Source organism: Mus caroli, chromosome 14 (genome assembly GCF_900094665.2).
Source record: "Mus caroli chromosome 14, CAROLI_EIJ_v1.1, whole genome shotgun sequence".
Classification (NCBI taxonomy): domain Eukaryota; kingdom Metazoa; phylum Chordata; class Mammalia; order Rodentia; family Muridae; genus Mus; species Mus caroli.
This window is the reverse complement of record NC_034583.1, coordinates 51,757,697-51,829,785: the sequence shown is the minus strand read 5'-3', so window position 1 is coordinate 51,829,785 and position 72,089 is coordinate 51,757,697. Positions and strand designations below refer to the sequence as shown.

The following is a 72,089-nucleotide window of genomic DNA, read 5'->3' as shown; positions in this document are numbered from 1 at the left end:
AGATGTCTGCTACAGATGCTCATACACTCGGAACCCAAATGCAGCCAAAATAAATTTAAAAATAAATAAAAAAGTACTAGAGACTGCTGCTCATCTAGTGTGGGCACCACTGCCCCTGTGTCCCTGCAAGAGTGACCCTGGCTCACGGGTCTGGTTTAATGGAGCGGCTCTGTTTACCCGTCCTGAGTAATGAAGTGGAGCAACACGCCGAGTTTTCCCAAAACCGATACCATCTGCACAGCTCCAAGTTTTAACCCTAGCAGAGCCACTGGGAATGGCACAGGAACGAGCAGGCGTACATCCAGATCTCAGCCCGGAAACCCACTCTGAGTGTCAACGGAGGCTCCTGGGAAAGCTCTTCCCATGTTCATAGTCTCGGGCTAGTTCTACACTGCTCTCACATAGGTGGGCTGCCTTCCAAGCGAAGGAAAAACAGGAATTTTCTTGTTTGTTTGTTTGTTTGTTTTTGTTTTTCGAGACAGGGTTTCTCTTTGTAGCCCTGGCTGTCCTGGAACTCACTTTGTAGACCAGGCTGGCCTCGAACTCAGAAATCCACCTGCCTCTGCCTCCCNCTGGAACTCACTTTGTAGACCAGGCTGGCCTCGAACTCAGAAATCCACCTGCCTCTGCCTCCCAAGTGCTGGGATTAAAGGCGTGCGCCACCACTGCCCGGCGAAAAACAGGAATTTTCTTACAAACAATTTGCCAACAGAACATTTCACTCTGGGCTGGGAAAGTTCGGTGCCAGAGCCCATCCTGGTATCCCGAAGCCCTAAGTTCAATTCTAAGCCCTACAAAAGCTAAACAGACTACCACCCCCCAGGAAGACCTTCTATTTTTTTTAACTTATTCCTGTATGCACACTTGTATGTCTGTGCCACAGGGGCACATGTGGCGGTCAGATGTCAACCCCCAGGAGTATATGGGTTCTGAGGATCAAACTCAGGTTGTCACACTGGGTGGCAAGTGCCATTACCTACTGAGCCACCTTGCTGGCTCTTGTTCCAACATTTCTTACATATCAAATACTGTTTGCCGCCCCGGGGATGGGAAAGTGAAGGACACGCCCACTGCTCCTCCTTATCAGCCCTGCCAGGCCGTGTGCTGTGTTGAAGGCCTGTCACCTGAGCCTCTCTGGGTTCTCAGAAGGATGCTAAGAGGCATGGACTTATCTCCAGGAGGCAGATGAGGAGCGGGGCAGATAGTGTCCCGCAGTGAGCGTGAGAACCTGTGTACACTGCAGTTCCAGAGGACTGTTTCAGACTCTTAATTCCTATTGGCCAAGGAAAAACCATGGTTTTAACAGCTTCCAAAGATATCCCACAGAATTTAAATGGAGGAAGAAGGATGTTCCTTTGGGGGAAAAAAAACCCTGAATAAGGGGAGATTTCAGCTACTCATCCATAAGCAAAGCCTAAAAATTCACTGAAATAGTCACCTCTTGGTTCAAATTAATACCAGAACATGGTAGATAATAAACAGATAACAGGGTATGGCTAGTATTAGATTCACTGAGGAGTTGAAGATATCCCTATAAGTCATTTACAAAGTGTCTGCTAGTACAAGGTATTGTACCAGATAATCTATACTTTTATTCCTTGGCTTAAACTAACCCTATATTATATGGGGGGGGGGAGACAAAAAAGGCCTCAGAACAGAGCACTCAGCTCCTTTCCAAACAGCCAGAGTTGAATCCCAGGACGCTGCCTCCGGTCCCACTCTCCACTGTACTTAGGCACATGTCTAAACTAACAGTCATGGTATGCATGTGATCCATATGCACAGGTCATGGACATCTGCTCATGCACATCCACAGGCACCCCCAGATCTTATTCATATGCACACCCTGACAACAAAAGCAGGGAAAGACACTACCCAAGCTGAAAGCACAGCAGCTGGGGCATGGTGAGCCACACCGGGATCCCACTGTTCAGGAAGCTAAAGCATGAACGTCACAAGTTCAAGTTCAGCCTGCTGACACCCTCAGTAGTGAGAACGTGTCTCCAACAGCCAACCCCAACAACCACAGGCCAATCATCCTATGACTTTAGAAACCGAAGTCAGCCAAATCCATGAAAAAGAAAGATGACTATACACCGTGACAGACGGGATTTGTGAAATAAGAGCGTCTTGAATATACTTTAAAATCCCTTACATTGGAAGAGGGTAGTGAATGTGATCAAAATACATTGTACGAATTAACAAAGATATTTTAAGAACATAGATGTATATAAAGTAAAAAAAATCCTTAATGGAGTATATTATCACTATTAATGAAAGCAGTCATATGGTTATTTCACTTTAAAAATTAAACTCCTATCCATGACAGAAACACCCAATAAACAAAGGAGCAGACAGGAAAGGTACTACAGCTGACAGAATCCATCTCTAAACACGCACACTCCCCTAGGACAAGGGTAGGTAGGGTGCCGCCGCCACCATTTCTAGTCCGCGTTGTTCTGCCCAGCTCAGCTCAGAAAGTGGGGATAAAGGCGTTCGGAGAGAAAAAGAAGTAAAACCATCTCTCCTTCTGTGTGTCGTAATCTCACACAGAAAATATATTAAGGATAATGCTAAAAAAAAAATAACATTGAGCTAGGAGTTCATGAGCTTAGCAAGAGTGAGCCCCATTTCTACACTGCTGCAATAAACCGTTCCCACGAGAGCTGTAGGAAAGAAATCCATTTTCAATAGCACCAGAAAGAATAAACACGCAAGGATACTTTAAACAAAGGAAATGCACAACTTACGCTCAAACACTATAAAACAATGTGGAAATTCAAGACCTCAGCAAATGGATTCACCACAGTCAGAATGGAAATGTGCCTCAAATTAATCTAAGGTTCAATGTAAGACCACCAAGATCCCAGCTAGTTACACTTCATAAACCTGAAGGCTCATCCCATAATCCATATGCAAATTTAAGGGACCTAGAAGAGCCTAAATGTTTTTGAAAAAGATATCTTACACTTCACAATTTCAATGCTTACCACAAAGCCACAGAAACCAAGACGGTGGTGGTACTGGCATAAGAAGAGATATATAAGACAATAAAAGCCTCAGTTGGAGTCACTGAAATTAGGAACTTTGAAGCAGGCCACACCAAGCACTAAGTGAAAAGAAAACCTGTGGAGCGGGAGAGATGGCTGCACGCTGTTGGTCTAGAGAGAGTCTAAAATCAAGAATAAGGAACACAGCTCAACAACCCAATGACGTCACCTAGTTAAACTGGCAAAGCACTTGACCAGACATGTATGGAAAGACACAAATCACCAATAAGCACATAGAAAGATACCGACATCACTACACAGCAAGGGAATGCATCTCAAAACTAAGGAAGCCGTGCTTTCTGAACACTGAGACAGCAGGGTTTATGATGGTTGCCGGGAGTGGGAGAAGGGGCGAGTGTGGGATTGTTACTTAATGGGTCAGGTTTCTGCAAAATGGAGTTTTAGAGGCATGGGGGAGAGGGTTCAGAGGGTAAGGGTGCTTGCTGTGAAAGTGTGAGGAACCGGGTTCAGATCCCACACAAAAGCCAGGGGTGGCCATTCACACCTGGAACCCCACTGCTTGGAATGGGGGACAGAGACAGAAGGAGCTCGAAGGCAAGCCAGCAGAGCCAAAACATGTTAAGTTGCAGGTTCAGTAAGAAAGCCTGCCTCAGAGTTAGAGAGAGATGGGTCAGTGATTAGGAGAAGTGTCTGCGCTTCCTGAGTCCTGACTCCTGTTTCCAACACACATGGTGACACACAGCATCTATTACTGAAGCTCCAGGACGTCCATGCCTTCTTCTGACCTCTACCTGCACCGGGCACACAATTCAACAGTGCACATACATATGTAGGCAGAAGCACTCAGGCTAAAATTAAAAAATATGAGGGGTGGGAGGAGAGAACATGCCTCTCTTAAGTGAATAAGGCAAAGAGAACTCATATATCCAAGAAGTCCCTTGGTCCCTCTGTCATGTGAGAATTTCTGTGAATCATGAAGCAGTATTTACCAGACATCACATCTGCCATGTCTAGATTTTGACCTGATAGCCTCCTGTGACAAATACACTTCTACCCAGGCCACTCACTATATGGTATGCTGATTACAGCGTTCCAGGTGAGAGACTGAGATGTCTGGTCCACTAAGGGAATTTGAAAACCCAGAATTTATTTCCTATATCTAACACAGAAATTTCACTTTAAAATCTGAAAGTAAAGTCCTGGCCCTGCAAGCATGATGGCCTGAGTTTGAGTTCCAGACATCCGTCCCATCACACACACACCTCAGCCTGTGGTGGCACATGCTTGTGAACTCACCGCTGATGAGGCGGGGACAAGGAGCCCTTCAGCCAGCCAGCCCAGCCTATTTGGAGGGTTTCAGGGCAGTAAGAGACCTTACCTTATATCTAGAATGATAGATGGTGGAGCCAATGAAGTGGCTCAGAAGATAAAGGCTACTCACTGAACTTCCTCTTCCCATGGTTTCAAGTACCCAGAATCAACTGCAGCCTGAAAATAAATGGGAGAAAGTTCTACGAAAATAACATAGCTACTAAGCCTAGCAACCCGAGTCTGGTCTCCAGGACCCACATGATGGAAGGAGAAAATCAACTATTGTAAGCTGACCTCTAACCTCAATTTGAGCACCGTGACATGTGCGTGCCCATGCACACATCATGCATGCATATGCATAATAATAAATAAAATAAGCTTCTAAAAAATGTGGATGGCTCCTGATGAATGACAGCCTAGGTTGATCTCTGACCTCCTCATGCACAAGCACACACATGTACCACACATACATGTGTCTCAGCACACACAAACACATATTCTCTCTCCCTCCCGCCCTCCAAAAAAAAAAAAATCGGTATTCTCTTGTAACACTAGACCATACTGCCTCGTGGACATGATACTAGAGTTTCTGGCTGTCTACATTGCTTCCTTTGAAACTCTCATAAGGTCCCCAATGTCATCTTGCATGGCACTCAGGGAGAGAAGCAGGATGTGGCTACCATACAGCACCCCACTTCACCCATGTCTCCCAAGAGCTTTAATGGAGGCCTGACTCTGCAAACAGTGTCAATGCAAGCTAGTAATTCCTCTGTCCAGCATGGCCCCAAGAGGCATGTCCATCTAAACCAGAGATGCAAAGATGGAGACGTCATGATTCTCAGTCTGAAGCACTCACTGGTTCACAAGGGTTGCGGCAGCAACGCAAGGGGAGGTCACAGCCCCAGCAAGACACATTTTATTGAGAGAACAATAAAGGATGAAAGGAATTCCTTCTCTGATTTACCTAAGGCATATCGTGTTGGCTCACTAACAGCTGCCTGCACTCTCATGAAAGAGTATTATTTTCATTCACATATTAAGGGGAGGGGGACTCTTATTTTGACAAGCCCTCACTAAGTAGCTCAGGCTGTCTTTGAAAGGACAATCTTCCTGCCTCAGCCTCATAGTGCTGAGAAAAGGCGAGTGACCCATCATATCTAGCTCTTATTAACTATTGATAATTAAACGCAGTGATGAATCCAGAACAGCGGTGTTCACATCCACTCTGCTTCAAGGAATAATGGAGCTAAACACTATGACCTTGAACTTGAGCTAGAAAGCAACAAATGGTAACTTATGACTTCTTAAGTGGGTAAGCCAGGCATCCGCTCACAAGCAGGGAAGAGAGGAAGAAGAACTTAGCCAACAACAGCACAGCGTGGACCTGCCAGCTAGTAACCACTAAGAGCCAATCAGCCCATAATTACATTATTATTTGAAAAAGCAGACCTTCTTTCAAAAATATCAGGCTTCCTTTTTACAGAAAACAAAGCAGATTCAGTCAATTTTCCCCAAGACTAGGGTCATTTTAAGGCCTTATGCCAGAATGCAGTGTGCCTAACCTGTTCTTGGACTTGCTTGGTCCGGTTAACAAGAGACCTGGTTTTCCGAGAAAATAACAGTTTTGTTTGCTTGGTGTATGTGTATATGCATGAACACATGAGTATGTGCGTGTAAGTGCATATGTGATATGAAATGCAGACACTAAAAGGAAACTATGATATCATTAGGAGAAGAGGAATACTTAATTTACCATACTTTCCAACTTTCTGCCTGTGTTATGGTATGGTATGTCTAGTCTAAGTGGCCCTGCCAAAACTGTACCTGGTGAAAGAGGTTAAGTAAACGACATGAAGTGACCTGGGTATGGACTCTAGACCCACTGTATTGAAGTTCAGCATAACTTATGCAGGTAATTCTTAGAATACAGTGTCACAACAAAGACAGATCAAAGGAGTTGAGCCACACACAGTAGCCCACGCCTTCAATTGCAGAACTCAGGAGGCACAGACAGATGGATCTCTGTCAATTCAAGGCCAACCTGGCTTACATAATGAATTCTAGGGCAGCCAGAGATACACAGTGAGACTCTAAATAAATAATGAATGAATGAATGAATGAATGCACTCCCAGTGTGCCTGTCTTTCCTTCTCTCCTCCACTCTGCCCCTCCCCCACCCTTCCACCTTCCTTTCCTCCCTTTTCCCTGTCTTTGTTCTTGGTAGAGGTCACACAATGATAGCTTAGACCAGCCTGGAATTTGGGGTCTCCTGGCTCAGCCTCCTAAGAGCTGGGATAACAGGTGTACCACCACACCCAAAGCCAGAGACCTTTTTGGTATTGTTATTTTTAATATTCTGATCTCGGAACAGGCATATCAAGATTCAGTAGGCAAACCAGGCATAAGTGTGAGCATGCATTCCAACAGAGATCACCCAGATGCCCACCAACAAACCCCAAGTCACTGGCCCTCTACACCTCTTCCTTTGAAATGACTCCCCACATCTAGGTCACTTACATGGCTGCATAGGAGAGAAGCAAGGTGTGGCTACTACAGAGCCCTCCTCAATATCCACAGGAGCTATGTTCCATGAGTCCCAAAGGAGTCGTGATGCTGCAGACACTGCATATAGAGGACTATATGCACTACATTTTCATATGTATACACACTATGATAAAGTTTACTTTATGCACTGGGCACACAGTAAGACTCACAACAACCAAAAAGGAATAGAATACACTTAAGGAAAAGTTACATAAAATGTACGTTATTTATGTAGAACTTTCTCCCATTTATTTTCAGGCTGCAGTTGATTCTGGGTACTTGAAACCATGGGAAGAGGAAGTTCAGTGAGTAAGCCTGAAAGCCATTCCTGAGGCAGATCCACGGGCATCCTGCCATCCTTGTCTCTCCAGCTGCACCCTCCACACAGAAGCAGCAGGATCAATCAGAGCTGCCCGGTGGGCTCTAGGCTGAAGGTCACTACCTCACCCCTCCCGCTGAGGCCAGAACATAGCCATGGGCAATGCTTTCCATGTGGCTTCAGGCACGGAGGGCACAGGAGGCCCTTGGGAGGACCATGCAGATCTGGCTAATGGGAGCTTCTGAATTTCTCCCTGCTGAGGCGAAGGCTGGCCCCAGACCCAATGGGGAAGTATCTTCTCGGCCCCAACTCCGTGTGTCTCGGAGGAGGACAGGGGTGCACGTGTAACCTGCGTTCACTAGACCCAGTCTACCTCACACGGCGCAGCCCAGGGCAGAAAACCAACACACATTCTAGACATTTGTTTCCCTCTGAATTCTCTATCAAAACTAACTAGACGGAAGCAGAACGCAGTGGTGCACGTCTTTAATCCCGGCACTTGGGAGGCAGAGACAGCTGGATCCTGAGTTAGAGGCCAACTTGGTCTACAGAGTTCCAGGATAGCCAGGGCTACGCAGCGAAAGCCTGTTTTAAGGAAAAAGTTACCTGTGTCCAGGGAGTTTGCCAGTGACCTGGAGGGATGTCCAGAAAGGGAAGCTGTCCCAGTTCAGAGTAGTCGGGCCCAAGAGCTCTCCAGCTGACTCAGTCTCAGTTCACAATGATCTTCTATCCCAGGCTGATCTGCACAGATTTCCACTATCTTCATCTCAGAGGAGCGTCCCATTGACAAAGCTCAAAAGCCCCAACCTGTGTGTGGAGGGGAAGATGTGGCTTCTACATACTTTCCAAGAAAGCCTAAAAAACAGAGCCATCCTGATGGCTAGTGGCTTCTCCTTCCTGGAGCAACCCCCTCCGGCAGAACAGAAGAGAAACTGAGGCCAGCACCAGTGCCTACCGGAAACAACAACAAAAAACTCTAATAATCTTGGAGTCAGGCAATCCAGTGGCTCAGCATTTAATAATCCAGAAATTTAATAAGCCCCTCTGCTTCAGAATAGCTATTACATGGGGTTTCACTTAATTAATCTCAGCAGGCTGAAAAAGAAACCCTAGGAAGACATGAAAAAGTCCTAAGTCAGAACTGGAAACAGAAGAAACATGGCTTCCAAGACAGACGTGCAGATTACAAACTGTCGTGGTTTGACTCTGGGATGTTTCTCAAGGGCCCACCCTACTCTGTCCTTTGCCCATGGAACTATTAGACGGTATTAAGAAGTAGGACCTAGTGAGAGGCAGTAGGTCACTGGAGGCATGCCCTTGAACAGGAGATGGAAACCCAGCCCTGACCCCTACTTGGCCACCATGAACCGAGTATCTCTGCAGAGCCACACTGAAGGGTTCTCTCAGGGGCCCAAGCACCGCAAACATGGTGCCAGCAGGCCTTGCCCTTTCCCCTTCCCTCTCCCATTAGATGACATTCCTAAAGCTCACCCCCAAGGTCTGTTCCCTTATTTGGCTACTGACTCATTCCTGAGACTTAACATCAAGGCCCAGCCATCAACATTCATTTATTTAGCTGCACTGGCTAATCTGTCCAGTGAGGACTTATCAACTCATCCAAGCACAGACTTCCTTCTCCCCTTTCCCCTTAAAAACCAGTTCTGCAGAGACACCTGCTGCTGCCTTCGCAGAGGCAGCTGACACCCCCACCCCACCCCTCCCATTTGTCCCTTCAGGGTAATAAAGTCTCCTTTGTGCAGAGAATCTGGTGTCTGGCTATGTTCTGTGCCAACACCGAGGCGCCCTTTACACGCATGCCCACCACCGGGTTGCCACACAGTCCCCACCGTAATGCCACAGGCCCCGACGACAAACCAACCTCTGAAGTGCAGACCTCAAATAAACTTTTCCTCCTCGCAACTTGTTTATCTCGGGCTTTTGTTACAGTCACAAAGAGCCATGGACATAAAAGGTTTGACCCATCCACCTGCCGGCATTTGAGCGTTGCCATGTGGTAAATTAAAGACATGACCTTGTAATGTTAGACGGCTCTGCCTCTGTGTTTTACCAGAAGGCTTCTAGGTCAGAGCCCATGGAGGGTAAGCACTTTGTATGAAGAGGTCAGATTACAAACAAGGATTAGAAAGAGTTCTTCCTCTTCCAGGATCACTTCTGTGAGAAGATGCCTAGCGGGCTCGAAGCCCCGCACATTCTTTTGCATGCCGAGCCAACAAAAAGCGGCACAGACCATCTGCAGGCAAAGCCGCCAGGCAGGAAAGTCACCTGTATTGCCTGGGTCACCCACACTCTCACTTCCTAACCCTGAGAAGGAAAAGTCTAATATGGCTTCCTCCTTTCCTCACTCAGCAACAGGGCTTCAGTAAGGGATGATGAGCTATTTATCATTCAAGTTCAGCTAAGATTAGATCGCGGGAACATGTCCTCTGATATGCTGACAGTCGGGTCATCACAGCTGCATGGTGCTCTGGGACTGAGGGGATCTGGGGTGGGTGCCTGGGGTCCCTGCAGGGTCCCTGGAGAAAGAGCTGCTTTTAGATGGACAGCATTGCTGCTGTGGCTGGCGCTGGTCAGGAAGAGCAGTGTGAGACAGGTGTCGTGAAGAAGACTGCTGGGTTATCAGCTTCCTTCCGAGTTGAAAGCTTCCATCTTAAGAGGGAAACTTCTTCAGAAGTGTGTAGTGGTTTAAATGAAAATGGCTCCCATAGACTCATAGGAAAGGGTACTATGTAGATAAGTGGCTTAATTGGAGTAGGTGTGGTCTTGTTGGAGGAAGTATTTCTCTAGGGGTGAAGCTTTGATGTTTCAAATGATCAAACTAAGACCAGTGTCTGTTTGCCTTCCCCTCTCCACTCTCCCTCTCTCGCTTCCTGCCAATCCAGATGTAGCATTCTCCGTTCCTTCTCCAGCACCATGTCTGCCTGCTCACTGCCATGCTTCCCACTAAGATGACAATGGACCAAACTCTGAACTATAAGCCTGCACCAATGAAATGTTTTCCTTTAAAAGAGTTGCCTTACAATAAAACTCTAAGACAGAGTGTAAAGGAAAAGTAAAATGACAGGATTTTTAGGACAGGATGTTTACAAGGGAGTGAAACAATAGGATGTTCCAGGGGGAGAGGAAATACTCTATTCTAAAAGAAAGTACCTTAAGACAGGAACTAAACAACACAAAAACAGGTTCAGGAAGTTCCTGAAACTGACCAGCTTCACTAGACTCCTCCCTCATCAAGAATATACAAGCAGTAAGGGCTCTTGACTCTGATTCTCAGATAAGCTCAGCTGATGGAAGAAATAGACCAGCTAAGTACCCTTGAAAAGACCACCTGAGCTGCTTGGAATTGACTCAGATCAACTGAGCCACCTAGAAAGGACAGTCTCCATCCCATTGATCTGCTTACAGGCTGTGCAAGTATGTTCCAGGTGCCCAGCTTTTTGAGCGGTCACCCATGCTGGGGTGGGCTTTAGTGACACAGCTAACTTTGAGTCATTTCTGCTCCTGTAAGTAAGCCCAATAAAACTTGTGGTGTCCATACTTTGGTTCCCTATTTGGAGAGGGTGAATAGGCATTTATTCAAGTCTCCCTAGGAAGCTGACACACAACACTTGTCACTGGGCAGTTCCGTTGCTATGAGATGACAGTACCATGGCAAAAAAACTAGGTTAGAAAGTATATACTATATTATATGTATTATATGGCCTGCCATCTCCCAGATCCATGATGAATAAAACATCACAAAGTCAGATCAAGCTCAAGAGAAATGATGCAATCCAGAGAGCAGTCACAGGATATAAAACCACTGGCTAGTACATCATCTGTCATGTACTGACATGGCAACCAACAATGGGCCACATGCATGATGGGGATTTCATGAAGTTCTATCCCCTGTGACTCCAACCACCTAGCTTTGTGTAAGTACACTTTGACAACTGCGAAACAATGATATCCGAGGACAGAGTACTCATTTTTTTCATATTCTTATCACACCTACCCACTGACTGAATGTTCTGAAGAAGCTTCCACGGTGCTTATTCAGAATTCTACTGCTAAGAGGACAGCATGTCCGGGAACCTGAGACCACGTGCAGGGAAGCTGACATGGCTGGTAGCTCACTCCTGAGCACTCTGGGACAGCATAGCCTATCTTTCTGGATGGGTGTACCATCATGGTCCCCCATCTGTGCCTCCCTGGAACAGAGACCATGACCAAGCCTGGGACCAAGGCATCACAAGGGAAAGAAGCCTGTCCCATAGTCCCGACAGTATGAGGACACAGAGAGAGGCTCTAACACCAAGGTTCAGCTCACCCTGGTAAAACAAGAAGGCCCTTCAACAAGAAGGGCAGGGCACTGGCCCTGGGGATTCAGGTTTGTTTCAGGAAAGGAAAAGCAGGAAAAGGCATAGAAAGCTGCCGAGTAGCTCTCAACACAGCCTTTGAGAGAGCCGTGTGCTTATTTTTTTTGGAGGGGGGGTATTGTTTCATTACTTGTGGTTCTTCAGCATTAACATTTAATTTTTCTCACTGAAATATATAAAGTCACTTTGAATACAACTAAACCTTCACTAAATATTAATACATTCTCTACTGTCCAAATGAGCACGGAGAGGATGTTATTTCAGACGGATCCACGAACATTTAAGCAACTGCCATTCCTTTGAAGGCCTGCTTTCTAAGCCCTATTCAAGCTGTGGGCAAGGTCTCCGATAGGGCTAAATCCACACAATGGCAGCTAGTCTTTACCGTCAGACTGAGTGGCCTGTGTGCTGGCTATACAAAAGTTTCCCTCTCGCTTAGTAATTGGGCAGCCGAACAAATACAGTGAATCAATTCTTCCCAGTTGCCATCCCCATTTAAATATGTGAGGTCAGTCTAACAGTAAACGCCCAGCATCTGCAGCCCCTGCACTGCCCAGCAAAACAAAACTAACACCATCCTCTAACTTTTCCACAGAAAGAACAAATCATGAACAGGATATGAGTTCACAAACTTCTCCCTTATAAAATTAGTCTCACCACATAGCCAGGGCTAATTCAGCACCAAAATAAACTGGGAGCAGGCAGTGCAACCCAGGCTTCCTTCTGAGGGCACTATGCTTGCTGTGGGCCACTTGCTCAAACCTTACTGTCTTAGGTCAACTTCGTTTTAATAACTTGTCAGGATATTTCTTCTACTTGCCAAGATATTTTAGGATAATTGTTGCATGGGATTTGATTTAATTAATCTCAGCAGGGTTCAAAGAAAGCCCATAAGGGCAACATGAAAAATGTCCTTCAGATGTTCTATTATGAGAAGTTGAATAATCTTGTTACCATATAAGACAAGTATAGAGAATGCCGCCATTGCAAACTTAAACCTAAATAAAAGGAAATGGCACACCTAGTAAAGAGGAATAAGCCAGATGACCCAAGTTTGGTCCCTGGAACCCACACGGTGGAAGGAGAGAACCAACTCCCGAAAGTTGTCCTCTGGCCTTTACATGTTCGAGGTGAACACACACACACACACACACACACACACACACACCCCTAAAGAAATCACTGGTCTGCAGCAAGACAGTGGCGGTGCATGCCTTTAATCCCAGTACTGGAGAGGCAAAGGTGGGAGAGGATCTCTGACTTCAAGGTCAGCCTGGTCTGCAGAATGAGTTCCAGGACTGCCAGGACTACACAGAGAAACCCTGTCTCGAAAACTAAGAGAGAGTCAGACTGGGTGAGGGATAGGGAGTGCTGATGTGGAGCTCAGAGGGTGAGCACCTGCATAGCATGCATGACTGAATCCTGGCTTCCACATTCACTACCTAAAACCAAAACCAAACAAGCAAAAGACCCTGCGCTGGAGAAGTGGCTCAGTTGTTAAAAGTACTTATTTATTACTCTTGCAGAGGACCCAGGTTTGGTTCCCAACACACATGGTGGCTCACAACCATTTATAACTCCAGTTCCAGGAGTTCCAACACCCAATGTGTATGCACCATTCATACACACAGAGCACAGGTACACCTGTAGGCAAAACACCCAAACATATAAAATAATCTTTTTTTTTAATAAATAAATCTTTTTTTTAAATTTATTATATGTAAGTACACTGTAGCTGTCCTCAGACACTTCAGAAGAGGGAGTCAGATTTCATTAAGGATGGTTGTGAGCCACCATGTGGTTGCTGGGATTTGAACTCCTGACCTTCGGAAGAGCAGTCGGGTGCTCTTACCCACTGAGCCATCTCACCAGCCCATATAAAATAATCTTAAAAACAAACAAAACAAAACTGCTAGTTCGGCAACAGCTGACCATTGAGTAAGAGTGAAGCTAGAATAAATGTGCACAGCTGGACAGACAATGTAAAGTTTATACATTCTTCCAAAAACACTAGAAACAGGTAGTTTCTAACATAATGCCCTTCTCATTCTAGACAACAGATCTGATGCCAAAGAGAGACCAAGTCAGATGGGGCGTGGGAGAAGTGTCACTGGTTTAGAACGATGCAGGCCTAGAGGCACTGGAACACTCCCATCAGGTTTAAGGCACCAATGTTCCCAGTGCACAACAGCATCTTCTAAATTGTGCCCTGGGAGAAACTCGCAGTAGTAGACATGGTGAGCCACAGCGTCTGTCATACTTCCCAGTTCTCAGACCACAGCCGAGAGCCTCAGATCTGCAAACTGTGCGTACACCACGTGGAGCACAGGACCATTCAGAACTGCAGTGGTAACGCAGCCCCTGCAGCCTCTTGTCACACACAACCCGGGCATACCCAGATACATCCTCAAAACTCCCAGAATGCCTAGCAACACTCCTAAGCTTTCTACCAGTCCATCTACTTAACACTCAGCCTACGACATCAGCACTCCCCACACGTGACTGAGTGTGGAATGCTTTGCCACAGTCCAATGCCTAGGTGTCATCTAAAACTGATCACAATTTCAGCTGTGGACGAGGCCAGCAATCAATTTGTTAATGATAGGTAGCTCCAATAAACAGGAGAGCTTCTGAACTCTTCAGCTGAGACAGTTATCAGTGTGTATCCAGGAAAATTTTTTCCCATATTGCAACATCAGGCCTTAATAAAACTTTTTCCTGAATGGTAAAATATATATATATATATATATATATATATATATATATATATATATATATATATATATAGTAAAGCCCAGAGCGATGGCAGTTAGAAGTAAGGGATTTGGTGATTGAGTGGTTAAGTCATGAACTGGATTAAGATCCCTATAAAAGGAGCTTCACGGGAGCTGGAGAGCTGGCTCAGCCAGTGTCTGCCATGCAGATCTGAGGACCTGAGTTCATACCCACAGCAATCATGTAAAGAACAGTGTGGTATTGCACATCTGTAGCCACAGAGCTCAGGAGGGTAAAAAGGATGACCCTGAGGTCTCATGGCTTCCAGTCTAGGCAAGTGAGTGAACTCTAGGCTAAGTGAGATCCAAAAAAACTATATATATAAATTTTATATATAACAACACATATTAATATAAAATGTTAATATATTATATAATATATTATGAAATAGCTATATTTCAACACATATTAATATATAATGTACTAAGTATTAACATGTGTTATGTATTATACATCTATGTATTGTTTATATTTATATTTACATTTATATTTATATTTGAAAGTGCTTGAGCAAAAGACTGACCATACACCTCTGGCCTCTACATACATGTACACACACACACACACACACACACACACACACACGAAAGGGTGGGGGCTTCAGAGAGCCATCTAACCCCTCCATTTGCCATTACAGCCATGGGAAGATATAATGCCTGTACCTTTAGCTCCTTCCATCAGCTCTGCCCTGTGAGTCTACCACAAGAAAGCCTCTCCAGACACCACACTTCGGTGCCCTGATGCCCAGCTTCCTAGGCTCCAGAAAGGAGAGATGCTCCCCTCCTTTATAAACCACACACGCCGGTCATAGCAGCAGAGACTAAGGCAGCTGCTGTCTCCAGCTTTTAGAATGTGACAACTGAGGGACAGAGAGATTAACACCTTCACACAGCCTACAGGCTACAGAGACAGACCATGAGGCCAAGGGCTGAAATGCTAAGAAATTCTCCTTTCCTCCGACATCACATACCACATGTCCCACTCGGCTTCTTGCATTGTCTTCTCTGAAGACTTTCAGCCTCAAGCGACTCCTGGCCAAGGAACAGAAGCAAAATCATCCTACTTCCCCAACGGACTTGGATTAAAAACTGGTAACAAACTCAGGTCTAATTCCAGGAGAAGGCACTGGAGGAGGAGGCGGAGTGCGCAAGGATTCACACCCAGCGGTTTATGCCGCGTCATGGTCATCCATCAGACCTACCAGTCGGAGCTGAAGGTTTTTAACCTCTGGGGACGTGGTCGTGTTTAAATTAGGGATCTGATTTGCCTCTCTCTCTTCCACATGAGCTCACTGGTTTGTTCCATTATAGAATGTACAGGAAAGAAGGGAGCATGATGAAATACGGACAGCTGCTAAGTTGAGGGAAACCCCAGCACCAAACACTCATCTTCTCACTACAACAGAAAAGGAAGCTAATTACCTGGCAAGTCCTGAACTCACACATCCCAGAGCCATGGCTATCAGACACCTGCGGCACACAGGAGGCTCATTATTGTAGAGATAGGCAAGCCCTTGCACAGAATGCACCAGGCCCTGGGTTGCACCCCTAGTATCACAAAAAAAAAAAAAAAAAAAAAAAGACAAAGATGAACAAGAAACCTCCTTTACAGGTTACTGGCCTGCACTCGCAAATGTCTACTTAAAAGCTGTGGGGGCAGCCCGAGGACTGTCTACCATGTCCCCACACCTGGATTATGAGTCACAACAGTGGCATGCAGCCATAAAGAAACAGCCTGTGGGGTCCCGGTTGTGTCCTCGCTGGTCTCTGCTTATGCTGCCCAGAAGATCCCATCAGCCCCTGCCTGCCCTTGCTTCCTCATCTCCTGGAGGGCTTTCCTGGTCTCAGGACTTCACATGCTCTCCCACGCCCACCACGCCCACGTTCTCTTCACTGACTTTTCACACGACCACCTCTCCTGCTACACAAGATGGTGAGCCTCTTCATGAAAACCATCAGATTGGTTAGCATCTAGCACGTAAACAACAGTCAGTACATGATAGGTAAATATGTCCCTGCGAAGCAATATGGACATACAACAGCACATGCCTGTGGCAGACAGCAGGAGCTTTGCAAGTCTAAATGGCTCAGACCATCGCTATACCGTTCATGGATGAGAAAAAGCTCTTACATTACAGGGGACACTCCATCCCCTTGAAGGGTAGCAACCAAGCACATTTCTAAAGCAGAGGTTATTTTTCTTCTGCCACAGAAAAGTCCCAACCCACTTGGATGTGTTTAAATGTACACATGTAAACTAGGATACAAGATCCCTTTAACTTTAGCACACATCAGGGCCTGATCCCTGAACTGTAATGTTAGCACTCCAGCACAATAAACTGACTCATTTGGGTCACTTAGTACAACACCGTCCCCCAGATCCCCAAGACAGCTGTACTGGAACTCACTCTGTAGACCAGGCTGGCTTTGAACTCACAGTAATCCACTTGCCTCTGTCTCCCGAATGCAGGGTTTAAAGGAGTGTACCACCACCAACAGGCTTACTATAGCACTTTTTAAGAAGGTTTAGGCTGCTTAACCCAGGCTTCCCATCAAGTGCCATCACACAGTAGGTCTGGTCTCACCCTCCCCTTGCATCTGCTTCCAATGTAGACATGGGCTCTCTTTCCTAGTTCAATACCATGTGCTTGGGGGCACAGATGTGTGAAAAGCTAAGTAGGAAGGACCAAGAAAGAAGAGAGCAGGTGGTTTGGTGGCCCAAGGAAGCTGCTCACAGCTAAGGATCTCTTGAGACTCTCCCCATTCCAAACCCCAGTCTGGCCTTGCCCAAGCCAGTCTCTGATTCTTTGCCAGGGACACCAGGAAACATGCTCTGTCACTCCATTAACAGGGGTTAAGGGGCAAGGCTGGCTAGCCCTTCTCTATCCAAGTAGATATACAAGCTCATCAATCTTGTAGCTAACTGCCAAGAGGCAAACACGTGATCTCCAGAATCAGCAGTGTCTGAGCTCCTTGTGTCCCATAGAGGCACCAATGGATGCTGCTCCTGAACCATGTGTGTCTGTGTTGTCTGACAAGGAAACCAGGTTCTTTAAGCTGTTCATCAACAGAGGTGACAGTATTGTGTCTGACGCACTTACTTAAGTATTATCACCTGTGTCCACCCACGTGTTCAGATGCCACCGTAAACAGCCAGAACGAAATTGAAAAGGCATTTGCCAATGTCCTTATTTACCAGGAGCCACAGCTCCTTGGGGGCCTATCAAGCATCACACCCTGCCAGAGCCAGAAAAGGATGCAGTTTCCTCTGGATCCTCACGCTCACGGGCCCGCTCTCCTGTCCTGGTCATTCTCCTCAGTTCAGTAAGCAGAAACCATCTCTCTACCTTTGTAGAAGGCGCTGAGGCGGCATACTTGCCTCAGCAAACTGTAGGCTCCACTCAGAGATACACAAGAGAATTCACATGCCTCTAATACACCAGACAAGTCATGGATTCAAATCTTACTGCTGACAGCGGGGCTGTGGGCATGGTGGCTTCCCTGAACCTCCAGACTCCACTGTGGAGCCCAGCTGCCACCATCGGAGCCACAGAGAACAGACGACATGCACAGATGTTTTCTCCCTCCTCCCAAGAAGCTCATGGCCACTCCTGCATGAAACGTACATTTCAGTGTACCTTCTGTACTTTGTAATGATGCAATTCTCCCAGGAAAGGGAAGGAGAGGCCGAGTACTCCAGCTACTGACGTTGAAATCCCTATGTGCCGTGTGGTCTGCCTAGAGAAAGCTGTTCATTCTTGTTGCTCTGGGAAGAACCACTCTTCTAAAAACACCTGAATGGATACATATTTCTGTGATGTTTTACCCCACTTATGCCATCGCATGTCTCAAAGGCAAACATTTTCTTCTTATATCTTTAAGGCTCCCTCCAAAAAAGGAAACCTACAGATGATTCTACACGAGACAGACGTGCAGTTCTACTGCTACGTAGCTCAGAAAAAGGACGGGAAATGAAGTTGCTTTCCACACTCAGCTGTAGGGTCAGGCGTCAGTCCTGGGATGCTGCGGCTGCTGGACAAATTTGTCTCTTTATTTCTGGGCCAAGTTTCCCGCTGGGTGGATTCTAACGTCCTTTCCAGCTAATAAAGTCTGTAACTCCAGCAGTCTCCTTCAGTAAACTTGCAAGTGAAGACTAGCCAGGAAATAACTGATCAAGGTTTAAAATGAAATATTATAAAATGAAATAGAAATTAAAGGACTCGTGAAGCCGCATGGTTCTCGGAGACCCAAAGGCCCATTCATTCATTGTACTAAAGTGAAACTGAACTCCTGACATAGGAGCCAGTTAGCCATATACTTTTTATGATGTTGTCTTCCCAACGTCCTAAGGTAAAGATGGGAAGCAGGCTGAAGGCAGAGATGGTGACAGTCAGGCTTTCTGAAGGACATCAGCCATTTGACTTTTCCCCAGGCACTGTCCTACAAGAAGAGTAGACTCTATGCCCTAAACTGGCACACACTGCAAAATAAACAAAACATGTCAAATAACAACCTCACATCCAAAGCTGAATGCTTGGCCTGTCTGAGGTCAAGAAGTCACATGGCCCCATGAGACTAAGTCAAACAACACTGTCATGGCAAACATGACTGTGGCAGGCTTACCTTCTCTGAACACACCCTTTCCTCATCTGCAAAAGGGGGAGAATGGTGGATCTTCCTTGGCAGAGACCGAAGAAAGATTTTAAATGAATATTACTGCTTTAGCACAGTGTTTGGTAAATGCTGTGTGATCATCACATTAATGTTGGTAATGACATCATTCTAGGGCTGCATGTCCAATTCCACTTTAACAGACAGGCACAGTGGCAGATGGAGAGGTCTGAGAGCCAGGCAATGTGCTGCTGTGGAAATGCAGAAGTCCTAGTGACACTTTCAGACTTTCTAGAAAAAAACAAAACAAAACAAAAAACTAAGTCTGTGAGGTAACTCGGGGCTGACTGGAAAGGAGGAAACTGAGCCTAGTGGTGTTCTAGGCCTGTGGGGGGAAGGGAGGACCACAAGGGATCTGAGACCAAGAGAGCTGGGAAAGTCACCAAAGCGTTGGCAGGCTGTGGCTAAGGAGGAAGCAGGTAAAAAGGCCGGAAAAAGAGTGCCCGGTAACACACAGGTCACAAAGAAAGGAAAGGCTCACGAAACGGGTGGGGGTGGGGCGGCAAGTTGGGGGCCAAGGAGGTGAGTGAAAAATAATTAAAACGCTGGATAGAAAGCAACCTCCCCAAAGGCTCTAGAGGGTGGGGGAGGGGCAGAGAACAAGGTTCAGCCCCACTCGGTGGGGGTGCATAATTAACCCGTACTAAGAGAACAATGCGGTGAGGAAGTTTGAAAGGGGTTGAAGAATAGCAGGGAAAGGGAGCATTTGCTAGGAAAGGTGAAAAAAGAAAACAGGAGTGAGGAAAAAAAAAGCAAACAGGGTGAAATTTCTGTGCTTTGAAAGTGGGATCAAAAAAGATGGGCAAAAACCTAGAAGGTCTGGAGAATTTAGAAAACACTGGACAACAGAAATGGGGTGGAAGGGGCCGGAAAAAAATAGTGGGGGAGGGAGAGATACGGTTCTAAGAAGCCTTGGTAACCAGCAGTGAATAAATTCAAATTACTATTCTACTTATCAATGCCATGATCCCATGCTGGGCAGCAACTACAGTAGCTTGGCTCGCTTGTGTTTGCTGTTGGGATTTTTTTGTCTTCTTTCACTCGGTGAAGAAATTTGCTCCGACTCTGCAACTTTGCTGTTAAGAAGTGGGGTCCGCCAGCACAAGCCACCTGAATTCCTCTCCTGCGGCAGTCGTCCCATCCCGAGTCTAGCCAGTATAGCAATTCCCCATATCCCGAACAGATATGGAGCCAACCCAATTCTGCCAACTCACTCTGTATACAAGTAACGATAAAGTCCCCAAGTCTTTTAGGCTGCGTCCCAGAAGGAGAAACTTGCTTTCTAATCTGAGTGCTCCAATTTAAAACGCAACCCCAATCCCCTCCATGCACAGGTCACGCCCTCCGAAGAAGGAAGCATTCAAGGGGCCAGTGGCGGCCAACCTTTGTCCGTCGTCCTGGCGCAACCCCTCAGCCCGCCCAGCAAGCAGGGAGCGCGGGTAGATAGAGTTTCAGGGTAATCCCTGATGTCCCTTGGGGAAAGGCACCGGCAAGAACAGCACACCGCGCCCTCCCCGGGGGGCGCTGCCGGGCTAGCCCAGAGCAGCCGCTAGCAGGCGGAGCGCTCATGGTGGCGCAACAGGTGAGCAGCCCCGGTCCGTCCCACGAGCCACAAGCAGGAGCTGGCAGCGGGACACCCTTGGGTCACAGAGGCGCTCAGTTCCTCCGCGATACCCACCCGAGAGCCCGCGCCCAGCAGAGCCTTGCGCCTCTCTGGGTAGCCTCACCTCGACGGTCCCCACTCCACCGAAGCTCCAAAGCCAGCGTGTCCAAGAGGTCCTGCTGCCCAGCCGGCTCCAGCAGGGATGCAGCCGCGAGCTCGCCAGGCTCTGCGCGCCGTGGCTTCCAAGAAAGAGCAGCGCTGATTCCGCCCTCCCGCGCTCAGCCGCCTCCTCCCACGGGCCACGCCCCCAGCCCGCTCCCGAAGCCACGCCTCCACACCGCTCCCCTGAAGCCACACCCCCGAACCCGCTCCTGGGGTCCTCGCAGCCCTCCTTGCTCCGCCAGCCTCCTCTTCCAGGGGCCACGCCCCCAGCTCATCTTCCTTGCCCCTACCCGCTAAAGGATTTTTTTTTCTTCGACCAAGCCCAAACCGTTCGGTTCAAGTCCCCAGGCCAGGCCACGCCCTTGGTCTCAGAGGACACTCTCAACCTAGCTCACTTCGTTCCCCGCCCCTCACTACCTCCACCTACGCCACCTCCAGGTTGTGCCTTCGTGCCACTCACTCACTCCAAGTCATGCCTCCGCCCTACTAACCCTCTCTAGCAACTCCTCTTTCTCGTTTCATCTTCTCAAAAGATTACTCCCTAGTAAGACCCGGACTCTGTCCCACACCTCCGAGTCCCACTGCGGATCACCCCAGCCACTCACACACTGGCACCATACACCGTTTCTTTCTTGCTTCCTACCTGCCAACATGCTGCCTCCGCCCCGGTGAGCTGCTGCGTTGCCTGGGTGACCGCCTGACGCCCACTGTCCCACCTCCTCCTATTGGGCTCTTCTCTGTTCAGGCTCAGGGCTATTCTCTGTGCGGGTTCTCCTTTTAAGTCCATGGAAACTCAGCTTTAAGATGCTTTGACCTTCTGTTTTCCAGAGCCTGGACTATGAACTCTCAAAGAACTCCTACTTTCCTAACTTGGCTCAACTGAGACCACAGAGGGGAAGCAGCTCTTCAATGCTAGGATCTGTGACACACACACACCCTTCCAAAAAGTGCTGTGGTTATTTCTGAGGAATTCATAAGGCAAGTGCATTCTTTTTTTTTTTTTTTTTTTGGTTTTTCGAGACAGGGTTCCTCTTTATAGCTCTGGCTGTCCTGGAGCTCACTTTGTAGACCAGGCTGGCCTGGAACTCAGAAATCCGCCTGCCTCTGCCTCCGGAGTGCTGGGATTAAAGGCGTGCGCCACCACACCCGGCTGGCAAGTGCATTCTTTTAAAACGTGTGGCTTGCTGAGACGATTCCTTTGAATGGCAACAATGATTATTCTAAATATTAGGATCTTCTTTATAACCAAAGAACAATCACTGTCTTAGACAAAAGAACGTGCAATGCACCAAGAAAAAAGTTTAAATTAACTTTTACATTATTTTAATAGAGTAATGCATTTGTTTGAGAATTTCACACAACCTATTTTGATCACATTCACCCTCAATTCTACTCCAGCTCTTATTTTGTTTCTATGTGCCTGTGTGTCTGTGTGAGTGAGTATACTCCATTTGTGTGCTCCTGCCTGTGAAGGTAAAGAAAGGAATCACATCTCCTGCAGCTGGAGTTATAGGCGATTGGGGGCCTCTCAATGTGGGTACTGGGAACCAAGCTGTGGTCTTCAGGAAGGGTAAGAATTGGGCTTAACTGCCGAACTGTCTCTCCTTCCTAAGTTAATTGTGAGTATGTCTTTAACTACTGAAAGACCCAAGCTGTAATGGAGAGTCCATGCCATTGTGCATCCGTGGAGAATCATGGCACACGTGCCAAAGTGAACCTGTAAACAGGCTGCGTGTGTTACTTCCGTATGGTCCACCACTCCTGTTTCATGAGCAGGAACTTAAGTACTACAATGCTAATGCCAAGATATGGGGGAGGGGGTCAAAACTCTGTGAATGCCACTCCATCCGTATTCTGTAACCCTAAAATACCATGAGAAATTCTGTCTTAATTAAAAACAGGCACCAAATGTATTAGGTAGTATCCCTGGGTTGTGAAAACATTGGAAGATTTTATTGTATTCTTTTGATGTTTATTGAAATGCCCCTGCAGGTTTTGACAACAAACATACAGTTATAGTAGAAAATATTATAAAGTATAAACTACATGGCTTGAGAGATAGCTCAGAAGTTAAGATCACTGGCTACACTTCCAGTGTAGGTCCAGCATGCATATATGTATTTGAGGAGGCTTACAAATATATGTACCTCCAGTTCCAGGGGCTCTGATGCCTTCTTATGGCTTTTGAAGGATCCAGAGCCACATGTTGTACACAGACATACATGCAAGCCAACACCTGTGCACCAAATAATTACTATTAGTTTTGTTTTTCAAGACAAGGTTTCTCTCTGAATAGCTCTAGCTGTCTTGGAATTCTTTCTGTAGACCAGGCTGGCCTTGAAATCAGAGATCCACCTGCTTCTGCCTGGAACTAAAGGCATGCACCACCACATTTCAGAGACATAGCATGAGAGGCTAATACTATTAGATATTCCATATTTGATTTGTCTTGCACCAGTTTAACAAAATCCACATAAAGCCCTCATGTATGAAATCCATTTTAGCACTGTCAGAATATTTTTTAATTATTCCTTTAGAATTAGCACAAATGTGGGGAGCAGATATTTTTTAAAAAAAGGATCTGCTTCAAATAATTACCTTTGACTGCTTAGAAACCACTATTAGTATTTATATGCAATATTCTTTGCCTAGCTCTCAGATAAATGGATTTATGCACTTGACTGAGAGCCGTTCTGCCTCCCTGACACTCCGGATGACCCAGGCAAGCCCTTTACTTTGCCAACTCAAGCTTCCTTTTCATTGTGCATTTGACAACGAGACTTTGCTAGTTGTGTTAATCAGAAAATTAAAACTGTAGCCTGCGGCTCACTCTTGCTGTCATGCACAGGACTTTGACAGTGTGAGTTCCTGGTCCTTAAAGCAAGACACATGTTCAGAGTTCCCATGGGAGTTGTATGAACTCCTTGGATAAAGCCCCTAATTCAGATTTTAAATGTGTTAGAGAAAGGCTGAGCACCTCCTCCATCATGTCTGTAATCAGCACACGACTCCAGTTCTTGCCCATCTATTACATAACAGACCAGGACCAGAGATCTCAAAACTTCCTTCTGTTTCCATCATTCCAGAGATATGTTCCACAAAACATGGGTTCTAAGTCAAAGAACAAAACCCTGCCCCATGTCTCTATGAGCTGCTATTGCTGCTGCTGTGGCTGCCTGCCTGTCACTGATAGCCCAGCAAACAGCCCTGATACCTGCACTCCCACTGGTGGGAACCACCCAGAAGTGTCTCCCAGCTTTCCCTCTGCACTGATCTTGGAATACCTCAGTCCCCCTCAACCACAATTCATCATTTCCATGTTGACTCTTACATATGTGTGTGTGTGTGTGTGTGTATCACACACTGATGTGTGATCACATCACTGTGTATCACACACTAATGGGAAACCACTGATTCCCATTAGTGCTGCCTGTATGTACATGGGTATTAGGCCAACCCCAGAACCAGGGACAACTAACTGCCAGTGGCCACATCTCAGAAGAGAAATTACTCCCCCTCCCTGAACATGGGTATTTGGGGCTGGAGAATGTCCAAGGATAGAAGCTTCCACCTTTTACCAAGTCTAAAATGCCCCCAATTATATCTTCCCTGAAATCAGGATCTCTTTGCCTTAGTATATATTGAGTGCTTAATACATACATGGTTCACATTGGTTGTCTACTAAAAGCCACAACACAGTCCTCAAGGCACGGTCATCTTGTCACTTATAATTGAGGGGAAGAGGAGAGTTCAGCGGGGTTGGATGAGTGGCCCAAGGTCATCCAGTAAGTGAGGCCACCAGGATTTGATCACATGCTCCAGCTTTTAAGCAGGAGATGGAGGCCATGAGTGACTCCTCCAGGGTTCAGGGGGTGCTGCTGTGTTCAGTTTACTGAAAGCTCCCTCCCATCCCCAAATTCGCAGTGGTTTCTAGGAGGAAACAAGAGAGGCTGGGAAGCATCTTTCTGGAGATTTTAGGACTTTTTCTTGAGAATCTTCCTTGGTGAGCTAATTCTTCCAAAGAGACCACAAGCAATAAATTTCTCCACCTCCTAATAACGATTCTATCAAGGGACTAATCCATCTATTATGTCAGAACCCATATGACTTAATCATCTCTAGAAATGCTATCACAGATGCACCCAGAGGGTCACAGTATTAGTTAACCTCCCTCAAAGCAATCAGGTGGACAATTACAATCAGCCAGTCCCAAGTGTGCAGTGGAAACAGCTTCAAGAGCTCACACACAGACCCACCTCTGTCATCACAACCCATGGCACTTCTAAAGCCTTGCTTCAAGCTCACTAACCCCTTCCCCGATTTCCCTAAGTATCATCAAGAAGACATGGCTTCATATTTGCCATCACCACAAAGCATGAAATGCACCCACTGTTTTAGCACCAGGAAGATTGTATATTAATGAGTGGGGGCAGTGGTTTTTTTTAACTTTATTTACTTTGAGACCTCCCAGAGAACTATCAATGAGATACTATCTAAATGATAAAAATAATCAGAATAACAATGCTAATCCATTATTTGTTACTGGTTATATGCTTTAAAGCATATTAATTGAGGAATGTTATTAACAAAATATACAAAGTTGAGCCAGTTTCTTAAGTTGGGGCTCTGACAGTCAGGGCAGGTTGCCAGTTCTTTCTGGTTGTTGTTATGTTTTATGTTCAACAATGATTTCTCACCACTCCAAAATTCTGAGCAAACACTCAAAAAGCACCCTAGCCCATGACCATGGGTTTGAAGTAGATCACGTGATCTGATTGAGTTTCACCCCTGACCGAAATCTTCCATTTTAAACCCCAAGCAATTTTTTTCCTTTTTCCCAACTAAAGTCCAAAGCCCAGAAGAACAGATGGGAGAGAACAGGATGACTCATTGCTTGCTTGTAAGTAGCCTTGAACAATGAGGAACAAAACAAAGAGCATTGTATTCTGGGGGAATCTTAAAACAGAGAGAGCACAGATGGAAGACTCGTTGTGAGAACATCAGGGGTCTCCAGGGCGGATGGACAAATGAGGCTCGAGGGCAGTGGACTGGCATCAGTCAGACTCTTGGAAGTGTGTCATGCCGTGGTAAAGGTGAGCATCTGAACAAGGGTTCTGGCACCTGCACGATGAGCTACACTAAGATGTGTGAACCACTCCCTGAGCATGTTTCCAAGTGAACCCGGCAATGTTTACGAGTAATAAAACTGGTGCCTAGCCCTGTGCCACAGTAGTTTTCTAAGCTTTACCTACTGTTAAGTTACTTTTCTCCTTGCTGTGACCAAACGCCTGACAAAATGTATCGTAAACGCAGTTGGGCTGGCCGAGGAGACGGTGGCGCAGTCTGTAAGGTGCCTGCTGCACAAACACAAGGATTTGACGTTGGATCTCCAGAATCCACACAGGAAGTGAAACAGCAACTGACCGTAATCCCAGGCTGGGGAGGGTGGGGTTGAGGAAGCAGAGGCGGGTGGATCTGTGAAGCCCCCTGGCAGCCACCGTGGCTGAGCCAAAGAGCTTCAGGTTCAGTGAGATCTCAATTCCAAAGCACTTTCTTACGGTGGAGATTGATCCAGGAAAGACACCTGAGGGTGTCACATGGGAGATCACACACACACACACACACACACACACACACACACACACACACAGGGTTGGGGAGGGGACAGAGAAATAGACAAAGACAGAGACAGAGAGATAGAAAGACAGAGAGACAGTGTGTGAGCAACTGAAGGGAGGAAGGATTCATTTTCATTCACTGCTTGACAGGACATCGTCCATCTTAGTGCGAGCGACATAACGGCAGAAGCTAAGGAGGCAAGTCAGTTAATCACCCCCAGAAATGCCTTCACAGCTGAGTCTGCATGTCTTCTAGGTGATTCTAAATCCAATCGATATGACAGTGGCTGCGAGTCTGGGAAGGAGAGAACAAGTTTTGACTTTAGAACTGAGTTATAATCCTACTGAGTAGCAGTATGACTTCGAAAAAGCTACTTTATCTCCCTCAGTCTTGGGGCTTGGGGGATTTTGTTGTTGTTGCTGTTGAGGTATAACGTAAGTATTATGAAGCACCGAAATCTCTTTTTTGCTTGTTTGTTTCTTCTGTTATTAAAAATAGACTTTTTTCACTATTACAATATATTTTTAGTTACAGTTCTCGTCTCCTCTTCATTCCAGTTTCTCTTCCCCTCACCTCCTCTCTGGGTCCACACACTCTTTCTGTCTCTCCTTTGAAAACAAGCAGGCATCTAAGAAATAATAATAACAAATTAAAATAAACAAATGTGAGCCAGGCGTGATGGCGCACGCCTTTAATCCCAGCACTCAGGAGGCAGAGGCAGGCGGATTTCTGAGTTCGAGGCCAGCCTGGTCTACAAAGTGAATTCCAGGACAGCCAGAGCTAGACAGAGAAACCCTGTCTTGAAAAAACAACAACAACAAAAAACAAAAAACAAATATGACAAAACAGCTAAACAAGAAAAAAAGGCAAAGAAAAGGCAGAAGAAGTGAATATATAGGTGCAGAGACACACGCCTGAGCACTCAGGAGTCCCATGAAAACACAAAGACAGAAGCCATAGTACATATACAGAGGCCCCGTGTGACAGAAAACACAACAAAACAAAAACTCCCTGGATCAACATTTTGAGACAAAGACCTTCCAAAGATGTCCCTGAGTTCCTTTTGTGGTGGTCAGCTACTGCTGGGAGTCTGGTCTACCCTGAAGAGTAGTTTGTTTCCTTAGTGAGATACCCTTGGAGAAATTAATTTTTCATTTATGAGTGGCAATCAATTGTACATAGCTTCAGGGTCCAGGATGAGGGTGTGTCCACTTCTCCTCTCAGCTCTAGGGCCCTGTCTGGTGCTGTCCTGTGTGGGCCCTGTGCAGGCTGTCACAGTCTCTGTGAGTTCGTATGTGCGCCAGCCCTGTTGTGCCTAGAAGGCCTTGACTCTGTGGTGTCCTACATCCCCATTGGCTCTTAGACTCTTTCCATCTCCTCTTGGAAGAGTTCCCTGAGCCCTGTGGGGAGGGATTTGAAGACACCCTTTATAGGGTTGGGTATTCCAAGGTTTATCACTCGCTACAATGTGTCTAGCTGTATTCCCCTCTGCTACAGGAGGAAGCATCTCTGATGATGACTGAGCAAGACACCGATCTGTGAGTATAGCAGACTGTCCGTCCTTAGGAATCATTTTATTGCTATGGTCCTGTTTCAGAACAGTATTATTTAGTTTCCCCCTAGGTCCTTGGCCTATCCAGACTCAGGTTCTTAGCAGCATTGGCTATGGGTTCCTTTGACTTAAGGTCTGGGCCTTAAGTCAAATCAGATATTGCTTGGTTACTTTCGCAAGTGTCACTTTTGGACAGTGTATCTTGCAAGCAGGTCCCTCCTGTGGATCTGGCTTGTCATTTACCTTTTTCCTTCGGTAGCAATGAAGTGTCTAATCTTTCCTGTGAAGCTGAGTGAGTGTGTATGTTAGAGTGTTGGATGAGCTCTAACGATGCCTGTCCCCTGGTCTCTGTGGGTTCGCACGATCCCTTATCCCCGAGTGCACACAGAATCTGTGACTTGAGCCTAAACACAGGACATGGTATGGAGTAAGATGTCATGAAATGATCATGTTATGTTATTATAAAACCCCAGTATGGTGGCACAGGCTATAACCAAGACTCTTGGATGGTGGAGGCAGGAGGATCAGAAGCTCAAGGTCATGTTCAGATACACACAGTACATTTGAGGGCAGTCTAGGCTACATGTGATTCTGTCTCCTAATAATTAAATTTAAATAAATAAATAAAACCAATAACAACAAGACCCAAGTTAGCATATTACCAGTTTGATGGAGTGGTTTGTGCTGAAGAAAGCTCACTTGAAAGGAACTGTGAGCAGCCTTTGGGTCTTGAAGGCAGTCTCCAGTCACCAGCTACCAGGAAGCTGCAATGCTTATTAAAACACAGCCCCAAAAGGAACAAAAACACAGCCTAGCCTATTTATCATCATCATTACCATCACCACCACTGCTGCCACCACCACCACCACCACCACCACCACCACCACCGCCATCATATCATCATCATTATTATAGATTGTGTGGGTGTGTGCATGTCACGGCAACTTTTGGAGAAATTGGTTCTTTCCTCCCTGGGCTAGAACCCAGGTTGTCAGGCTTGAGAATGGGCGTTGTCATGGGTTGTCTCACCTTCCTGTCCCACTCCCCCGTGTCCCCTCTCCATAGCCCGTGACTTGATTATAGCCTTGTGAGGCCTGAGCAAACATGCAGCTAGCTAAACCCAGGCTTTTGACCCATGTAAACTGAGAGTAATGTGTGTGTGTGTGTGTGTGCGCGCGCGGCTGTGTGTGTGTCTATGTCTGTGTTGGTTTAACCTACTATGTTTTTTTGTAATTTGTTCCAGAGTATAGAAAAACTAATAGAACACCAATGTGACCACCACTCAGATCAAAATACAGAACACGGGCTGGACAGTAGTTAAGATCCCTTGCTGTTCTTCCAGGGGACCTGAGTTCAATTCCTACCATGCACATCAGGAGGCTTTCAAACGCCTGTATCTCCAGTTAGAGAAAACCCATCTCTCTCTTCTGACCTACATGAGCAGCCCTACACACGTGTGGCAAACACACACACACACACACCACACACACACACACACATACATACCACATAAATAAATTAAAATATATCTTTAAACAATACAGAATATTTTTAGATTCTCAGGAAAACCCCTCATTCCCAATATCCTAAGAGCAAGCTTTTACCAGACATCTGTCACCATAAGTTACTTTTTGTTTGTCTTGTTTCTGAACTTGGAGCCCGAGGAATCGTGCAGGATAAACTCTTACATCTGACTTCCTGACTTCCTTTCTTAGCAAGATGTGTGAGAGATTTGTTCTTGTGGGGGAGCTATGCAGCACTAATTCTCTTTTTATGCTGTGCCCTTTTCCAGTGCTTATAGACACTGGGTCTTTGCTACATTCGCTTATCATGAACATTCTCACAGACAGTGTGGAGGGCATCGGTAATTTGTATTCATTTAATCTTCACTTGACTGTGACTCCTTCCTCCAGCTGCCCTTAGTGACTTCCAGGGGACAGGAAGAGATCATGCCGTGTGATGTCATTTTTGACTTCTAGAGAACAAGAGGAGTGTGCTGGGGCATTGAGAGTACCAATCTATTACCCGGTAAGTTGGAGTTGCCCAGCTCCCTGCCTGGTCAGGCTTATGCCGTGGACTGCAGTACAAATGGATCATGAGGTCACGAGTAGAATCTATGTTCTTGTGAAAGGACTTGTGGAAGGCTGCCTGCCCTTTCTGTAGGCCAAGGCTACAAATGTCAATTCTGTGAGGAATCTCCCAGACAGCAAGATGGATGGAGCCCTAATCTGAAGCCTTTCAGCCTCCAGAACCAAGAAAGAATGGCTTCCTGTTATCTCTGAATTGCCCACGCTTGGGTATTTTATTGCAGCAGCCGAATGAGCCAAAAGAGAGTGGAAGAGGCTGATTGCTTACGCTGTCCCTAAATTCAAAGGTGGAACTTTGATGGGGAGTAGAGCATGAGGTGGGATTCCCTTGCATGTGGGGTTACTGCCTTCCTAAAAGAGACCCCAGAAAGCAATCTTGCTCCTTACACCACGAGAGGACACAGGACCAAGACTGACTCCAAGTTTTCCAACGCCTTGATGCTGGATTTCTCAGTCTCCCAAACTGTGCGGCACACCCAAACTAGCTGTTTGACGAAAGCAGCCTGGGCTGACCCAGCGATGCCACACGTCACCCGTCATCTGTGGTCACTGCTCCAGGAGGTGCCCACCAGCTTTACAAACTGTGTCCCTTGGGAACGAAAGCACGCCTCACCAAGGCTCACATTTGCCTCTCTCGTCGCTTCCCCTAGTGATGGGTGGCAAGGTCGGTTTTAGATACCTAATGTGTGCTAGATTCTTGTTTCATTTGTTTCTCTTTTGAGACGGTGACTTGCATGGCCTTGGGTGGCCGTAAACTCTCGACTTGTAGCTAAGGATGTCCTTGAACTCCTGCGTCCACTTCTCAAGCTCTAGACTTAGATAAACAAGTCACCATACTGAGCTTACACTTGTTTGCTTTTGAAACTGTCTCACAATGTAGCCAACTCTGGCCAGGAAACTGTGGTGAAGGCTGCTCATTCCTGTTAGCCTTGAAATCGTGATCCCCCTGTCTTAGCCTTCTGAGAGTTATGCTTCTTCACTTATATGTACAGCCATGCCAGGCTCTTCCGGAAGCATTTTACCTGTTTGAACTCACTCAGTCCTCACACTGACCCTGTTTGGTAGGAACTGATAAATTCTCTTTTTCATAGATGCCGAAGCTGAGGCCTCTGTGAGAAAGCTAGCATCTCAAAAAAAAAAAAAAAAAAAAAAAAAATCAAAGCCCTCCAAACCAGGTTCTCACTAGGTAGGCCTGCCTGGCCTGAAACTCACTATGTAGACCAGATTGATCTCAAACTCACAGAGCTCTATTACTTCTTTCTGTCTCCCCAACACTGAGATGAAACATATGTGCTACCATGGCAGGCAGAGCTGACGTCTTAGCCCCCGCTGACATTTGAACCAAGGTGTCTGAGCTCAGATTCTACTTGCCTACAACACCAAGCCCATAAGCAGGCATTGCCTTCTGGGAATGTAAGCAGAGCCAAAATCAGAACAAAAGACTAATTGTGAAAAAAAGATGATTAAAGGGCCAGCAGGTAGGGCTATAGGTCAGAGGTCAGGAGCTTGTGTAGCATGTAGGAAACATCAGGGATAAATCAGTATAAAGGTTCCTAAGCATAGGGGCGGCTGGTGTCGATTGAGCTTTAAGCTATAAAAATAGCTATTTTCATTTTCTTCCCAATGGACTTTGCATTACTGTTCCTGCTAGCTTTGAGCTGTTGTCTGGGGCATGCTTTACCAGCCTGGAATTTCATCTCCTTATTCAAACTTCCCCTACAGGGGAAGGTCATTGTGGCTTTCATTTTACAGTAGGAAAATGGGGGCAGAGAATACTTAAGCAATGTAGACTGAGAACTAATTGAAGCTTGGAGTCTAGCTCATTGGTCGGGCTTGGCCAGCACGTGCAAACCCCTGGTGTGGTGGTTTGAATGAGTCGGTCCTCCCCAGGCTCATAGGGTTAAATATTTGGTCCCTAGTTGTTGGAAGTGTTTGGGAGTTTTGGCCTTTTGGAGAAGGTGTGTCACTCAGGCAGGCTATGAGGTTCAAAACACTCCTCCCCCAACCCTCTCCCCAGGATTCTTCCCTTCTCTGCCTCACAGGTGTAAGTCAAGCTATGAGCTTCCAGCTACTCCTGCTGCCATGCCTTTGTCACCACATATTCTAAGGGCCTGAAGCTGTAAACTGCAATTAGACCCTTTCTTTCCTAAGTTGCCTTGGTCAGGGTATTTTATCCCAGCAATAGAAACTAAGTAGCAACTAAGTATCCAACTAAGAACCTAAGTAGTAACAATAGTATCTAAGGTAGCAGGATTCTATGCTCAACACAGTGAAAATAAGCCAGCAGAGAGCTGCCTGGCTCTCAAAGGTCAGGTGCACCCAGTCCCAACATCTAGTTGTAAAAGGAGTTCTGTCCGCTCACAGGTTAGGTCTCCCAGGGCTGCTTCAGGAAGCAACTGGGGTCTATAGATCTCAAACTAGACTTTGTTTCTGAAGGGGGATGATTTGCATCAGGTCTCCTAACCCATGTGGGTGTTTACATTTTCATCTGAAATGAGGATCCCATCTCTTCCCAGACTCACCATAGGAATGGATTCAAATATGGCTTGGAAGGGGACTTGCCAATGCCCAAGCAGGAATCTTGCAACGGCTATGTGACAACTTGGGTAAGCCTCCGTGCCAAGTGGTTTAGTTAAATATCAGTCTTAAGATGTTGCCAGCAGTTCATTTTTAAAGATTTAGTTAACACTTAAGCCTGTGGACTTTAAGTAAAGTAGATGGCTCTTGATAATGTGAGTAGATATCTAGTCAGTGGAAGGCCTTAAGAGCCAGGATTGTCAAATATGATTGGAAGCCATCAGAGAGTCTTCCTCTAGCAGCAGATAAGAAAGGGTGAAGAGACCCACAGCCAGACATGATGCAGAGAGAGAGAGAGAGAGAGAGAGAGAGAGAGAGAGAGAGAGAGAGAGAGAGAGACTAAATTGGGAGTCTCCATCCTATATCTCACATGGCTCACAGAGACTGAAGCAGCAAGCATGGGACCTCCATGGGCCTGCATCGGATCCTCTGCATATCTGTTAAGGCTGTTAGCTTGGTGAGTTTGTAGTACCCCTAACAATGGAAATGGGTGTGTCTCTGACTCCTTTGTCTGCCCTTGAGACTCTTCCTCCTGTTGGGTTGCCTTATCCAGACTCGAAATGAGGGCTTTCACTTTGCCCCATTGTATCATGTTTTGTCCTGTTTGGCTGTCATCTCTTGGAGGCTTGCTATTTTCTGAAGATGAAATGAAGGGTAAGTAGACCTGGGGAAGAGAGGAGGTGGAGAGCAACTGGGAGGTGCGGAGGGAGTAGAAACTGTGGTTGCGATGTATTATATGAGAGAATAACCTATTTTCAATTTAAAAAAAAAATCCAAGATTGTCATTGCCCAAAGAAGAGGATTTGGCTGTCAAGAGGTGACAACCATTAAGCAGACAGAAGAGAGCTAACTGGGAATGGTGTGGTCTTTTAGAATCTCAAAGCCCACCCCCAGTGACACCTCTTCTCCAAGAAGGCCACACCTGCTAATCCTTCCCAAACACTTCCACCAACTGAGGACCAAGTATTCAAACATATGACCCTTGTTCATTCTAAGCACCACAAACACACAAAAATATATGGATATTCATATCTGTTATCCCTTCTGAGAGCAGTACCCCCAGTAACCCATGAATCTCCCACCAGATTACTCTTCCTCATGTCCTTTTTTCAAAGGACATTGCTTAAAATTGAACCTGGGATGCTGGACGGTATCAGGTCACTGAACTCTGTCCCCAGGCCTACTTTCACTTTTTATGGGTGACAGGGCCTCACTAAATTGATCAAGCTTAGCTCACACTCTTAGTCCAGGAAAGCGTTGAACCCATGATCTTCCTGCCTCAGCCTCTGGAATGGTTAGGATGACACCACCACTGAGCCCAGCTTAAACTTAGTTCTTAAAGGTCTCACTATGCCAGCACCACTACAGTGAACACCAGGCCTTCTACACACTACCACAATTAAGCCATAGCACTGGGGTATATCTCTGGGTTGCCCTCACTTAACCACCCTGCCTACCTTTGAACAGTTAGTCAACCTCAGATCTCTTCTTTGTAATTCTACCCCAGGAAGGATCCAGGCCTAAAGCAGAAACACAAATACTTGGTGTACACACAGAGGTGACCAGTGTCACAAGCGTGATCCCCAATATGATTGAGCAGAGGCTAAAGCAAAGGGAAGTTGGTTGGAGAGTTGAGAACCTCAGCGAGCTGCTGATTCAGTCCTGCTGTTGATATTTTGGCCGAGAGAGGCTTCACGGACCAAACAACTTGGAGAAGGAAGAATGTGACAACAAGAGAATGCTGGCCTACCAGTGCTGTGTAGAGAGATTTGGGAGGCCTGAGGAGGGTGGGATGGCAAGGAAGGGCAGGGACTTTGATGTTTATTTCCCGAGAGTCCTTGTTTATCATTCATGATCTCCATGAGTCTCTACCAGGAAGGGCTCTGCCTTGTGCCGCGTGAGAGAACTCTGATTTGGTGGTGACTCGTTCTCGAGGAATGTAAACTCCATCCACAAACAAAGAGGCAGCATGTGGGTTTCAATTCTGTGCGGGACCAAAGGAAAGAATGATGGTGACTGAAGTAGTTGGAGAGCAGGCTGCTGAGAGATCCACCAGGCCAGCTAGGATTTAAAGTAACCCTTGTCATCCTGAAGGCCTGCTAAATGAGACTTCTGTTGGGGTAGTCAGGGCTGGAGTTGGGTCCTTGCTGAACCAGAAGAGGGTTAGGCATTGCTTTGGTTCTTCAGTTACACGAGAACATGTAATATCAGTATTGTTGTATAAATAAGATTCCCAGGAGCTCAACGTTACAGATGGGGTTTACCAAAGAAAGGAAAACATCATCCATTTGAGATGGGCATAGAATAGAAGCTGAGCCAGCTTTGGGAGAAGAAGGTGCAGAGAGAAGGGGCTAGTTGCAGTACACTATCTCTGTTGCTGTAACAAAATACTCGAGACTAGGCAGGAAGGCTGTTCTTTCCCACGGTGATGCCATTCACCACTATGAGATGCAGCCAGGGCCTTCACCGAAGCTGAGCCACCAGATCTTGGACTAATAAGATTATAGATCTACTCTCAAAATTAATGTTTTTTTCTTTATAAAGTACCCAGTCTCAGGTATTTTGTTATAGCAATAGAAACAAACTAAGATAGCCAGTTGATTTCTGTTTAACTTTGGTTTCCACTTTGTACTCTGATACAACAGATTCATTTCTGTGGAAAGAAACTAAGCTTTACTCTGTAAAACTCAACACAAAACTACCTGGGTTCAAAACAAGGCGAGGTTGATGCAGATCCCACAGACTCTTATAAGCTTATTATCTGAGCTGTAGTGATGATTCTAAGTGTGTGTGCTGCGCGTGCACGCGCGCCACACACACACACACACACACACACTCACAAAATAATGGAATAAGAAAGGAAAGACTTGAGAGTCAGGTCTTGACCTAGTGTTTGCTCCCCAGTGCACTCTAACAATAGCTAACAGATGAAAGGAACTCAAATAGCCGCAGACAGACAGATGCAGCAATAGAATACTTGGATGCTAAAGGCTGGGTCTAAAGTGTTCCTCCTTAGACCTGTATGTTAAAGGGTCAGTTTCCAGAGTGCTGCTATTAGCATGCCTGTTGTTTTGTTTTGTTTTGTTTTGCTTTTTGTTTCAGTGTTGAATGTTGAACTCAGGGCTTCATATGTGCAGAGCCCCAATCCCTTCTCTCTTCACACTTGATTGTCTTGAGGACGTGTCACAGTAACAGAAAGCTAACTAACATCAGGCAGTGGGAACATCAGTCAACCTTAAGAAGAACCTTCCTACAGGCTACCCTACCACCTTAAGGATGTTATGTTAAATGAGATACTCAAGTTTCAACAGACACACACTGTGTGACTTCACTGAGACAGAGGTGGAACAGCAGTCACTGGGAGCCTGCATGGAAGGGAGGAGGGAACAAGCGTGTAATGGATACAGCATCTCAGGCAATGGATGGTGGTGATGGTGCAGAACCCTGTGAGTGTATGTATGTCTATGCTTAAAATGGCCATGATGATAAATTACATTCTGTGTATGTCTTCGTTTGGGTTGTATTGCTGTGAAGAGACACCATGACCAAGGCAACTCTTACAAAGAAAAACATTTAATTGGGGCTGGCTTATAGTTTCAGAGGTTCAGTCCATTATTATCATGGCAGCAAGTATGGCAGCATCCAGGCAGGCCTGGCACTGGAGGAACTGAGAATTCTACATATTAATCAGAAGGCAGACAGAAGGAGATTATCTTCCGCACTGGGCAAAGCTTGAGAATAGGAGATCTCAAAACTTACCCTCACAGTGACATACGTCCTCTAACAAGACCACACCTCCTCCAATAATTCCATGCCTCCTAATAGTGGCACTTCCCAAGGGACAAGCATATTCAAACCACCCGAGTGTATTTACTACAATTCAAAAATGCTGTGGCTAGTTCATAGAAATGGGCCAAGTGGGGTGGGTTAACGTGGCTGAGAATGAGAAAGAAAAAGTGCCACAGATGGAAGAACAGTCTCCCCTTGCTGGCTGAGCCTGTCTGTGATGGCCCAGTGCACAGCCCAGAGTCCAGCCCTCGGCCAGGCATCTCCGTTGACTCAGTGTCCTTAGTCTCCCTTAGCAGTGAGGATTGCTCTGAAAGCCATTAGGGAAAGAAGTCATTGATACACATCGAGAATCCCAAAATGTGTCCTTTCTACCTCCATGGGAATGAGTTCCTATTCTAGGACAAAAACAGTGTCTTGGCACGGTCATTTAGAGAGGCAGAGGCAGGCAGATTTCTGAGTTCAAGGCCAGCCTGGTCTACAGAGTGTGTTCCAGGAGAGCCAGGGCTATACAGAGAAACCCTGTCTTGAAAAACCAAAAAAAAAAAAAAAGACTGGAAACTGTTTAGATGATCAAAATGAGGGGAGATGGTTAAGCCTGTCTGAAGTTGTGTGTGTGTGTGAAGTTGTTTGTGTGTGAAGTTGTGTGTGTGTGTGAGACAGACAGACAGACAGACAAACAGACAGACAGACAGACAGACAGACAGATTGCCTGACAAACACAGAGAGAAATGTAAGTGCTACAGCAGGTAGAGAGCTTCAGGACATACAGAACACAGCCAAGCACAGTGGGAAATCTCCAGGGACAAAAATATGTACTAGTTAAATGCACAACAGAATTTTTTTTCAAATACCTGTTACAAGTGAGAAAGTTGTGTGCAATTATTAGAAATTTCCCCAGCTTTCCAAGATGATGTCATGAATAAGAACATTCCAGAAGCTATTTGCAAACTGTGCTTATATCTATGTGGATTATCACAGAGGCCTATGCATTTTTCTTTCTAAAGCTTTGTAGCTCAGGCTGCAGACTGCACGGCACTTTATCACCTTAATAAGCATAAGCAGGTCCTGTCTCTAAATGGAAGCCAATAATTTCTTGGTAGACTTGCCTCCAGGAAAGCCAGGAGCAACCACAATTGTATTCGGTGTACCACTTGCCTGGTGACTGGAATCAAAGCCCAGCATAGCAAAGGAGGAGAGAAGAAAAAAGCTGAGGAGAAGGCTCAGTGTGTAAAGTGCTTGCACATATGCATAAAGACTCCAGTTCAAATCCACAACACCCCCATAAAAGCCGGCTCATCGGGAATCCCAGTGCTGAGGGCAGAGACAAAGACTTGCTTAACCCAGAGCTCACAGCAAAGCTATATAGCCCAATTGGTGTGCTCCAGGCTCAGTAAGAGACCCTGACTCAAAAAATAAGGTGGAGGGTTGGAGAGTTAGCTCAGTGATAGAGTTGCCGGGTTTTTTTCTTAGCTGGGAGTGGGGAATTTAGAAATAGACACCCAACTTTGATCTCTAGCTTCCATATGTGCAAAAGCACATGTGTGTGAACATACATGCACCACCACACCATGCAAACATGCATATATCACATATACACAGTAAGATGTTAGAAAAGGAAGAGACAGTGAAGGAAGGAGGGAAGGGAGGGGGGAGCAAGGGAGATGGGAGGAGGGAGGGAGAGATGGAAAGTGGGGGAGGGGGAGAAGTGGGGAGGGAGGAAAAAGGAAGCTGTCAGCTCATTCCAGGAAGGAATAGACTCCCACAGCGGCTCTCCACACACTCTCCTCTACCCTGCCTTCTTACCTGGGCCTGCTAAACAGGTTACTATGTCCTCTGGGCCCACAGATGAGCCCGGGTAGAGGGACACACAGGAAGGACACTTCCTGTGGATGTATTTCCTTTCGCCTAAAGTAGTGTTTCTCAACTTTCCTAATGCTGTGCCCTAATAGAGCTCCTCCTGCTGTGGTGACCCCAACCAAAAAATTATTTTTGCTCCTTCATAACTGTAATTTTGCTACTGTTAATGAATTGTAATGTAAATGTTTTTGGAGATAGAGGTTTACCAACAGGTTGAAAGCTGCTGCCCTAAAGGATTAGGCATTATACTTTATTCATAGACTGCAAAGTCTGTTTGAAATCTTCTTACCTAATCACAATGCCCCCACTCTAGATGAAAACACTAGTTAATAACTTTTGGTGGAAAAGCAGGAGTTGTGTCTCCTCCCGTTACCCTGCTGGTTGGGTCCTGTAGTGCACAAGGCAGTAGGATTTATGCCTTTTTATGAAGTCAGCATTGCTGTGATGAAACACCATGGCCAAGAGCAAGTTGGGGAGGAAAGTGTTTATTTGGCCTACACTTCCACATCATAGACCATCACTGAAGGAAGTCAGGACAGGAACTCAAACAGGGCCAAGTGCTGGAGACAGGAGCTGCTACAGAGGCCATGGAGGGGAGCTGCTTACTGGCTTGCTTCTGGCTTTGCTCAGCCTGACCTCATATAGAACCCAAGACCACCAGCTCAGGGATGGCACCACCCACAATGGGCTGAACCCTCCCCCATTAATCACTGATTAAGACAATGCCTTACAGTGGATTGTCTGGAGTCAAGAAGGCTGGGCTACAGGGATGGAGACTCAGACCCTCTCCTCAAGTAGGACCATCAGCCCTCAGGAGTCTCAGGTTCAGAAGCCACAAATTCAACCAGCCTTGGTTTGAAAATATTAAAAAGAAAATTCCAGAAAGTTCCAAAACAAGCAAAGTTTAAACTGATCGCACACAACACAGCACTGAATTCGTCACTCTTTCACTGCCACGAGGTGCCACACCCGTGTGGCCATTTGGGTGCTCGCTTCCCATGTTCTGTGTCACGAGGCTTATGACGGCTGCATCAATACTAAAACTGTGCAGACGTGTTTTCTTGTTACTGGGATAATTACTTATGCACTATTCACTTTTTATTAGGTATTGTGAGTCCTCTAGAGATTACTTAAGGTCCACAGACATGTGTGTATATAGGTTCTATGCAAATGTTTTTCTATGTACAAAAGGAACTTGAGCATCCACAGATTTTGTTATCCTGGGATGTGGGGTCCTCCAGCTGACCCTCCAGCAAATGTGTGGCAACTGTATTCAAGTTCTATTGCCCTAGGTGACATGTTACAGCCAAAACATCTGGAACACAGGGAAGGGACATGCAAAATAGTGCTGGAACACAGAAGATAGAAGGATTTCTTCCACGGGGAAAGTCAAGAAAGATTCTGAGATAGGATGCCGTCAAGTATAAAGGTTTGTGAATATTCACAATATACTTCATGAGTCAAGTGTGGCTAGGATGTCCGACAAGGGTGTAGAGAAGACGAAGAGTTGGCATGGCCAACAAGCTACCTTCATAGATTTTCTCAGCACTTCTAATATATTAACTTCCAAACATTTCCAATTCTTACCACTCTCCCTCAAGATACTATGGCACAGGCAAACTCTGCTGGGTTTAATGTCAAAACTGGGGCAAATTTCCATCAACCAAATGCGTCCTGGTAGAAAATTAGCCCAGAATTCATGGCCCTGCTTCACTGTTCGATAATCTTTGTTTCCCTTGTTTGTCTGTTTGTTTTAGCTTTAATGAACCTCAGAGCTTCATTTTAGCTCTATATATTTGGGAAAAAAACAAAAACAAAAACAAAAAACGTCATTAGTTGCTTTCTGGAGAAAGGGCCAGGATTGACAGTGGGGACACCCAGTACTCACCCATTAGAGCTTGTGACTGTCCTTATACAAGGCTGTCTTCAAGGACAGCAGCAGCTCCAACACAATTTTTTGTTAACTTGCACCTCTAGGCATAGGTTTCCTAAACACAAAATGGAAGAGTGAACTGGCCCTCCTGATTCATGAGGAGACTGGAACCAGTGGGTTTACTGCCTATGTGGTCCTTGGTGATTGGCATTGAGAGGAGCCTAAGATGTGGCTGCCCCCAGAACATCACAGATTTTGAGACATGAATGGGTGCAGCCATTAGGAGAATTGCTCTACAAACGCAGGCACATTTCCTCAGTTCCCTGGGGATGTGCTTTCTGCCTTCATACGGCCAAACCAGATCACTTCAAAGGAAGAGTGTGACTCTTAGCAGTGACAGTCTATGACACACAGTAATATACCTGCATGGATTCTCAGTGCCTTATTGTCCACATGCAGATGGTTGCTCTTCTCCGCCCGAGTCTGTCCTCCTCACGCTTTCATTTTAAATGTCCTCGAAGGCTGAACAGGTGCTCCCTCAGAAGGGCAAGTCACACTCTTTCTGAGGGGACAAGGGATAGGTTTAAGATCTGGTGGCCTCTGCATCCTGAGTGCTGGGATTGAAAGCATGCTCCATTACACCAGGCCAAGTTGTAGACTTAATCCCTGTGAAGGGGTCCTATTTGGGAGCAGGATTTCTGTAGCTGTTGTTAAAATGAGGTTATACACAGATAGGGTGGCCTTTAATCTAACTGGTGTTTTTATGAGAAGAGGGGAGAAGAAGGCTCAGTTGAGGTGCTTGCTACATAAGCACAAGGACCCAAATTCAGGTCCTCAGTACCCATGTAAAAGCTAGGCTTGGAGGTACACACCTGTAATCCTAGCACTTGGAAGAGGAGAGAGGAGAGAGAGAGAGAGAGAGAGAGAGAGAGAGAGAGAGACCCCCGGGCTTGATGGCTAACCAGCCTTGCCAAATCAGCAAGTTCAAGATTCACTGAGACCCTATCTCAAAAAATAAGGTGGAGTGTGATGGGGGGAGACACCAATATGGACTCAACCCTGGGAGCAGGTCTGAGAAATAAAAATCTCACACTGCAGAGCCAGTCCCTGTCTTGTTGAGGACCTGAGGGGGTAACAGGTGAGGTAGATACCTCTCAAGTTCAGAACCTGCAGGAATTATTTAAACTAGCTAGTTCCAAGCTATCCAGGTGGTGGCAGTACCTCAGGAAAGGCTCTGGCCTAACCCTTCCCCTCACCCTGGATTATGCCAGTATCTTCTCTTGTGTAGGCCCACGTGGCTTGCCAAGCCTCCTGTGTTTAGGCCTTTCAAGTACAGTGAGCTCTCTCTCTGATTTCCTGTGTACCTCTTCTATGTATGTCAGTCAAACCTGACTGACCATACCATGAAAGAACACAAGACAAGGTTCCCCCCAAATGCCATCCCACTGATTGCTACATCCTACATCTCTGTATGCAAAGATCCTTCTCTATTTTATAATATGATTTTCAGGCCCAATATAAATCATCAGGGCAAGGGCTATGTTTTGGATTTCCAAATGTCAGTGAAGGGATGGACACCAGCCTAGGAAATCAATGAGAGGTGGCAGACCTTTAGGATGCAAAACCTAGAGGGAAGGAGCTAGGTCACTGGACCATGTCACTGGAAGGGATATTGACATGCAGACCATGTGCTCCCTGCCATAATGTCCTGCCTCATCTCAAACCCAGGCATCATTGCCAACTGACTGTGAACACCAGAAACCAGGAGCCAAAAGACAATTCTACAGGGCTAGCAATGGCTCACTGGCTAAGAGCACTGGCTGCTCTTACACAGGACCTGGGTTTGGTTCTCACTCACCACCGATGTGGTAGCTAACAACCATTCAAAATTCTAGTTCCAGGGATCTGATGTTCTGTTCTGGCCTCGGCAGCTGATGATCACATGGTCCACATACATACAGGAAAGCAGAAACACTCATAAACATAGAATAAAATAAATGAATCTAAATCAAATTTAAAGTAAACTATTCCAGAAGATGATGCTGAGGCTCAGAAATGCCAATGTAACCTTGGCTCCAAAGACAAAGAAGCCCAGGGCTAGGATCACGTGGTCTCATCTGAGGCCAGCCACCATCCATACTCCCTTGACAAGAAGAAAGTCTGCATCGACCTTCTCAAAGGTGTTGAAGACTTAGAAACCAACTGACAGATGAGGGAACTGAGGTCTGAGAACAGTTTTGCCAAGTCCACATGGTGACTGCCAGATGCCCATACCTGTCTCAGAGTTATGTGACCACATTGTTCATAAAAATAATGAAACCTAGTGAGCCAATGAGATTGCTCAGTGGGTAAAGGACCCTGCTACTGAGACTCACACCCTGAATTTGATTCCTCGGGATGTTCCCTGATCTCCACATATGTGTTGTGGCATGTGTGCACACACATAGGCATTCACACAGGCATTCATGCACACACAGAAGCACACGTCATCAATAGATAAGTTAAATGCAATATAAACAATGAACACATTGAATCAAACTTTCACCACTATACAGATTTGCTGTTCTCTGTGCTGGTTAGTTTTGTTAACTTGACACAAGTTAGAGCCATTTGGGAAGAAGCAACTGCAAGATGGAAAATGGCTCCATAAGATCAGGCTGGGGAAGGCCTGTTGGGCATTTTCTTAATTAGTCATGGGGGAGAGCCCAGTTCACTGAATGGTAGCCCCTCTGGTCGGGTAGCCATGGGTTGTATAAGAAAGCAAGCTGATCAAGCAATAATCAGCACTCCTCCATGGGCTCTGCATCAGCTCCTGCCTCCAGGTTCTTGCCTTGGTTTCCCTGAATAACGGATTGTATTCCATGCCGTATAAGCCAAATAAGACCTTTTCTCCCCAAGTTGGTCATGGCATTTATCACAGCAATGGGAAGTCAAATGGGACACACCCCAAATCCATTCGGTCATTTGGCATTCCTTAAGTATTTCTTGTGGTCCCCAATCTCAAGCCCATCAACTCAGCTTTGGGAAGTGTGGGACCAGCGCTCACACAACACTTGTGGAAATGTCCCAGTTCCTTCCATCCATTTTCTCCTAGCTACAAATAAGTGACGAAAGGCCTGGTTTGGCAATGAAACCCTTCAAAACATCAGATAAATAACTTCCCTTTAACAATTCCAGTATTCAGAAGGTCTGAGGCAGGAGGACTACCATAAACTCAAGATCAGTCCAACCCAGTGAGTTCTTGTCTCATACAAATAAACAAATGAAAACACTAACACCAAATTGAACAACAACAAAAACAATCTACTTAACACTGGGGTGTAACTAGGTGGTAGAGTATTTGCCAAGCTGGTTTCCATCTCTGTACACTGCCCCTCCCCCACCAAAAATAACAACAAAAACCCAAATAAACCAAACAACAAGAAATTCTACTTAGAAAAATTTATCTGCTGCAGCTGCCCACCAAGCTCAGTGTCCCGAGTCAGCTCTGTGGTTGATCCCTTTGTAAATTTAACCAAGAAACCTTTGAATCCCACTCAGGAAAGGGAACACTTTGTTTCCCAGAGATCAAAAGCTCCATCTAACAAGAAAGGTCCTAAGACCCGTCCCTTTCTTCTTCATCATGGTAGATTTGCGAGCTTTTGTGGGACTCATAAACTGGCCTGGGGTCAGGCAAATCCATCACTGCAGAGGATGCTAAACTACGAGTGGTCCCTCTCAGCATCATTAGCGTTTCATTGTGGAAGTCAGCCGGCACTAATTCTCAGGATTAACAGGAGCACATTGCTGGGAACGATTCAATCTAAAAATACCATTGGATATGAAACAAAAAAAATGAAGCACATTGTGGAATTTTATCTTTAAAATATTTTTTTGAGGTAGAATTTTGCTATGTAGCCCAGAACTGCCTTAAACCTGCCTTTTACTGCACGCTGTTCTCAAAGTCACACTCTTCCTGCCTCCGCCTCTCTAGTCCTCGGATTACAGATGTTTGCCACCACACATGGTGTGGCTTCCATCTCTGAGAGATGACGTTTTTTTCCCCCAAGAGGAACTAAAGTCCTCATAAGATTATTTTAGTTCTGAGCAGATATGATTTTAAACCTTCCTTTAAACTACAGATATTTAAAATTGTTATATTACCCTGAACCTAATTATTGCAAATCAGGAGTGGGGCATTTTAGGTCGCACACCTAAAAAAATAAATCTCAGCACTGAAAGCTGAGGCAGGAGGATTGCCTAGAGTTCAAAGTGGAGAGGAATTTTTTTGTTTTGTTTTGTTTATTTTGTTGTTGTTGTTGCTGTTGTTTTGCTTTATTCTGTTTTGTTTGATTTTTAGTACGTTTGTTGGGATTGCCTCAAGAATGTATCACAAACCTGGGACTTTAAACAACAGAAACTCATTTGCTATGGGTGGGTATTGGGAGGCTACAGTCTGGGGTCAAGAGGTTAGGGGCTTCGTGGAAGGCCAGCTTCCCTCCCTGTCATTTTGTATCGTTATTCTTCTTCTGGACACCTGACTCCATGTCCACATGGGGAAGGGACATGCTCTCTTCCAAGAACATCAATCATATGGGATCAGGGCCTACCCTAAGGACTTCATTTTAACTAATTATATCTACAATTACCCTTTTATTTTTCAAATAAGGTCATAGATTCTTAGGCTCTGAGGATTGGTTCAGGGAACTGTACCAGCCAAAGCAATGGCTAGACCAGTGGATTACAACTAAGCAAGGCAAGATTTTCACCCTTAGCTTGGCAGAGACTAGACAAGGGCCTAGTAAGAGGAAAGGCTGAGGGCTCAGAACATCTGTTTTTGTTTGTTTGTTTGTTTTTGTTTTGTTTTGTTTTAGTTTTCCCAGGTTTGAGAGCTTGAATCTGGGACCTTAGCTAGGCAACCCTTTGCCCACTGAACCTCTGTCCTGACCAACTTTATCTTGAGGGCTAGAAGGCTAGGAGGACAAGATACACATGGAACATCACATTTTTTTCCCAACTGTCCTCTGTGTCCTCTCAGGGAACCCTAGTTAATGAGAGTAGTTCCCCCATCTTTTTAAAGGAGGATTGAAAATAATCGCTAGTCATATTCTGTGAGTGGAGCTTCAGGCCTGAGACAGTGGGTTATGGCTGCCAATGGCTGACTGTGACTGGGGTTTTCTGTTCCAATCACAGGCCTCTGTTTCCTAGAGGTGGTAAAAGCTTTCTGCTAAGATGTTCCATCAGCATAGTTTCCACAACCATGGATGGAGACTTGATTATCCTTCTGTCCTCCCCTTGTTGTATTGGTCATGTGAACATGAGGCTGGGAAGTCCAGACTCCCTGGGTTGCTGAGGGAGTCTATCCCCCAGCTTAACAAAGAGGCTCCACTCAATCTCTGCCCTTCTGAAGCCATGCACAGTGCAGATTTAGGTAGGTGTCTGGCATCCAGGGAGGTAGGCTTCCTTTATAGGCTAAGGATCTTAATGAGTAAGAGCATCTAGTCTAACAGGATGGTATGTCTGAGGTCTCTATTGTCCCTCATACTGTCTATGCTCTTTTCTCCTGAAATCATTTCTGGGGAGGAGAGGGGCTTACTGATCCCGGTAGAGATCAACAAGAGGCATCGTGGCTCCAGAAATTAGTAGCCCTCTGTTGACCAAGTATTCCTTCCTGCTTCCTCCAGACAAATAACAGCAAGGGACAGAGCTAGATGAGTCCAACCCTGCATGCAAGAGCCCCTGACTCATCCTAGGACAAAGCCCTCACTGGGCAGGGGAAAAGGACTTGGACCTCTCATGATCAGCTTTCCACTAGGTTGGAGAACAGTATGAAATGTCGGGGCATGGTGGCGCACACCTTTAATCGCAGCACTTGGAAGGCAGAAGTAAATGGATCTCTGTGAGTTCAAGGGCAGTCTGGTCTACATAGTGAGTTCCAAGATATCCAGAGCTACCTGGTGAGACCCTGGCTGGGGGTTGAGAAAGAAGAAATGGAAATGTCTCCATAGATTCATGTTTTGAAATCTTATTCTGCAAATGGTGCTGCTATTGAAAAAGGCTGCGGAACTTTGTGGGGCTGGAGCCTGGGTCAGGAGGGGTAGGCCTTTGAAGGTCATACTTGGTAGCTGGCTCCTGTCCTAGTTATGGTTATATAAACAGCTTCTGCCATATTCTTTTACCGCCAAGAACTATGCTTCCCTTACTGTAGTGGGCTCAAACTGTCTGAAACCGTGAGCTGAGATAAATCTTCCCTGTTGTAATTTGATCCTGTTAGGTACTGTGACCCCAGAGAGCAGTGTCTTGGCTCACGGCACACTGCCAGGCCTTGTGGTAATTCCCCCTTCTCTGTGCTTTCATCTTCTGTAGTACAAAGAGTTCCTGGAGACCAACTGTGGTCCAAACATGTGAGACAGAAAGTTACAGAAATAAGCAGTCCATAAGTGTTGCGTAACTTTTACTACAGTAATTGTTAGTAGTGCGTATTCAAAAATAGTTATTGTTCTTAATGTCTTGTGGTGCCTACTTTATATGTTAAGCTTGATCATTGGCATCCCATAGAGTGAAAAGCACATGCTTGTTGAAACTATTTTAGGCATCCCTGAGAGATAACCACCCTTTCTGCTGAGGCGAAAAGCAGGAAAGACCTGGATTAATTACATGGGGGACATTCATGGCCAGCTGCAGTCTATGATGTAGCTTTTCAATCAGTCTCTGGGCTGATGTCACCCTTCTGGTCCTCCCAGGCACTATTGTACTTGCTCCTTTGTCCCTCCTCTCCAGCTGCACATATACCTGTCCTGGGCACACTCAGCCTTGTAGCCAGTGCTGGGGTCCATCCTGTCCAGGACTGGGGTCTAGAGTAGGGTCTGGTGAAATCGTTTCCATGTGCTATTGGTTAAAAACATCTCCTAGAGGCTCTTTCCTGGAGATATGGGCCATACCAATACCTTTGCCTTAACCATCTGTCCCATTCCCTTGCTCCTGGGACCCTAACTCCACATTCTCTTGCATCTTTCTGTGCGACACTGACTCTGCTCTCTGCCCCACATGTGTGCCCTGGGGGTGCAGTTGTCAGCTCCACCCCAGCCACCTGTTAACATCTCTGGAGCGGAAGAGCTGGGCTGCTCCACCCAGCCACCTGTGACTGAACCAACCCTCCCCTGCACCCTTTGGCCTACCTACCACCTGTCTCTGCCTATTGCATTTTACTTGTATGGCCAGATTTCCCTCCCCCACCCCCTTGCCTTCAGGTATCTCTAGCACCTGCCCCAGCTCAGCAGGAGTATCTAGTTCCATGCTGGGCTCTGTCTGTCTTCTCTATGCTCACTGACATTAACCCTTCTGTGGCTATGGGCAAAGCATGTTCATCTGTATACCATGTTGAACACACACACAGATACAGTGCCATTGGTATTTGAGATGAATTAGTTCCAAGAACTCATTGACACTCAAACCTGTGGATGCTCAATTTCCCTTTATAAAATGACTTAGTGCCTGTGTGAAATCTACACATAGCCTTCTTGCTCCAGTACACCTCTTGAATACTTAATTCAGCGTGACTGCAGTGCAGGGAGTGGTCATACTGTATTGTTAAGGGAATGATGGCAAGGGAGATCATCTGTTACATTGGGCATCGATATACTTATGTCCAAATACTCTCAACCCAATATTGGTTGAATCCATAGATGCAGGACCCATAGATGTTGAAGGATGATAGTTTTAATTCCTTAAGCTGATTCAGATAGCCTAAGATTGCTGCTGCTGCTGCCTCTTGGAGGCACAAGAAGACTTGGCATGGTTATTGAGGCTTATGCAGTCTCCATGGGCTTCATCTCACTGAGACAAACACTCAGACCCCATCCTGATTAGCTGAGCCAAGGGGATGTATCCCAGAAGCAGCTGACCTGTGCTATCTCTCTGATCTATACAGGCCTCCCCGTCTCATCCCACTGGGTCTTTGGGTCCTGGCATCCTTCTTTACACCTGACCCTGAGCCCGTCCTCTGCCAAGGGCAGCAGAAACACATTTCTGACATTGGCTCCTTTCCATCATCAACTGTGACATCCGTGTATGACATTTCTTGGGCCAGCCCTAAGTGACTTTAGATCCCCTAGTTCTCTTGTCTTGTAACATAACTCCGTACAACAGGAGAAATTCTCAATCTTTTTCTGTTCATAGGGTTCCTGGGAAACCTGCACACAGCACAGGGGAAGCCACTGTCTTGAAGTTCTGCCCTCTAGAGCAATACAGATGAACACTGAAACCAGAGCCATTCTCTACCTTTGGTGTTTGTTGTATGAGATAGGGTCATTATACTTAGCTCAGGCTGGCCTGAGAGATAGGGTCATTATATGTAACTCAGGCTGGCCTGAAACTTGAGATCCTCTTGCCTTGTCCCAGGTGCAGGAATTGCAGGTGTGTGTCACCATATCTGGCTAAATTTATTTATTTATTGGGACAGATCGAACACCAGTCTTTAGGCATGCTAGACAAGTTCTCTGACACAGAGTTACAGCCCCAACCCATCAGCCTCCACTTTCACAGATAAGTAAATGAGGCTCAGAGGTTCTGGACATTTGCCTAAGGTCACATACTAATTAAGCGGGTTTAGAGCCAGGACTTGGGCTCAGCTCTTTGGCTGTCTGACAAAGTACTCTATTACAGGGCAGCTCGAGTCAGGTTGTATTCTGCCAGCCGTATTGTGTGGTGTGTGTGTGTGTGTGACTGGGAGGGGGCTAGGGGGTGGAGGGTGGATTAACTAAACAGATTTATGGTGTTCTGCCAAAACAGCAAACTCAAGACATATTCTGTTGCTATAAAAGAATGCACGAGGCTGGATAACTTATTAAAAAAAAAGTTTACTCGGATCATGATTCTTATTTTTGTCTTGTTGGTTTTTTGATTGATTGATTGATTGATTGATTGATTGATTGTTTTTCAGACAGAGTTTCTCTGTGTAGCCCTAGCTGTCCTGGAACTCATCGCTCTGTAGACTTGGCTGTCTCAAACTCAAAGATTTGCCTGTTTCTGCCTCCCGAGCGCTGGGATTAAAGGTGTGTGCCACCATGGTCAGCCAGATCATGATTCTTAATGTTAGATACCAAAGACCAGGGGGCTATATCTGGTTTGGGCCTTACAAAATGTCCTAACATAATGTAAAAGTAGAGAGGAATGTACACGCATGCAGATAAGATAAAACATGGGGGTAGCCTCTACTTGTAACAATGGTTCTCATGGTAATTAATGCAGAGCCTTGAGAACGGGATTAATCTTAACCACCACCCACCCCACACTCCAGCACACAGAGGACCACATGCTAACATGATCTCCAAGCTGTAGCACCTTCACAGTGCAGTCAGGTTTCAGGCCTGTAGCTAACATTTGACTTTAAATCTGTAGTGAAAGGCATGGTAAGCCAGACTTGGTGGCACATGCTTGTATGCCAGCACTCAGGAGACTAAGGCAGGAGGATTGCTGCAAGTTTGAGGCCAGCCTGTGATGTACTGAGTGATCTCAACCACCTTCCTCCACATAAAAGAGATGGCAGGATGATTCTCTGGTCTATGTGGCAGGAAGAAGGGAAGAAAACTAGGGTAACCTCCAGCTGGTACCTGCTGGGACTTCTCCTTTAAGGAGTTGTCCCAGAATCCCCACTTTTGACTCCACCTTAGCTTACTGGCTGAGCATTGCCATTTGGTCAACCTCAGCAGCAAGGGAGTCTGGGAAGGCAGTGGATTTCCCTTTGACCTCTTGGGAGGTACTGGGATGGATGGCGGCTTGGCGTATTTGCCACAGGGACCTATCACTCTTGCTTCTCTTCCCTTGTTTTCTACTACCAACAACATTCGTTACCTTGTGGGCCACACCTGGCTCTACCAGTCCTCCCCCTAAAAGCGTTAGAATTTATCCTCTTATTCATTTATGGGTAGGCACCCACAGAGACCCACAGTAGAAACCAAATGGGTTTCTGCCTTAGCTGCGGCAGGTCACGGCTCTGCTCTTTAGTCATGGCTGCCATGAGGCTGTGTGGATGAAGATGTTAGCCATTGCATTGCCCAGTGGTCTCCAGGGTGGACTCCTGGGCACAGAGACTCGTAACTTCCTTAGCTCCATGCCTTTACATGTGGTACCTGGCACACACAGGGCACAGAGCAAACATACCTCCAGCAAATACTGGCCTTAAGATCAGATGACGTCAGCCTGCAGGCTCACTGCCAGCTCCAGACAGGAGACTTCCTTAAGGAAAGGGTTGGGCAGGGAGCCTCCAGATGGCCCCTGTTCCCCTCTGCACTTACCTAAAACCTGAGATCTTAAAGAAAGGTGACTCTGTAGCACAAGATCCATCTGGGTTCCTGGCTCAGGGTCACAAGACATTTAGCCTTTATCCTCACCCCAGAGCCACTGGGATACAATACAGAATCCCTGCAGGCCGTTTTTAAACTCCAGAATATTCCAGGCTCTTCTGTATACATCCAACACAAAACAAAACAAAACAAACAAAACCCTGCTCTTAGCAAAGGTACCCCGTGAGCTAGCTGGGCCAGAGCACCCCCTTCCATATCTGAGCACCTTCTAAGTCTGTTCAGGCGGCTCATGCTCCGAGCCCCCAGGCAACAGCTGGGGACCCAGGCCTGTCTCCCGAGAGAATCCTGTTGGGTGGGTTTAGTCAGTAGCCCTCTTGTCCCTGAGGTGCTTCTTAGCCAATTTTCCTCCTCTGATCTCAATCTGCTCCTTAACTCTGGACTCTCTCATGCTCCTGCTTCACACAGAAATCTGAGCCCAGCTCCTTATCCACAGTCCTAAGACAGTGCTTCTGCTTTCTCCCTACCTTTCTCTCTATAGTCTGCTCTCCCTCCCTCCCTCCCTCCCTCCCTTCCTTCCTTCCTTCCTTCCTTCCTTTTTTCCTTCCTTCCCTCTCTCTTTCCTTCTCTCTTTCCCTTATAGCTAAGGATGGAACCCAGGATAACAGTCATCTAGAGAAGCACTCCACCACTGGACCAAAATCCCCAGCCTTATAATTTTATAATAACAAAAATTTTAAACAATTGTTATTGACTCTTTTTTTCTTCTTCTTTAAAGCTGAGAGACAGGCCTGGTTCCTCTTGGTTCTTGGCTTGGTTCCTGTGGGAAGTTTGGGACTGAGGACTTTTGACCAACAGAAGGACAAAAGTGTATTTGACTTCAGACATGAATGATAAATATGTGTCCATCACACAGCCTTTGGGCATCGTGCCCAAAGATATAGCCAGATGACAAGAATCAAAGCCACCACTCTCCCTTTGATATGGAGGGTCCCTCCCATTCATTTTCCTGCAGGTAGGCATCAGATAAAGCTTTCCTTAGGCCCCAGCAAAGGTCAAGTTTCTCCTTGGCCCCAAGCCCTGTCTGCCCAGTGAAGGGCATGAGAACTTGATCCAAGCTTTCTCTCCTGCCCTTTACACATCTCCAGACTAGCCTTGTCTGCATCTGGGACAGTTTTTTATTCCAAAACTCAAGGGTTAAAAGGATGGACCATGGGAATGGAAGAATTAGTCAGAGCTGGGGTCTTGTCCCCTCACCCCTTCCCCTGCTGCCCACACAGGACAGAATTCCCACTAATTCTTTGATCTCTGGGTGTTTCTCCTGACCCCCTGGCATTTTAGTATGGGCCGTGGGAGGCAGACCTGCACCCTGGTACTGGACTTCAGACGATTCCTCTTTCAGCCCTGCAGGAGTCCTCTCTTTAAAACTCACGCTCATTAGAAGCCAGTCCATCAAAGGCACTGGTGACCATGAAACTGGGTGCTGCATTCGTCCCATGGTTATAGCGGTCAGATAAGGTTGGTTGTTTTCCTGAGGCTCTGGCAACAAATGTTATTTGCTTTTGGAGGGCGGAAAAAAATTACTTTCCTTAAAGTTTCCCCTTTGCAGGTTTTAAAGACTAAGAGTGGGGCTGGAGAGGTGGCTGATTGGTTAGGAGCACTGGCTGTTTTTCCAGAAGACTTAGGTTCAATTCCCAGCACCCACATGGCAGCTCACAACTGTCTGTAACTCCAGTTTCTGGGGCTTCAGAAGCCCTCACACATGCAAAGCACCAATGAACATAAAATAAAACTAAATTACACATACATGCACACACACTCACACACACACACTCACACACTAAATCCCATTTCATAAGAGATGTATCCCAACTTCTTAGTTTCTAAACATCATCATAGCAAATACTAAGCTGCATTTGGTAGTTTGTATAAGCAATGATCATACTATAAGTTAGAATATTTATTTATATCTTAGGTCCTTCTTAGGGTGGGAGGTTAACCTGTCCTGTGCACCTGGCCAGCTTGGGAGAGGTGACATGGTGCCTGGCACCTCTGGGAATGCTCTGAGTCCAATGCACCTGAGGTGGCTCATTAAGCGCCTCTCACTTCCTCAGCCTCCTGTGTAGGACACCTTCTGTCTTCTGGCCTTGCCTGCAGATCGCCCTTTCCTATCCAGCTGTGTCCTCAGAGACCACTCTATATGGCGAAATCCTGGAACTCCAGCATCCCATGGCACAAGCATGGACTGGAAGGATGGAGAAGAGGAGATGAGATCTTACTTCTGACCCCCCACCCCCACCCCCACCCCCGCAACCTTCTAGTAACTGTTGTAGGCCTTGGCAAGACTGTCTATCTCCAGGCTTCTGGCAATATCCCGTTTCCCCTTTGGGTGCAGAGAAGGTAATTTTGCTGTCACTGAGCTGGTCTAGGCACTATTCATGTGGTTTTCCTAAGCCAGGGCCACACCTCTGTGAACACTGGCACTGAGACAGGGGTGCCAGTTCTAAACTGAGGGATGCTGAATATGAAGTCTCCCAAAGCCACAGTGCCAAAGAACATCGCTCCAGTCCCATTCCCCAACTCCCAACCCCCACAACAGACCCTGTTGGAGTCTGCTAAGAAGATACTGTCCACCAGCTTTGTCTGAGAATGGATTATCAGACTCAACTTTAGAGTGTAAAAGGTCCTGCTTCAAACCTGAGTGGAAGGATTGTCACCCAGAGCCAAGAGTAGGAGTATACGGGACTGGCTGGAGCCCTTAGCCTGTTACCAACACACCTCGCACCCTTTTGTTGAATGACATCCCCACAATCTGCCTAGTCTTCACTTAGTTAAGCAGAAAAATGAACAGTGTCCCCAGGGCCTTTGTGTCTTCATTTCTGAAGTTTCCCACACCATGGGAGACGGAATGAACAAGGTATACATTTTTCTCTTGCTGACCTAAATTTCATTATAATGCTCGCAGAACCCTCGGGTTGGAGAGAGATGCCAACCTTTTCAGCTCTGCACTGGTCTTCTTCTGGCTCCTTCCCTCCTTTCTTTAGGTAAACTTCCCTTATGGTTTTTGCCCTCCCTGTTGCTTACATTCCAGATGAACTCCTGCCTCCTTTTTGTTCCCGCCCCCTTTCCAAAAAACCCCCCATCTCTCAATTTTGAGATGTTAGCCAAGTATGAGGAAGAAATTCCATGGCTATTAATCTACACCAGGTAGGCTGACCACTCTGCCTAACTCTCTTTACTCCTTAGCACACCGGGTCTCTCATGGGTGAGTTTTGGAGCACATGGGAAGAAGCTAAGGGTCTGTGTGTCTCCCATCTGGAGGGGAGTTGCATCCTCTGTCTAGGCAGAGGCTATGCAGGAGAGAACCTTTGGAACTCAGTCCCTAACTCCACCACTCACCTGTGTCTGCTAGGAAGCAGGCAGGTGTCTCCTCTCACTCCTGCCTCTCAGGGACTTGCTGGACCCAGAGGCTCCCAATGGTCCCTGTGTTCTCCTCATGCCACATGGAACCCTCGTTTGGAATGGGGAGACTTTTCCTTTCTTACTGTTAAAGGTTTCTTTCTTTACTTTTGCTAGAGGAAATGACTGCCACCAACCTCCCCATAGGCTCCAGAGCTGAAGAATACAGAAGAAGCAGATCCAGCTGGCCTGTGCCAGTTCTAACGATTACCTGGGTTTCCGCTTCTGTGCACATGTTTAACTTAGAGTTAACCTTAGAGGACACATTCAAGAGGGAGGAGAAGGGAGACACTAGCAAAGGAAAGAGGGACAATGAATAAAAGAGCCCTGCCAGCCATCACGTTCTCAGAGGTTCCTCACCTCCACCCCTGTCACCCAGGAGGAAGCTTCAGTTCCTGCCAATCAGAAACCCGACAATACCCTATAGACGTCTGATACCACTGCAGATGTTTGGGGGAGTCTGTGAGGAACAAAGAGAAGCAAGCATGATTACATACATCCCCTACCTCCAAAAAAAGGAGTAGTTAGTTATACTCCTCTGGTTCATCACAGCCATTAAAAGTGAGACCACAGGGCTGGAGAGATGGCTCAGCGGTTAAGAGCACTGACTGCCCTCCCGAAGGTCCTGAGTTCAAATCCCAGCAACCACATGGTGGCTCACAACCATCCGTAACGAGATCAGACACCCTCTTCTGGAGTGTCTGAAGACAGCTCCAGTGAACTTACATATTATAATAAATAAATAAATCTTTAAAAAAAAAAGTGAGACCACATAACAGGAGTCACTTGAAAAGAGAGCCCATATGGTTCTTTAGTCAAGCATGTGTGCTCATGTGTGTGTGAGCACATGTGAGCACACGTGTGTGTATGTGTCTGTGTGCACGTGTACATGTGTATACTCAGGTACACTCACGTGTCTGTGCACATGTGGAGGCCAGGAGTGCACATCAGGTGTCTCTCTCTATCACTATGTAAGTTGTTAGTCAGGGTCTCTCTAAGCAGGAGTTTGTTACTTTTGCTAGAATGGCTGGCCAGTGAGGTCCCGGATCCACTCCCAGTAAGGGCTCTCAGAGGCCTGCGGCCACATCGTGCTTTATTACTGTGGGTGCTGACTGTCTGGACCCGGGTTTTCATGCCTTTTGTAGCAGGCGTTTTACCCACTGAGCTGTCTCCGCAGCCCCTCACGCTTCCACTTTTGAAGGGGTTGAATGCGTCTGTTTACTTAAACATGTCTGGTAGCTAATGAACATACCCACCTTCGAGCTGCTCTTCTCACTAAAATCTAGATGCTAGCACAGCATTCTGATGTCTGACGTCCGCACAGGAGGTATGGCCAGTGTTTCCTCTCTTCCTTGTCTTAAGTTGTTTCCGATCATGTTGGGGTGGTTCCTGCAGCCTGCTCTTGGGAGCCAGTGACTTCAGAGAGATGTGCAAACCACGGAACATGGCACTTAGCCTATAATCTCAGCACTCTGGAGACTGAGGTGGGAGACTCGGGTTTGCAGCCAGACTGGGCCACACAAGGAAGCCATCTTTCAAGCAAACAGCATGGCCACTCTTCCTGCACCTTATCTCATAGCGGGGAAGGGAGAAAGATTCTAACGTGGTCTTTTTTAGTCTGTTTCTAGAGCAAAACATCTGAGGTTGGACACTTTACAAGGAAAGATGTTCTATTTAAGTTGACAATTTTAGAGCCTGAAAATCGAAGACTGTGATGGCTCTATGTATCCCCCTTTCTGCTAAGGCTCAGAAAACATGGACGGTGCCACATGTTACAGATGGCACCATGATGACAGTGTACCTGACAGGACACCTGAGAGATTTGGGGAGACTTGATCTCTACACCACCTCTCCCCCACCCCAACCCTCCCCCGAGGGAACTGATGGCAGTCCCTTGGGAGCCATATTAATCTCTCTGAGAGAGGCATCCCTGATGACATAATCACTTCTCTTAAAGCTCTACCTCTTAAAGGTCCCACCACCTCTACCCTGGAGACCAAGCTGCAAGCTCCCAGCAATGAACTTCTCAAGCATACTCAGACTATATCTAAACCATTGCAGGCTGTATAGATCAAACAGACAAACCAAACCAACGTCTCACAACTATAAGGAAGTCTTAGGATGGATGCACCAACTTAGTCCAGCAGATAGGAAGCCCTGGGTTTAGTCTCCAACATTTGAAAATAAAATAGAATCTTCAGCCATAGCGCCATCATCGGCTGCTTTCTCTGCACAAGGTCAGACAGCTGCCTTCCATGTTGAAGTCATATATTCTTAGGGGCTCAGCAGACTAACCCCAAACATTCTGGGCTAGGCCAGAGGGCAAAGGCTGTTGGACATACATCTCATGAATCCTGTTGCTTCTTTGTGTGGAGTCAGTTTGGATGCACAGGCTCTAGAAACACACCCCATTGCCAACCCTAGTCTTGTGGAGTTGTACCTGGAATATGTGGAGTTTTGGAACCTTCTCTTCCCATAGGCAACTTTTGCCCAGGGTATCTGAAACAGCAAATACATTAGGGAATTAATAATAATAGTACCTCTGGGTAGAGGAACATTTTTATTAGATATTTTCTTTATTTACATTTCAAATGCTAGCCCAAAAGTTCCCTATACCCTCCCCCCGCCCTGCTCCCCTATCCACCCACTCCCACTTCTTGGCCCTGGCTTTCCCCTGAAATGGGGCATATAAAGTTTGCAAGACCAAGGGGCCTCTTTTCCCAATGATGGCCATCTTCTGCTACATATGCAGCTAGAGACATGAGCTCTGGGGGTACTGGTTAGTTCATATTGTTGTTCCTCCTATAGGGTTGCAGACCCCTTCAGCTCCTTGGGTACTTTCTCTAGCTCCTCCATTGGGGCCCTGTGTTCCATCCTATAGATGACTGTGAGCATCCACTTCTGTATTTGCCAGGCACTGGCATAGCCTCACACGAGACAGCTATATCAGGGTCCTTTCAGCAAANTCTTACTGGCATATNCAATAGTNTCTGGGTTTGGTGGCTGATTATGGGATGGATTCCCGGGTAGGGTAGTCTCTGGATGGTCCTTCCTTTTTTCTTAGTGGTGGAGGAACATTTAAGGACTTATTTTCTACTTTAAACATTCCTGTGTATCCCAATGGACCTATGTTGCTTTGGTGACTTCTATTTTTTTAATTAAAAAAAGAGAAAAAAAAAGCCAGCAAGGCCAAGGCGGCCCCACTTCCTCTTCTTCATTGTTATCCTGCCTCCTCCTGCCCCAGAAATTCTAGCCCCGGAAACTTCCCACAATCAGTGCTCCTGATGTTGGCTCCAGTCACCTTCCTGAAGCCAAGGCTGCAAACCTGTTTGGTCTCTTCTAGTAACTCCCAAGGACTCTGAGGCAGCATGCCCTCCAGCTTCAACAGTTTGCAAGCTTTTCAAAGGCTACTTTGGTTTCCATGTTGACCATTTGCAACAACAATGGCATTTACAGAGTTGAACCGTCCTTCCTGCAGATTCCTCCCAGTCCGGGGTGCTCGAGCCTTTGTGTCATGTGGTGGAGTTTTTGCACAGAGCTTATACATTTCCTTTTGAATACCTTAAATCACCTGTAGCTAACTTGTAAATAGTACAAAGTAAATAGACTGTTCTCTTTAAGGAATGACAACAGAGTCTGCATATGTTTAAAGCACACACTCACAAGAGCAAGCACCCATGCACTTGCGCGAGAGCAAACACACACACACACACACACACACACACACACACACACACACACACACGGGCACACGGGCACATGGGCACATGGGCACACAAACAATGCATGTGTATGCGCAGGTATCCTGCACATGTCCTCTCAAGTCTTTGGACGTCAGAGGTTAGCCAAGACTCAATCTCAGAAGCCCTTGTCCTCTGAGGCAGGGTCTCTCCCTGGGACCCAGGGCTTGCCAATTAGGCTAGGCTGGGTGATCTGTGAGCCCTAGGAACCTACCATCTTTGATACCCTACTGCTGGGATTACAAACATGTGCCACCTTGCCTGTTGTTTTAAGTGTGCACAGGGAATTTAATCCAGGTTCTCACGCTTACATAGAAAGCACTTAACTGAAGGAACTATTTACTCAACACCAAGCAAATACACAGTTTAAAAAGATATACATTTCCTCCTGTCGTTGGTTGTAGTCTCTGGATGTGGAAGACTGACTACACGTACTGTGTGCCCAGTCTCTGTTAGCATTTGCAAGTGTTAATGTTTAATCTTGTTTCTGTTTTGAAATTTAATAATTATTATTATTTGTGCATGTGTGCACAAAGAGAGAGGGGCACAGGAGCCCAGGTGTGTGAGTTATCTCCTTCCACCTTTATGTGATCAAACTTTGGCTGTCTGGCCAGAGTGGCAGATGCTGAGCCACCTCACTGGTCCCTTAACATTTAATCTCGTTTAATCTCCATGGGACTCCAGGGACTGGGTATTATTATCATAGACGTTTTACAGGTGAGCAAGCTGGCGTGATAGAGAAACTTGCCGGAAGTCACACAGCTAGTGACTGGCCGAGCTAGAATCTGAATCTCAGCAGTCCGCCCACAAAGCCTCTCCCGTGGAAAATGTGGGGAAAGCTGTTTGCCCTGTGGTTGCTGTTGGTACATTAGGGACAGAGGTGAAGAAAAGACAATGAGAGACATAAATCTTCCTCCAAGAAAAACAGTGACAGAGAGAGCCAGTAGCCAGTCGTAGTCTAGACAACTCTCATAGAACTGCTCATTCACAGAGGCAAGGAGCATTTGAAGTTCTCTCAGCCTCACTCCAGTTCCCCAGCAATCATTAATGGGAAACTAAGCGCTGGAGGAAAGTGAACTCCCAGAGCCCAGGGGAAGCAGGAAGCCCAGCCGACCCAAATGCCAGGCACCCATCACAGCAGGGTGTGAGCCCATCCATTTGCCTCTAGATAGCTGAAATAAACAAATCACCCCCCCCCGCCCCCAATTTGGCAAAGGTTTCTTGTTGTTACACTGTCTGGGAGACAACTGATACTCATAGCTATGTGAAGAAAGCCAGGGCTTTTGGATTCTGATTAAGAGGCAGATGGAATCACTACTAAGAAGGTCTGTGGGTGCAGCTCCCCAGCTGTCACCAGGCTGCTGTCCCTTGAGGGAACTGCAGGCAGTTTGTGTGAAGTCCCCTTCTTGGCCTCCCACTCAGCCTTAGGCATCTCTGTAGCTTTCAGAACAACTGTTGAAAGTGAAGACTGCAGAGAGGATGTGTCCCACCAGTAGCTTAGGGTCGTGTCCAAAAGCCTTAGCTAAATTAGAAAAGCCAGTTAGGGAAACCTGGAGAGCCCCTGGGTTTTCTGAGGGAGCCACTGGCCACTTGTGAGGATCCTTTTGGAGTGACAGTGGCTGACACTATGCAGAAGCTACCTCGGACTGGGGACAAAGGCTTCTTTAAAGCCCTAGATAAACATCACTTGAAAGGGATTGCTAGATGCTAGGCTCTGCAGACCTAATGTCCTGCAGCTACTTAGGAAACAAACAAAATATTCAGTATTTTATTTACAGAGACACCTTAGGAGATATCTATATCTATATCTATATCTATATCTATATCTATATCTATATCTATATCTATATCTATATCTATATCTATATCTATATCATCTATATATTTGAAGACATCTCTTAGATTTTTATAAACATTTCCTTTTTCAAAAATATTCCCAGCTGGCCCAATGGCAGAGGTGAAGAGCAGTTACCCTCCGGACCCTCTGATCATGTTGCTACGAGGAGCTTACAGGTTGTGTGGCCTACAGCCTGTGCACCACCCTGGCCTTCTGCTCGCTGCGACCCTGGGCACTGAGTGCCGCTCACTGGGCACCGGATCTGTTTTGCTGTTGGTGCGTAAAATGACAGAGAAACATGAATGGATAACAACAGAGGAAGGTACTGGAATGGTGGGAATCGGTGATTTTGCACAGGAAGCTTTGGGAGATGTTGTTTACTGTCGTCTGCCTGGAGTTGGGACAAAATTGAAAAAAAAAACAAAAAACCAAGAGGAGTTTGGCGCTTTGGAAAGCATGAAGGCTGCCAGTGAGCTCTCCTCGCCTCTCCGTCAGGAGAGGTAACTGAAGTCAATGAAGCACTTGCCGAAAACCCAGGGCTCGTCAACAAATCCTGTTATGAAGATGGTTGGCTGACCAGGATGACACTGAGCAACCAACCCTTCAGAGCTGGATGAATTCATGAGTGAAGAAACATATGAGGAGTACATGAAGTCCACTGAGGGGTGACCATGACACCCCTCCACTTCCAGATAAAACTGGATGTGACCTGTTCGAGCATGCTTGCCTTAAACTAGTGGAGAGTAGAGGACTTGAAATACCTTTTAGCAATACTGATGGAAAGAAACTGTTCTTGACTGTGCTACTTAAGACCCACCCCCAACTTCCTAAAGGATTCAGATAAACACCATGTACAGATTTTTGATAATTGCCATACTAAGTATTTAGACTAGGGGTTAAGCCCTGGTGTTTAGAATTCATAAGATCATCTGAGGTGAAAAGTGGTTATGAGGCTGGATTTGGTGACAGATCACCTTCTAATCCCAGCACTCAACAGGCAGATGTTAGTTCAAGGTCAGGCTACACAACAAGTTCTAGACCAGCCACAGCTACATGGTCTCAACCCTACCTACCGGTTATAAGACTTTCATAAGTCAAGATAACAGTAGCGTATCTTACATAGTTTTGTAACGTGCCCATATCCACCACTGGATTTGGCTCAGAGACTTAGTATCTTCTCATTGGAAATGCCTAGGAATGCAGGGAAGTGTTGTACAGTGTCAGAGGAAGGAGAGTACTGTCTTTGTTTCACCATGTGCTGTGTTGGCTGTTGTTTTCCCACCGTGAAGCAACGACTTTGCAACATGAGAAACAAATAAAGCATTCATCCTCTTTGTTTAAAAAAAAAAAAATTCCCAAGTATATCCTTGGCAAGAATTTGGTAAGAACTTTAAAATAATAAGTAAAAGAAAACATTGTCTAAGAGTCAGTCTGCCTGCTTGCCTGCCTGCCTAGTTATCTATCTGTCTATCTATCTATCTATCTATCTATCTATCTGTCTGTCTGTCTGTCTGTCTGTCTGTCTGTCTGTCTATCTGTCTGTCTATTTATCTAATATTCAATCTAATCCTCAAAGTCTATGCCATTGCTTACTGTACACTTGCTGAAGCTCCTTCTCTCTTACTGTAGAATGGAACCAAGCATCTGTTTGGTAAGTGCTGTGTGACTTAGAGGAGGTGGTCCTTGTAAAGTTGTTGTTGTCATCGTCCTTCTTCTTCTTCTTCTTCTTCTTCTTCTTCTTCTTCTTCTTCTTCTTCTTCTTCTTCTTCTTCTTCTTCTTCTTCTTCTTCNCTTCTTCTTCTTCTTCTTCTTCTTCTTCTTCTTCTTCTTCTTCTTCTTCTTCTTCTTCTTCTTCTTCTTCTTCCTCTTCTTCCTCTTCTTCTTCTCTTCCTCCTCCTCCTCATTATTCTAAATCCTAATTTTATAATCATTTGTGATTTCCCCCACCCCCTGCCTCCCAGCCCCAATTTGCCCTTTGTCTTTGCAGGGACAAAGATGGAGCAAAGACTGAGAAAATGGCCAACCCAAAACCAGCCCGATGAAACCCATCCCATGGGCAGGCACCAGTTCCTGACATTATTAATGCTACTCTGTTATGCTTATGGGCAGGAGCCTAGCATAACTGTCCTCTGAGAGGCTCTGCCCTGCATCTGACTAACCGATGCAGAGACCCACAGCCAAACTCTGGATGGAGCTCTTGGAGACTTTGATGAAAGAGTTAGGGGAAGGATTGAGGACCTGAAGGGGATAGGAACATCATAGGAAGACTAACAGAGTCAACTAACCTGGATACCGAGGGCTCTCAGAAACCGAGCCACTAATCGAAGAGCATGCACTGGCTGGACTGAGGTCCCAAGGCACACATGTAGCAGATGTGCAACTCAGTCTTCATGCAGGTCTCCCAACAACTGGAGCACGGGCTGTCCCTAAAGCTGGTGCCTGTCTATGGAACCGGTTCCTCTGTACACGGGAGGAGGAGTAACCTGAGGAGTAGTTATAGTTAAGTACCTAATACAAGTTGCTCTTTGTGTGCTAGGTGCTGGCATTGTGCCAGGTGTTCAAGCTCTCTTGTGCTCCCAGCCTCTTCACAGAAGTTCTCAGTGGTCCTAGAACCTGACACACCACCATCAACAAGGAAACACCAATTCTCAGGACTCACTCCACATAACCAGGAGCAGAGGCCCCACAAGCTTCGATGTAACTTCAGGAGACTGAAGGCTGGGACAAGCTGAAGAACCACCAGTGAAAACCCACGTCCCATCTGTCTTGTGTTCTTGATGAGGCAAAGCTTTAGTGAATTGAGTACCGGTGTTTGCTCAGACACTTGTTGCTGTTGTTCCAGAGGTATGGAGGCATGTGCCTGTACCTAGTACTCAGGAGGCTGAAGCAGGAGGATTTTGAGTTTCTGCTAGCCTGGGCTATATCGTGAGACCCAGTCTCAAACAAAACAAAACAAAACAAAACAAAACAAAACAAAACAAAACAAAAGCTATACACACAAGAAAAACAAAAGTCAACCACCCCACGTTCTTTAATTCCTGTACACATCAAAAATTAATTCATGTCTGCCAAGAGCTGTCCATCTTCTGCATATTTTAAAAAAAATATTTATCTGTTTTTTTTTATGTATGTGAGTACACTGTAGCTGTACAGATGGTTGTGAGCCTTCATGTGGTTGTTGGGAATTGAATTTTAGGACCTCTGCTTGCTCCAGTCGGCCCCGCTCACTTCGGTTAACTCCACTCACTCAGTCCCTGTTCGCTCCGGCCTAAAGATTTATTTATTATTATACATAAGTACACTGTAGCTGACTTCAGACACCAGAATTGAGAATCAGATCTCATTACAGGTGGTTGTGAGCCACCATGTAGTTGCTGGGATTTGAACTCAGGACCTTTGGAAGAGCAGTCAGTACTCTTACCTGATGAGCCATCTCGCCAGCCCTTCTGCGGATTTTTTAAAACAACTATAAATGCTGTAAATTAGAAACAAGTTATTTAATAATTGGGAAGTGTTTGCCAGAGCCTGGGTGGGCGGGAGAGGAGTTGCCAGGGCTGGGACAGCTACTGAGCTCAGCATCTGGACTCATGCTTAGAGCTGCTCAGTGCTGGGCCAGCCTCCCTGTACTGTCAGAGATCTTCTCTGAATGTCAGGATCTTTAGGTTTTCTGTTTTACAGGATTTTGTTGCTTGTTCGAACAGGGTCTCCCCTGGTAGCCTGGGCTCGGATCCTGCTTTCTCTGCCACCCAAGTGCTAGGATTTCAGGCGTGTGTCCACACCCACCTGCTTTTCACAGACTTTCAAGGGGCTGCTTGGCAGTGTCTTCACAGGCTGCTGCAGGAGAGCCGAAGCATTGCCTGGCAGCATGCCCGAATGATAAAATCTGACAGCACTCTTCATCAGCAACAGCAGCACACAGGAACTTGCCGAACTGTTCCACAGATGAGAAATTAAGTCAGTGTTCTGCATTCAGACTCGTAGAACACATTTCCAGCAGGAAGCAATCCGCACAGAAGACCAAACCCACAACCACAGGGAACACTTTGCAAACTTACATAACCCATTCTCTGGGCTTTCTGTTTGTGCTTTAGTTGAAAAGATAACATAGTCACCAATCAAGAAGTTATTCTCACCAACAGCCAATTCAAAAGCCATTTGATGTTTAAAAAGGAAGATATAGGCCAAAATGTTTTCCCTACCATATTAAATAACCGATGCAAAACTTGCTATTTACTTTGCATACACCATGCAAAGTGGACAGCTAAACTCAGTCTTCAAGCGAACACGGTCTAGCTAGCCTTCTAAACCCTGTTTTAGGAACACTGCGGTAGGAGAGAGTCAGGACTTGCCTAATGCTAGCTAGGCTCTACTTCCTTGAGTATGCTATTTCTGTGTGAACCCAGCTTCCTGGAAACCAGGCTTTCCTGCCTGTGACCCTTCACAGTAAGTAGCCTCTCCTGTTAAGTGAAGACTGTGGGTATGAACTGTAAGACAGGTTTTTAAGTGATGTGTGTCCCAATATTCACAGGCTGGAAGTTTAGTGTTCAGTGTGGTAGTATTGAGGAGGTGGTACCTTTAAGAGCCGAGGCCTGAGGGAAGGTGGCTAGGTCACTAGGGCCACTGCCCTTCCTTAGGATAAATGTGCTCAGGAGACTGGCTAGTTTCTGGAATGTTTTGCTTCAAAGAAGCCTGGTGTCTCCCTGGAACCTCCAGCTCCCTGTCTCTCCATGTGATCTTTCCCACACACACTATCCTGGGATTCATCATTCTGTGATGTAGCTGAAAGACCCTCTCCAGGGCCAAGCAGCTATCACTGCATGTTCGGAGATAGACAAGTCCATCTCCGTCCAAGCTTTTTCTCAAACCACAACAAAAAGCTCAAACTGTGCCCACAGATTTCTGCATAGAGAGCACAGGTCTTGGTGGCCAAGCAGTGGAAATGTCACACGAGAATCTGGACAAAAGCAGTGAAGACTGCATGTTACACCAGGAACAGCTGGAAGTCAGTCCTCGGCTTCTAAGGGGACAGCATGGCAGACCAGACCTGAGAAGGCAGTGGGGTGGAGATGGTGGCCCCTGCTCAGACACTGACCGGTACGAGCAGCTTATTAGACATGAAAGAACTGCTTGTGGCCAGTAGATCAGAACACTTAGTTCATTTATTTTAAAAAATTATTACCTCATTTATTTAAAAAAAATGATTACCTCTTTTTTGGTGTTTGGCACAAGAACTGAGAGGCAATCACGGAGTCACAGGGTTTACAAGGATGTGGGAGTGCAGCGTGAAGCACACTTACTGTTATTCTGACTGGAAAGAGGACACAAGTGTGTCATAGCTCAATGCTACCAAGGACACTGCCTGGCGAATTCGGAGATAGGCTTTGGTCTTGTTAGAGGTAGAAAATGGCTAAGCCGAACTGCACAGTTTTGCTGTGCTACTAAAAGACAGAAAACCTGTCCTTGCAGCATCGTTTCACTAACAAGGATGCTCAGAAATAGCGAGAGTCAAGGACCACTAAGGAAGAGGATGTTCTGGACTCCAGAGAAGGTGTAGTTAAGTGTGCAAACACCATTTCTAAAGAACAAAAGATGAGAGCGAAGCCCCCTTCATCTTCACCCTCCCCACCCCCGCCTCCCAAGGACAGTGACCTGTGAATGCTGATGGCTCCCAACTTGGGATGCTCAAGTTACGGTTGCTTGCCCATGATATGGCAAAACTACGCGCTTCAGAAGTAAACTGCATTTTGATTTTGAATTTGCATCCCTGTCCCTGGCCAGCAGGGCTCAGCTTGATCTTTCTAGTTCAGTGCTGGAGAGTGACAGTGGTTACAGAGCTCTATGTTGCTTAGCTAATACTTGGCAGGCTTTGTGTTTAAAGGCGCCTTAAGATGGGTTTATCAGGACATGAATCAAGGGGAATCTACAATTCAAACTATCTAGAGGATGGAAAGAGTGAGACAGAGCCTCGCCAGATGACACAGACTTAGTCTAACCTGAATACCAGAACCCATGTAAACGAGGAATCTCTGAGTCAGTTTCGACTATAAACAGGGAGAAAAAGTACCTCAAGTCAGATGCTAGCAAATGCCTCCAAAAATGCACCTTATACAGCTGCCATGTCCGGGGAGGAAGGGCAAAGATGGAGTCAGAGAAGAAAATAAAGGGGCGAGCAGAAGATTCAGTTGCATAAAACAATACAGAAGCAATAAAAGTCCACACAGGAAGGTGGATTCAGCAAGCAAGTCCTATGTTGAAAAGCAATGTCCTAGTTAACATAAAACATAAAAACAAAATGGAAAACATTATAGTTTATTTGGTTAGCATTAGAAACATTTTCCCTATTCCCTTTTTATTAATAAGGAGGAAATCAACGATATGTCACATCCACAGACAAAGCAAACATGTACCAGTAACTATGACAGTTACTGTCATTGTTGTGCCAAAAGCAAGTGTGGAAGAGAAAGTTTGCTTTGATTCTGTTTGGAGGGGGATAAGAGTCACGGAGGCAACAAGGCGTGGTAACAGGCACAGGAGCAGGAAGCTGAGAGACTATAATTCCCTCCACACACAGACAGCAGAGAGAGCCAACCAGACAAGAGCCACCAGGGCCAGCCCCCAGTGACATACTTCCTCCAGCAAGGCCGCACCTCCCACACCTCTCCAAACAGTGCCACCAACTACTCCAACATTTCACAAATACCCCAGGAGAACATCAAAACAGTCCTAAGCAAGTGCTCCAAGGCCCAAAAGGTGACTGTTTTCCTTACCCAAGGTTATCTCCTGAGCAGACGCGCTCTCTTCCTGTGTGTGATCTTTAGGATCATAAAATCATTTCTCTATCATCATTGCTCTTTTCCAATTACCTGTCAAACGTCCTGCAACAGGGGCATACGTCTTATATTTCAGTGTTCCCATGAACCTGCATAAGGCCTACCGCATGGTGACATTCCATAACATTTTGATGAATATATAACAACACTCATTTACCTGCAAGCCATGATCCTCCACTGCCTTCCCTTATGGAGTTTAAGTTCTGGGCGAGCCAGGCTGTGCGGGAGCCCAGGCTACACCCATTTTTCAGGCTTTGGTTTTCCAATTCCTTTTCTCTATCTGGATCCAGCAAAGGTAAAGGAAGTGCCCTTAGGTGCACCCTACCTACCCACTCACCATACAAGCAGGGCTTTCATAGCTAACAAGAAGTGCAGCCTCAAGTTGAAGCAAGACGGCATGTTCCCTGTCAGACTCGCAAGTTAAAAAGCACAGCGTCTGAGGCTGGAAGAAAAATTCAGGCCTAGCCCTGAATAGGAGTGAGCACAAACTCTCTACAAGGACATAGGCAATGTGTGCTAAAAGCCTTAATGACAGCCATTTGTATCGGACCCTGTGCACACTCTGTGAAGCACCACCTCATTAGAATTAGAAACATTTTGTATGTTTTTATGTATCACAGAAAATAAAATAAAAACTGTGATGGCCATTTCACTGCTGGGAGTGTAAGGCAAAGGACAGAGAGGATTGTGGGTTATACTGAGATTCCACTGTGTATTTTTATTTCTGATAGTTAAGTATATCAGCAAGCTCAACAGAAATGGGGGACTACAGTCCACCCAGAGATGAGAACATTGCCATATTTGGAGAACAATAAGGGATAAAACTTCAAAGCCTATCGTGGGGGAAAACTTTAAAATACATCCTATGGCTACTTTTAAAAACTGTTTTTCATGAATTCCTGATAGTTCAATTTTGCTGACTCAGGACAGGGAAGTAGATGACATAGACTGACTGGCGTTACTTCTGTTTCCACTGTCGCCTCTACCACTGTTTCCCCTCCCTCCTAAGACTTTAACATTGTAACAGTAGCAGCAAAAGAAATCAAGCCTCAATGGCCTAGAGAAGCAAGTGGGTGCTACATCAGTGGTAGACTTTAAAACTTCCTTGAAGACTGAGTGAATAGAGCACCCCACCCCCACCCCCAAGAACAGGGTGGAGTGTTGCCGCCCAGAATATCCACAAAGAGCCCTGGGAAGAATAGGAGAGGCACCTTTCTGAGCAAGCCTCTCAGAAGCTCTGTGTTTGGGGTCCATAAAGTTAAGGGTGAGAAGAAGGCAAAGAGCTGACCCGTGAGTGAGCAATATAAACCGAGGACTACCTGGTGAGCCACAGCCTGAGTCTCCTGGAGCCTCACTGTGTGTGGTGAAAGCAGTGAGTGTCCTTAGCAATTCAGAGGGCTCTCCTGAAGAGAATCAACGAGGGTCTGGGAGTCAGCACCCTTTAGCACTTCCCACCCACGTGTGCAGAGGGCATTCCAGGAAGAATTCAAGGGAAACAATCTTAGACTCAATGCTTTTAGAATGCTTAGCCAGGGCTTTATTCTGAAATATAAACAGGCCACATCCACACTGGAAACGGAAAGCTCTCTGGCAACAGGCAGGTCAGAACTGTGATGGTTAAATTCCCAAACCCAGGAGCTGAGACCTAACCACCTCTGATGGGATTCACAGGGGCAGGGCCTTAAGATATCAGGGCAGAGCCCTCAGGGTGAATTAAGAGCTTTTCAGCACCGAGTTGAAAGCGGTTCCTGGCATTCTTCAGGCACCAGGCCTGGTGGGGTCTTGATATTGGACTTTTAGGAGCAAACTATGAAAAAGGAATGTGATGCAGTCTATGGTGTTTTGTTACACCGGGACACACAGAATAAGAGTGTAAATACATAAATATTGGGAGAGTGATTCAGTGCAGCGCGAAGGGAACATCCTGATGGCTTGCTAAACTCAGAAATGATATAATTTGTATCTACTGTTCTCTGAAGAAACAATTTATTTAAACAAAAAGCTAATGTGTTTGATCCTAGGACTTGGGATTATCTTATTTTATTGATTACTTGACAACCTTTTGCTGTTGCTGCTGCTGTTTTTTGTTGCCGTTGTTGTTCCTTAGCAGTACATGATAGAGATTTTGATCATCCAAGGCCTCTCTCTCTCTCTGGGTACCGCACTGACTGTGTCCACAGCGTTCCTGGTGAGTGCGAGCACCTAGTGGTTCTGTAGTTATCTTGAATTGTTCCCCTCCTCCCTTTAACACAGCTACTTTAATTTCTAGAATTTCCTTTCCCTGATAGAGTTATAAAAAGCTTCATTTATTCCTCCATGACTCTGACAAGCATAAATTTTGTTCTCTCTCTCTCTCTTTTTTCTGCACTTATCACCCCTTCATTTTGGCCTTAATCAGAAAGTTCCCAGGAATACAGTTTCCAGACAGGAAGCAGGAGCCTGCCAGTCCCCACAGTGTTTGCAGGAGTCCCAGTCTCAGAGACATGGAGTCTTTGAGTGTATGAACCCAGGCTTGCTCAGGGCCGTGGCTCTCTGCTTTATCTGGAATCTCCAGCGAATTTAGAGATAAAGAGTTTTTTCTTTTCTTGTCTCTTTCTCTACAAGACGAGCTATTATTGTGTTGCTTTTAGCTGGTTCTGTTTTTAGAGCTGCAAAGTCGACTCTCCATGAAGGGCCCATGGTCCTCACCTTGAACTTACTTGTCTGTTAAGTTTTCCCTGGTCTGCGAGTCAACTCTCGTGGCCTCAGCTTCAGGAGGTTCCACATGGGAAACAATCACGGGATTGTTGGAACTCAGAGCCCGAACACAATGTGAGAGTTGTTCTGGTGTGGCTCCTGCTGAGCTGCTGCTAAACTAAGAGGCTTAGTCTGCGCAGCACAATCCCTGGGCTGCCTTGAGAGGACAAGCGGGAGGCTGAGAATTGGCCATGACTCTTCCCGGGATGCAACTGAGTACAATTTCACATACAGGGACAAGTCTAGTGTAGAGGAAAATGACTCTTGGTTTTTTAACAGATGAGAAATGAAAGACGGGGGCTACATTTGGCAGCGGGGGGGGGGGCTTGGGGAGTGGTGCTGGTGCTGGTGGGTATTTTATCTTACAGCTTACAGTTCATTATAGCTTGTCAGAGGATGAACGGGGAGGCAGGGACTGAAACAGAGGCCACTTTCTACTGAAGTAAGCCACTGAAACACTGGCTTACTTCCCACTTCCTGCTCAGTTTGCTTTCTTACACCACTCAGAACTACCTTCCCAAGAGAGGCCCCACCCACAGTGAGCTGAGCAGTCCTACAGCGATCATTAATGAAGACATCACCCCCTAGGCTTGCCAACAGGCAAGTCTTATGGAGTCAGTTCCTCAGCTGAGTGTCCCTCTCTACAGAGGAATGGTTATCACGTTAGAGCACAGAACCCGGACTAAGCCAAACCTGTATTCCCAGGCCGGCCATACCCACTCATGGTGGTCTCGAAAACACCATCCCATCCCCTTGGAGAGCAGAGCTGTGTTTCTTTCCTTTTTTTTTATTACACACACACACACACACACACACACACACACACACACACCTGTTTTAGTCAGACTTTTTAAAACAAAATGAACATTATCACAGTATAAACTCTGGTCGTAGCTACCCTTCCCTCCCGTCCTCCCAGATCCTCCTCATTCCTCCCTTCCTACCCATTTGACCCCAAACTTTCTCTTTCTCTTTAGAAACAAACAGGCAAACAAAAACAAACAAACCAAAATTTTACAAAAAAGAAGAAAATAAGTGAAATATACACACACAGCAAAACCCATAAAAATACAAACTTGGAGACCATAATAAAAGTATATATATATACTGACCATAACAAAAGTATATATATATATATATTTGGTATATATATATATATATATATATACCAAACAAAGGATTATGAGATGAAGATGCCATTGAGTTCTTTTGTGATGGCTGTCTTCTGTCTTCTGCTGGGCACGAGGCCCACCCTTCATTGTAGTCTATATACCCAGGGAGACTCCATTGGAGGAAACAAGTTTTTTTTCTTTGAGAGTGGCTATCAGTTAGGGATGGGAGCTCATGTCCCTTTAGCAGCCTTCTCGGTGCTGGGATGCATCTGCCTTGCACCTGTCATGCTGCCATAGTCTCTGTGAGTTCATGTGCACATCAGTCCTGTGTGTCTGAAGACACGGTTTCTTTGGTGTCGTCCACCCTCTCTGGATCTTCCAATCTTTCCGCCTCCTTTTCTGCATAGCTCCCGGAGGGAGGAGGAAATGACAGAGAGTTGTCCCATTTATGACAGAGAGTTCCAAAGGCTTTTACCCCTCTGCACATTGTCCAGTTGTGGGTCTGTCTGTATTAGTTCCCATTTACCAAGGCTGGGAGCTTTCTCTGACAATGACTGAATGAGACACTGTTCTGTGGCTATAGCAGAATGTCATTAGGAGTCATTGCTGTGTTCCTTTAGCAGAACAATAGTATTTGGCTTTCTCCTAGGCCCATGGCTTCACCAGCATCAGATTCTTGGCCACCCTAGCAGTGTTGGGCATGGGTTCATCCCATGGAGTGGACCTTAAAGCCACTAAGATTGTGGTTGGTTGCTCCCACATTATCTGCGCCACTCTTGTACCAGGGTGCCATGCAGGCAGGTTACTACTGTAGATCTCAGAGTTTGTAACTGGGTTGGTGGGGTGGTTGTCTTTATCCTCTGGTAGAGTGCAGAATACCTCCTGGTACCATGAACCAGCAAGTCATGAGTCAGCAGGGGTGAGGGTTTAGTTAGGCTCAAGCTCGACTTCTCCATACTCAGTGAGGTTTGTATGATGTGCTGTCTTCAGCAACAGGGCCTTACCACCAGGTTGTGGACAGGAACCAATAACCTTGGCAATAGCTTGAGATGTTTGGGGTTTCCATGGGACTCCTTTAGCCACCAATTCAATTATGTCACCCATTCCTGGCATTGAGGTTTCTCTTGGTGGTAAAAGATGTCTAGTTGGGGCGTTATCTCCCCTGTTATTTGGTAATTCCATTTAGATTTCTTGTGTGTGTGTGTGTGTGTCTGTGTGTGTGTGTAATATATATAAATTTTTACTACTGTCGGTTTCCATGTGGTTCCCAAAATATACCTTAAATATGCCTTAGTTAGTTGTCCCTACCTGTAGTCCCCACTTCTTCCTCCTCTTCCCCCTTTCCATTCTAGTCCCTCCCTGTCTCTCCCTAACTATCTATTCTATTTCCCCTGGCTTGAGAGATCCTCCTCTCCCCTTAGTTCCTTACTCTATCCCTAACCTCTGTGGTTATACAGATTGTGGTATGCATAGCAAAGGCTTAAAAGCTAACATCCATACACAGGAGAATGCATGCCATATTTGTCGTTTTGGGTCAGGTTATCTCATTCAGGATGATTCTTTTCTAGCTACATCCATTTACCTGAAAACTTGATGATTCCATTTTTTAATAGCTGAACAATTTCATTGTGTAACTATACCAAGTTTTCATTATCCCTTCATCTGTTGATGAACAACTGTTCCAGTTCTGCTGTTATGACTATGGCTCAGTTAACACAGATGAGCAAATGTCTCTGTAGTAGGATGTGGAGTCCTCAGGGACACTCAACAGTGGTATGGCTGGGTCTGGAGGTAGATCCATTCCAGCTTCCTGAGGACCTGCCACATTGGTTTCCATGGTGGCTGCAGTCCCACCACAATGGAGGAGTGTCCCTCACCCCACAATGGAGGAGTGTCCCTCACCCCACGGCCTCACCAGCATAAGATGTCATTTGGTTTACTGATCTTAGCTCTTCTGTCTGATGTGAGAT

The 72,089-nt window shown here is 46.1% G+C and overlaps 1 protein-coding gene and 1 pseudogene across 5 annotated transcripts in view; one reads left to right on the top strand and one right to left on the bottom strand.

Moving 5' to 3' along the window:
- Positions 1–20,887, bottom strand: part of Spata13 (spermatogenesis associated 13) — a 130,591-nt gene extending 109,704 nt beyond the window's left edge. The window contains exons 1-3 of one of the 5 annotated variants that reach the window (XM_029469026.1): positions 20,734–20,822; positions 18,959–19,237; positions 15,758–15,883 (exon numbers count right to left, since the gene is read on the bottom strand). In XM_029469026.1, the coding sequence (XP_029324886.1) occupies positions 15,758–15,781 (24 nt within the window). In that variant the 5' untranslated portion in view covers positions 15,782–15,883; positions 18,959–19,237; positions 20,734–20,822. Of the gene's footprint in view, positions 499–7,791; positions 7,885–15,757; positions 15,884–18,958; positions 19,238–20,733 lie in introns of those variants that run through there. The other 4 variants (XM_021182580.1, XM_021182583.2, XM_021182582.2 and 1 more) reach the window with 4 other exon arrangements.
- Positions 20,888–29,772: 8,885 nt separating this feature from the next.
- LOC110308961 lies at positions 29,773–60,110 on the top strand (annotated as a pseudogene).
- Positions 60,111–72,089: the final 11,979 nt, after the last annotated feature.